The sequence below is a fragment of the Miscanthus floridulus genome, chromosome 15 (genome assembly GCF_019320115.1).
Source record: "Miscanthus floridulus cultivar M001 chromosome 15, ASM1932011v1, whole genome shotgun sequence".
NCBI classification, from domain to species: domain Eukaryota; kingdom Viridiplantae; phylum Streptophyta; class Magnoliopsida; order Poales; family Poaceae; genus Miscanthus; species Miscanthus floridulus.
In genome coordinates this window covers 46,274,648-46,346,736 of record NC_089594.1, presented here as the reverse complement: position 1 = coordinate 46,346,736, position 72,089 = coordinate 46,274,648, and the positions used below count along the sequence as shown (strand labels likewise).

Below are 72,089 nucleotides of genomic sequence, written 5' to 3'. Positions count from 1 at the left end.
GGACTATTACACCCCTACCGGAGTTGCGAGCGATAGATCAAATGTATATATAACAAATAGAAATTCCCTAGCTCATGCATTTGTTGATCTAATAAAAGCAGTCAGAATCAATAACCAGCAAAGAGTTATTGGCGACTGAGAACACTGCCAAAACTACATCTGCATGCCTTGATTCATAATTACTAACATAATGGAGTACAGCAACTTGAACTTGAACCAAATGGTAAGAATAATAATTTAAAGAATTAATTAAGCTGTCAGGTTGTACCAGGGATCCTTAGTTTTCTACTCTCTTGACCTTATAATATGATTTTGACAAGAGAAAACTAATCTAGAGTCCAATTGAAACGGCGGTGCCTGTACAAAATAAATGTGGCAAGTAAATTCAGGTGAAACAACCAATACAACGAGCAAGTTTGAGGCTGAAAACAATTCCCCCCCAAAATGGATGAACTCAAGAACCCAAAAATAGATCCTACAAACCGAATGCTAGGTGCCATCTGTTGCCTATATTTGCATCTGTTTCAGATAAAGTTACCTTCAGAAGATTTGGGGTGACGAGCTACGGAGGGACCCTGCCAGCGTGGGGCGCCCGGTGGGAGCGAGTAGGCGATGCAGAGGAAGGTGCTCGCAGGACCTTCGCCCAGCAGCCGGGCGGACGTTCGGGCATGGGCTATTGGCTAGCGGGGACGGGGGCGGGGGTGGCCGGTCGGGCAGCAGGGGCGGGCGGGCGGCGGATGGGCTCGGCCAAGGCAGCGGCGTGTGCAGTGGCGTGCAGAGGGGTGCGGCGTGGGAGCAGAGAGGCGGCGTGGGGAGGGGCGCAGCGGGTGCAGGGAGGTGCATGGATTCATTTTGGTATGCTTCCTGTGTGAAGTAGGGTTTACATCTCAGTTTTGGGCCAAAAATTTTCACGGAACCAGGCCAAAAACATCGTGCCAAAGGATACTTGTATTTAGCGACTGACAATCCGACTCGGTTAGTGGAAAATAGCGACCGATCATCCAACGCAAAAGCAAAATACTTATAGCAATGGACCATCCATTGAAGTATTCGATATTAGCGACTGGCGGTCCGAGGGAAACATTTAGCAACCGACCGTTCAACAGTAATTATTATCTTTAGCAACTGACGTCAGATGATGCTTAAGTGTTGTGGTGTAGTGATTTAGGATCTTTGTAATGTGCTTGAAACTTAGATAGAGGGGTGTAGTCTTGACTAGACTGATAGTTTTAATTCCGCATTTGTTTCGGTTAGCCGGCGCATTTAATTTTAGAAAGGATTGTTCACCCCTCTAGTCCGCCATCTCGGCCCTACACTCTTCACACTTGCTTTCAGTTATTTACTTTTCTGTTTGTATGTAATTTTAGAAGCAAACCAAAATTAAGGATGCTTCGCCAACTGCCAACTGCGATTGATATTTTCAAGGACACCCACTGCAGTAGCAAGTCAGGTTTTTATTAATGAGAACGTGAAGGATGCCATTGTGAGTTTCCTTCCCTATCTTCTTACTATGATGAACAACACAGCAGACATCATTGCATACATATGTTCTAGACACACAACTAGCATAAAAGGTTCCATTCCATATACATCATTTCATTTCTTCCACTAGGTTGCATTCTATATAGACATCATTACATATGTATTGTTCTGGACACATACATAACTAGTATAGGAATCTGAATTCTTTGTGTCATTGTTGCTAGGCTAAAATAGAGGCCTATGTTGCTCAACCAACAAAAGAAGGCAAAGATCCAAAGACTCCTATTCAAGTTATAGCTCATGTGCCCAAATCAACTTTTCTTCGCAATGTTGGCATGCAGTCCACAAAGATGAAGAGAAATGCCAAAGATGCTGCAATCAATGACCATGTACATGAGCTTGAGAGTGAATTGCAAGCTGAGAAGATGGGATTAGAAGGACTACGATCATAGGTGGCTGATCTGCAGAAGCAAGTAGAGAACCAAAAAGAGGTAGCAAGGAGGAATGAAGAAGAAACTAAGAAGCGGAAGCTGTATGGAAATGAAATCCAAGGCTTCCTTTGCTCGTTGTTTGGCAGCAAGTTTGCATCACCTGATGCTCAGCAGTAAGCTCTCATACTCAATTAGGCTCTAGTTGATATTTTGGTGACATCTATGTCTGCGAGGCTAAGGATGCTATTTTGGTGATACTAAACTTGTGGATGTTGTGTTGTTGCTGTTGTTGTGCTTGTGGCCGCTGTGCTGTTGTTGTACGTGCTGCTACTGCTGATGTGTTGCTGTTGCTCTGGATGTTGAAATTTGAGACTTAAGACTCTAGATGTGTATTGAATTGCTAGATGGATGTAATGATATTGCATTTTAAGACTTCCGGAATGTGCAATGCTTGTGATAATGCAACCATTCGTGGAGATGTTGATTAATTTGAATCGGATTTATTGTATGGGTTGTAAAAATAATATGGATGCAATTGTATGTTCTGAAATAATGTATATTGTATATGGGCTGAATTATGTGTGGCCTGAATTGCACGGGATGAAAAAATGTATGGGCTAAATTGCGTGGGCTGAAAAAATATGGGCTAAACTATGTGGGCTAAAAAAATGGGCTGAAATATGTGGGCTACAAAAAATATATGGGCTAAATTGTGCGGGCTAAAAAATTATATGGGCTGAATTGGTGTGGGCTGAAACGAGTATGGACTGCCATTATAAAAAAATATTGGAAAAAATGAAAATGAAATATTGCGTCAGCCAGCAATAGCCTAAAAAATATGTGTGGCCCATGAGCTACCTGGGCTTTAGCAGGCTAGATTTCATTTTGTGACGTTTTTCTTTTCTACCATGTGGTAAGGCCTTGGATTTTGTGACAACAAACCAATGTGATATACTTGGGACAGTAAATATACAAACGTCACATAATAAATTTGTGACAGTGGCTTTTGACGCTTGGATTTTTGTCAACTGATTGTGACAAATCTTAATTTGTTACTTAAATTTCATATATTATGACATAATAAAATGCCAAAAAGCCACACATTTCTTATAGTGGTTACAAGGGGTTGTCGTGTGCTTGCATGGTACTGATTGAGTGCTCCCTACCTCACCTTATATATTGTGAGGGGTAGGGTTACATCTATGATGATCGGTTTATAGATATGTTTCCTAGTCGGTTACATGGAAATAATAATAGAATAGCTATCGTATCTTGTAGCCTAGTTGGGCCAAACTCCTGATACCATTCCTTGATCACCAAGTCCAGTAGCGAACCCTATTTTGGGTGGGCCTCATCTTCGCCAGCCTAAGCCCATCCCGATGGTATTGGGTTGTTGACGGTAAAATATCACATTTTCATATACCCAAAATATTGTCAATAGGCTCGGAATAAAAGGAAGATAAGCATATCATGAGTATATTTTATCAAATAATAAAGTTCCACATGTATATGGAGTATTTTCTATAGGACATAGCAAAATGGAGAATAGAGTTATGGGCCCCTATGAGTCCAACTATCCCCTCAATCCTACCATGATCCAAGAAGCACACCGCCTAGCAATTTTAAACATTGGATCAACTTTGTGCTTCTCTGGATGGCTCAGGATGAAGTCATATGGATTGAAGGGCCCATAACTCTACAAACCAACATGAACAATGGCCCCACAAGGTGTAAACCCACTCAAGATAGCGCCAACAAGCACCCCACCAGAGGGGGTGGTCCTAGCTGTTAGTGGGGCGGCAGTCGACCCCCTTGTCGCCTAACGCACTGGTTTGCTCCACCGCCTTTGACCAGCTTCCTACAAAAAAGCACATTCATGGGAGATCTCTACCATTGATTTGAAATCAGTTTGATCATGTGGTTGAGGTGGAGAGCACATGGATCCATTGGTCCACCTCTAAATCACTATAAATAGAGGCTCACACCTCCCTCTCCATTCATGACTCAAAGCATCAAGTGAAGAGTAGAGAAGCTCAATTATATCATTAGTCTAGTAGAATAGTCTAGTGTGGGAGTTAGAGTGAGTAGTGATCTTTGCTCGGGTTTCTAGATCCAGTCTTTTGGAGAGTCTGGTATAGCTCTTGTACCTTTCCCTTTTCAGTAAGATTATACTTTATTTAATATATTATTCTTCTCTACTTTACTTTGTCTTTACTTTGTGCAACATTATTCTTATGATAGTGTTCTTGTGGTATATCTTAGTTGATATAGTTGTATGCTTGATAGATTGCTGATCTACAACCTAAACTTGTACATTGATCATCGCCTTTAATCGGGTGCTCTAATTGATCTATGTGTACACAACTAGAGTAGTGAGAGATATTGTAAACAAGGTGTTTATACTTGATCTTCCCTTTGGTTGATGATTGTCGCACGGATTGTTTGTGGTAGCTAGGTGGTGACAGTCCTATCTAGTCTTTGTATTTCACCACGTGTTGTTAGGCAAGTTATTAAAAAGTAAGGCACCCATAAATAGCTAGGAGGTTCGAGCAAGGGCTTTGTCCTCTTGCTGTGGTATCTTTCGTCTCGTGCACCCATTATGTGGACTCAATCTACTTGCTACATCTGTGTGATTAAGATTAAAGCAAAGAAGTAGAGTTAGATCATAGGAACCTTTACTCTCTCGTTGTCCTCTCACCTAGCCATACCTTACTAGTTATCCTTTGAGCTATCTCAATCTTTTTGTCTTGAGCTTGTTTCATCAACCCCTTCCTATCATTATTCGATTACCCCTGCTACACTATCTAACTAATTTATGTAACCCTAAGATCACTCATTTATTATCATTCCTAGCTATGGCTTTCTTTGTGGATTAAAATAAATAATGAAACCTTAGAATACTCCATGGTGAAGTGCTAAAACAGTATTCTGTGCGCTTGTAGAATTCTCTACATGAGTATAAGAAATACTAACAAGTATTTCTGGTGCCGTTGCTGTGGAAAGCATAAGCCTAGGAATTTTAATAAATTCAAATCTTAAGTTTGCCATCATGTTAGCTATCAATAGTTGTAGGGGCTTATCATGCCATTGTTTCTCTTTATTGTGAAGTAGGGCATCACATGAGAGGTTCAAATCACCAAGCAACTATGTTAAAAATCTTGTAAAACTTTTGAGGGTTGCTAGATGTTGTCTTATAACCCCTCAAAGGTTCCTCTTGGAAATTATGAGGACTTTCAAAACCACCTAAGGATGCTATGGCTCAAAAGATGATCTATGACTTTTGGCTCTATAGGCCACCAACATGGCTACGAGACCGAACACCAACTTTGGGGAAGCCCAATTTGAGCTCAAACCTATGCTAATCAATATGTTGCAACCTAATCCATTCTGGAAAGACACATGAGGATGTGAATGCACACCTGCAACACTTCATGGAGGTGTGTGGTACCTTCACCATCAAGGGAATCACACATCTGACACCATCCATCTTTGCTTCTTCCTATTCTCTTTGCTTGCGAGTGTGAAGCAATGGTTTTATGCCAACCGTGAAGCTGTCACCACCTGGGATACCTGCACCAATGACTTCCTCAAGTTCTTCCCGATGGGCAAAACCAATGTCCTTCATGGAAAGATTTCTTGCTTCCAACAATAAGCGAACAAGTCAATTCCTGAAGAATTGGAACGCCTCCAAGAGTATATCCAAGCGTGCCCTCATCATGGCATTGAAGAATGGTTCTTGATCCAAGGTTCGTACCATGGGCTCACCAACAATGCATGTAGTCACTATTGACATTTCTTAGCATCACTCTTTACTAAGTTGTTATCCCTAGCAATGATGCCAGAAATATATGGTTGGTAATTATTAAGAACACTTGTAAATTTATATATATATATATTAAGTATCTGTAAGCGCACAGATAATATACCATTGTAGCATTTCACCCGGGAGTATACCAGATAGCGTTACTTATATTTTATCCATAGGGAGGAGCGATGGGGTGGTAAGAGATATTGACAAATATGCATACTTATGACAAGATCATTAACTCTCATGCTATAGCAGGAGTAAGTCAAATGATAAATAAATGATAAGTGTAGGGCATTGATAGTATTCAGGGATAGAAATACATACTCATAAATGTAGTATGGCTAGGCAGGAGATTAGTTAAGAGCAAAAGATTCCTAAGTCATTCCTTATTTACTAAGTCTTTTGTACACCCAACTATATACACTCTCATCTATAGCATAACTAACTCTATATCTATGCATAAGGAACATTACTAAGGAAGATCAAGAACAAAGCTTGACTCCCTTCGCAACCGGGTTCTACTTGCTCTATAAACGGGGAGTGGACTACAAAGGACTCAATGGGGAGTGTCACATTTGTGATCTACCACATGATCCAGAGTGTAGAATGCATCCATAGGTAAACAATATTTAAGCACCATGCTTACATAATGTTGATCACTTAACTCACTCGAGTATTGAGCTAAGCGCTTTGCGAACATATGCATATATTCATAATCAATCATAACTATATCAAGCATATAACTAGAGTAAACTAGGAACATAATAAATAGCAACATAATATTGAAGTAGCACAAAGTTATAAATAAAGAGGGATACAATGGATATACCGGCCTCCAGACGGCAAATCCGAAATCCTGAGCAATAATCCAAACTCTACTTGAACCTTGCTAGCTAGCCTATAATAGAACTAGAAGAATTGGAGCTCTATTCTCTTCTCTCTAGAAACCCTAATTTCTAATCTACTCTTGACTTATGGCAATGCCTCAGGGAGGGGGCAGGGGCTGGTATATATAGGCCAGAGCATCAATTCTGAGCCCTAGAATCAAACCGACTTGAAACGGCGTAGATGCAATCTAGGAGGCGGTGGAGGAAACCGTCATCGAAGCGGAGGGTGCTAGGTGGGCCCCTAGGGGCCAGGCGGCCTATAGGTGGGGCCGGGTGGCCCCACATGTCATCCTCTACACGTTTGTTTCGGTGGCGTGGCTTCTGGTGTCCTCTAGAACCTTCTGGAGATGTTTTTGCTACGGATAAGCGTGATTTTATTTGACGTTTTGATCCTCCTTGATGGTTTTCTGGAAAAACCCTGCTGGAAACATAAATTCACCAAAACTCATGGAAATTGTCGGTTTAAACCCCTAAGTCTGTGTTGGTGATCATTTTCATGCATTATTTCAAGTTAGAATACATTCTGAAAATTTTCTAGACGAGTTCCAACATTAGGAGCTCGGTAAAACAGTCATATCTCAAGTTTCAGTTATCCAAAAGAGACATGCTGTACATGATTGGAAAGCTTAAGAAATTATCTACAACTTTTATTAAGAACCAATCCCCAGATTCTATCGTTAGGTTACTCAAAAATAGAACACAACATAAACTATTCCAGATTCCAGACTGCGCCGAAACTTCAAGTTAAAACTGTTATATCTCTCAAACGAGATCAGATATAGGGGTGATTCCAGAGGATTTGCGAAGATACTTAAGTCTAGTTGTTCTCATAAAAATTTCATAATTTTGGGTCAAGTAGATTTAGATTGGCATTGAGATAAGGGCAGACTGTTCCAAAAAACTGACCCGAGAGAACAAGATGTACCAAACCCAATTATTTATTTATTGACTCAAACTTTAATATTCTTAACTATGGAACTTGTGGACATGCCCACAAAGTTCCAGCACTCATTAAAAAAATTCAACTCACACATACACATAATAATAAATCAACTAGACACACCAAAGTTCACACCACACTATTCGACTCGACTTGACTCAACTTGACCCGTGCTACTAATGTCGTATTACATAGAAGGGACTCCAACACCTATGGGCGAAATTTATGGGGAAGCTCCTCGTACATCCTTGGTAGATTGAGGCACACCCTTTGCTCATCTATCACTTGTTCGGTGTCTCTTAAGAGTCGCCTCTTGTGCCTTCAGCTGATCTTCTAGCCGTCGATTCTTGTCTACTAATTCATAGGCATAGTTTACCATCACTTGAGTAATGGGATCCGTGCCTTCAGGGTCCATTATTGCCCATCCCAAGTCAGGGTGTTGGTGAGGGAGGAAACGATATTGATCTTCCTTCATGTCATCAAAGCGACGACCATGGAGACCCAAGTAAGCTATAGCGGCTGCATCTTCAATGCTATCTTCCATGGTGGCACAGTGAGCGTGATGCGCATAGTTCGAGTCCAGCTGATAAGCAGTCCTTTTGTTCAGTCCCTAATGGAGATGCACACCCTAGTCTTCTAAAAAGTATGCTCATTGCAGACGTACTCCACAGCTGCATCCCAATCAGCGTAGTAAGTCTGAAGAATCCCCATAAGTCGGTGGTGCGAGGCCAAGGATTCACACCCTGGCTTGTACTAGACCTTTGTAGTCCATCCTAGGGGAGGGATCAGCTCATCCTCTTGAACGGCGTCTTCCTCATCATCATCATCATCATCAGACAATAAGACGACCTCCACTTCTTCGGGTTCTTCTTCTTTAGGCTCTTCCTAGAATGGCTTAGGCATAGGTATAGGTGTTGGCGAATCAACTTCTTGTTCCTGGGGTTCCTCCTCCTCATGTGGCTCCATGGACAAAACACGAGGCAGGTAGTAGCCTCCGATGCTGATGCGAGTGGTCTTATTGGCATGAGGCATCTATAGAATTAGATTTAGTTAGATTAGAAGTAATACTTTTCATAACAGAGTCAGGCAAAAGGAGCATAAAACTTTAGCAAATAACAAGGGTGAGATAGGAAGCATGAAATGAGTGAAGCAAAAGAAACTAACACGACCATTGCTAACTAGGCTTACGTCCTACAGTCAACATGGCTCTGATACCAATCTATCACACCCGATTTTAAGGATAAAATAAGATGTAAAATCTTATGTGCGCCCAGAGATCAGTCACACACATAAGCCAACAAATTATGAATAGTATCATCACAAGTGTTTATTACATCACGAATAATAGAACATAGTCTTCACATATATGTAGTGGAAGTATAAAGTATAATCTCTCATGGACGCTCCATATCACAGGGACATCAACTGGTTGACCACAAGTCTTGTAATCCTCAAGAAAGTCATCATTACCATAGCCATCTGTTACCCATCTGAGATTTTTATCCAAATAATGAAAATAAATAAGAGTAAGTACGTGTCGTACTCAATAAGTGTAACATGGGGTTCATGAGGCTCAAAAAGCTTGACATAGGTTTGACAGCATTTAGCTTTTAGTTGTCATAATTTTAGCATAAGAGTAGCAACAAGTTGTTTTAGTCCCAAAGTAAAACACATAATCAATGTAGACATGAATAATGAATAGCATAAATGGATATTTCTTAGTGATCATCTATTCCATAAGGGTTCCAAGGCCACTCGTGACCATGAGCACGGCTGATATACCAGTTTTACACTCTATAGAGGTTGTATACTTTCACTGTGAGTCGTGATTTACCCTTTCACCTGATGTGGCCAACCTCTTGACCCACTACCAAGGAAGGTCAGCAGGGTTCACTATGAAGCCTTTCAAAGGTTCATCGAACAAGTTAGGGCCATTAGATTCACTCAGCAAATAGATGTAGAGCCCCCCTTCCCGATGGCACATTGACGCGCAGCCTATACTCATGGGGACAAAGGCCGCACTATACCTGATTCGTTAAGCCATTCTTACACCAATAAAGGTAACCACTACAAAGCAAGAAAAGGTCCTCATACTAAGCTAAAGCCAGAGCCATATAGCCCTCACAGCTGTACTGTAAGTCCTAAATGATCACTTACAGATAAGTCTTTAGGGATTTAGGGAGGGGAATCTTGAGCACCATAAAAATAGCCCAATGCTCTAGCCCCCTTGTTCCATGTTCCTAAAAAGCATCTTTTAATGTTTATTGCATATACCATTAGTCAAGTTACAAGATCATGGCTTTAGTTGAGCACTAGCATCATACTACCCAATGTAATAACCCGTAGGTGACAAGGTATAAGTTCAATTCTAGGGGATCCTTATCAAGGTGACACATGCAACATGAATTTCATGTATTAAAGTTGGTAGGAAACAAGGATAATCCCATGCTATACTTGCCATGAACAAAGTGCTCATGTTGTTCCTGCTCGTCAAAGTAATACTCTTGGTCACCTGCAAATTGCTCACTGTCTATACTCGATAATCACAACAACATACAAGCATCCAAAAGCAATCATGCATAACAAACAAAAGCTATATATTAGAACAGTACACCAATCAAGATGAAAAGTTTGTAAAACAAATCTACATCTCACTACGAACACACAGACGCGAAGATCACAAAAATCGGAGCTAAAACAAAGAAGTTATGATTTAAACAAGATTTCCTTTAGTAAAATAATATATTAAATCTAACATCATATTTTAAAAATTGAAAACATACTTAACAGTACTATGAACATGTAGATTATGGAATTATGAACCTAACGTAAGTTGAACGGATCAAATCGGAGTTAAAACAAATATTTTATGGGCTACAGAAGGTAGTGGCAGTTCTGTAAATAATGGAAACTTGATTTTTTGAATTAAAATAAATAAAACCTGATTCTTAAATCTGGTCGAGGACTATGGGCATTATTAAAAGAAAAGACAGGGGTCCTTTTGAAAGAAATCAAGGACGGCGGGTTGAGATCTAAATAGTTATAAGGGCCTTTTTGCAAATACTCTGGACGAACCGGTATCATCAAATGTAGGCCGTTGGATTAGACTTCGGCGGTCGGGATTGGTTCGGGATGGAAAAGTGACTAGCGGCGAGCTGGTCTATGGCAGTGCCATGGCTGGAGCAGGCGGCGCAGTTGGATCTAAGCCTACAGGCCACAAACTGACGAGCCGGAGACACCAAAGGATAGAGGAAAGCAAGTTGAACTCACCAAGGTAGCTAGCAACGGCGGTGGAGGCATGGAAGAAGCACGGCGCTTGGCTCGGTGGATGGTGATGGTGGCAGTGCTAGGGTTGGCATGATGTGGCACGATGCAAGCTCGAGGCAAAGCAGGCTTCAGCAATTTGAGGGGAGGCGGCACGGTGGGGAAGCTATTTAAGGCCAGTAGCATCGTGGGGCGCAAGGCAAGGAAGGGAAACGGCGTAGGCGTGGACTCATCGACTGATGGCAGTGTCCGATGCGGACAAGCTTGTGAGGTACATGATGACAAATGGGGCTGAGTTGTCAGAGATACAGGGCACGGGCCGGTTAGCCAGTGAGAGAGAGAGGGAGAAGAGGCGCGGCGCAATGCTGGGCCGACCAGCTAGGCCATGGGAGAGGGCAAAGGAAGGCGCAGGCCACGGGCGGAGCAAGCCTACGTGAGAGAGAGAGGCCGGGATGGGCCACCGGGAGTAGAAGTGGCCGAGTGGGCCAAATACAGGGAAGGGAAGAATAAAGCCCTTTTCTATTTTCTAAACTAATTTCCAAACAAATTTTGAATGCAAAATCAAATCAATTTGAAATCTGATTTCAAACCACTCAGTACAAAAATAATATGCAGCAACATGAATACATAGACATGTATGTGAACCTATATTTGATTTTAAATTTTAACAAAATTATTATTCCTCTAGATTTCAATGCTCACAAAATACATAATTAAATCTTTTTCTCCTATTTTAAAACCACGAAAATTTTAGGGTGTTACAATTCTACCCCACTTAAAATGAATCTCGTCCTTGAGATTCGGACGATGCTTACTCAAAAAGCTGCGGGTATATTTTCCTTAGATCCTCTTCTCTTTCCCAAGTAGTCCTCATCTTCTGTATACCGATTCCACTGAACCTTACACATCTGTTTACACAAAAATTTGAGAGAAGAACACGGGAACTCGAAGGCTTCCATGATTGTGTCAATCAAGGAATCGATTGCATGAAGACCGATATCAGCTGATTCAGATACGACACTAGAATCAGCTCTCTTTGAATGATGTTAGTAGATGACGATGATGAGCTACGGTTGGCATCGGGAAGCTACATATCGAACTATACAAAATGGGAAAGATTAGGGTCCAAGTTATCTTAAGTTAGGAATATTTTCTGATTGTAATGAGTCGTACTCGAATAGGATTTTTGCTTAGGCTCCGGGTATAAATATTGGACCCCAGCTATTATAAGGGACACACAATCAATAAAATATAAGTCATTTACTTTTTCAGCTCTGGCCAACCCTTAGGACTAGGAGTAGAGTAGATCTCGGCGAGTTCTTCAGCGAGCAGGGCTGCATCGGTTCGGCCGATCTCCGACTTGTCTATGAGTACCATCATAGCTTATACTTCTGTTTGTACGGCTAGTATCAATCTGGTCGACCTCCACTGTGACTCTAGAGTAAGCTAGTTATCGACTCTTGTCTAGTTCAAGTACGGCTGCATTGATTTGGTCAACCTCCACTACTCGAAATAGATTAAGGTCAAGTTATCGGCTCTATCAAAGGGTGGCGTCCTTTGGGTAGATTCATTAAGTTACCGATCTTGTTGATTTTTTTCATCAGTTATTAGTTTACAGCAACATCAATCTGCCCGGTCGAGATTGAATTAAATCGGCCTTATATCCTTTCAGTTCAGTCGTTCGCTTTACTACAACATGATGTTTCTTACTCTAAGCGACGGATTATGATTCATCGGTTGTTTTTACTTCGATCTTGATCATGCATAGTATGTGGTTAAGGCATGAATAATCTTGAAGAGGTTTGTTGGCTAGTTGAATCTGGTTCATAGTTCACCATTATGGCTGTAATGATCCGGTCGATCCCCACTGATGGCACTGTAGATTGGAGGATGCTAGTTAGTAGATTTGTTCCTAGTTAGGCGTGACCTTAGCTGTTTGCTATGCTTGCATCGGCTAAATCGCTGATCACCTATGCGTTAACGCCTACGGTGTGCGTCCATGATTCTATTAATCATGAATAGATCTTTATACTTTAAGGGTTTGATTCGTTGTCTTTTTCACGGCTGCATCGATCCGATCGATCCCCATAGTTAGATATAGTAGGTTGAGTCTAAGGAGTCCTATAGTTTTTGCATGTGAAATAGTCGATTGTTCATACGTTGTAGTCCTTTTCACCAGAATCAGTCTATTTTAGCCAATTCATCCGAGCCTTCACGTATAGCATGTCTTTTGGAAATTCTATCGAAGTATGGATGTTTTTTGTGGATTCTTCGGTTTTAGTTTGTTACTATCATCATAGCTGCCATTGATCTAGTCGAACCTCACTATTGGTGGTAACAGATTAGATTCAGAGCGTTTGTAGATCCGTTAATATGAGATAGTCAGTTCGTTCATGTACTATATCTTTTCCTGATTAGATTCATCGGCTCAATGCTTTACACTGGCAATATCTATCTAGCTGATGATCTTATTTACATCTACGAGTATTGTACCTGTCGATATGAAATTAATCGCTACCCACGAGCTTTACAATCTATAATAGCTAATTTCTGTGCAGGATCGGCTATTCAGTCGCTCTTCCCGTATGGCTGCTCCCGAAGTAGCACACTTGGAATTGTCTAGGCATAGACTGGCATGTTTCACCTTAAATTACTGATAAACTTTCTCTCCTTATCAATTGTAGGGTCAAATTGACTTCCACAGTCTTAGGAGGAGTACGTAGGATCGATCATCCCTATGTTGAAGCCATGCAGATCTCAAGCTCTATCGAGCAGACCCTTCTAGCTTGCTCGTGTGCCCGGCACTTTTTCATGCCGACACATATTCTGGCATGCCTGGTCGGACACCACAATCATCATGGCAGGCTTACAACAACAATGACATCCTTATGGTACCTTATGAAGGCCTACCTGATCAAGATAAATATGTCATCAGCAAAGCTATAGAAGAATTTCAGAATAAGTGTTTATTGTCCTACACCAAGACACATGACAATACAATTGTTTAGAAATATCCACTACCAAGAGTTCTGTTGCATGGGCAGACAGATGCAGATGAAGCTAAAGACAGATGTTTCTTTGTAGAAACTGTGAACAAATCTATTCATGGTACCATATTGAACCATAATGAAGTTTTCTTGAACACATTCCACAACACCATGAAAGAGGTGTTTTATTGGTTTCCAGTTGATCAGGCTAGGCCAGCTTATTACAACATTCCACATCCATTGATTTAGGCGACTAATCAAGCCGATACTAGCCATCAAGAAGCAGCACCAGCCAGTAATGATGATGTCCAGGTAGTTCAAAGTTCATCTGAGCAAGTTCAAGGTGCTACTATGAATCAAATATAGTATAATCTTGGATCAGTTAGTGCAGCATAGTGCAAAAGCCAGTGGGGCAAGGTCAGAACCAGATGATTAATTTTGGCACATCAAGCCACATACCGTCGTTAGCTCAAAAAATAGCACCATCAATTCAAAGGATCCGTAGAGATATAGATCCTAATGTCTATAACCAGAGACTTCAAGCAGCAAACTAGCAAAGGACCCAGCATATAGAGATTCCACAAGGATATCATTATGGCACATATTACAACACCCTTCACATGATTCCAAATTTAGGGTATCAAGGTACACAAGATTTCAATCCATAGATGGGTCAGCAGGTGCGGAGTAATCCTAATTCAAATACTGATGAGTTGTTGCTGAGAGTGACCGAGATGATGAAGAATCAGTTCGGTTTGAAGCTAAAAGGGTAGACCTTCTCATACAAACGCGCATATAAACAATGGTATGATTTGGTCGCTCTTCCTACAAATTACAGGCTCCTAGAGATTGCTAAGTTCACTAGCCAAGATAGCACAAGCACAATAGAACATGTCAGTCGGTATCTTACACAATTGGGCGAAGCATCCATTGAAGAGACCCATCGAGTTTGTTTCTTCTCCTTGTCACTGTCAGTTAATTCTATTGCCAATTGGACTGACCTAGAGAAGAAGTCTCATACATATATTTTTACACTGGGATAGGAGAAAAGAAGATTACCGATTTGACAACTATAAGGCAGAGAACTAATGAATCAGGCACTGATTTTCTTTAGAGGTTCTGAGAGACTAGAAATCTATGCTTCTCACTAAACTTGACTAATGATCAACTAGCTGCTTTGGCCATTCAAGGAATGTTGCCAACATGGAGAGAGAAGTTGTTGGGACAAGAGTTTGATAACTTAGGTCAATTGGCTCAACGAGTGGCAGCGCTCAATAGCTAATTCTAGAGTATGTGCAGAGATACCCGATTTCAGAAAAGTACCACAATGGTCAAAGCCTATAATCCATATTCAGTCGATGACAGCTATGAAGACGATGAAGAAGAAGAGGTTGCCGTAGCTGAATGGAATTGGGGTAAAAAGACAGTAATGGTGCTAAATCCTTGGGGAAGAGGAGTCGAAGAGAGCTATAACTTTGACGTCATGAAATCGGACAAGCTCTTCAATTTCTTGCTTGAGAAGAGGCAGATCAAGTTGCCCGATAATCATGTTATGTTGCCTCCTAACCAGTTGAAGAATAAGAAGTTCTATAATTTCATAATGTTACATCTCATTCTACTAATGAATGCAGAGTTTTCCTAGCAACATATATAGAGGGCTATACAGCAAGGAAGGCTCAAATTCGATACACCTCGGAAAATGAAAGTTGATGATAATCCTTTCCCAAGAGATCAGAACATGGTTGATGCTAGGCTACTCAAAGGAAAGACTAAGGTCCTAACATCAACTAGATCAAGAGAAACTAGAACAGTTGATCCCAAGATGCAAATATCAGCTGATGAATACCGAGAAATTAGAAGACGCCACGACAAGCAAAAGAGCCAATATGAGCAGGGAGAAACATCAAAAGATGGGGCCATAAAGTCGCGTGTTACATCTCAAATTTTGTTGGATAAAGGATTATCAGCATTGGTTAGAAGAGCAAGAATACCAGCATCAATAGGAAAAGGAGAGGTATGAAAGAAAATAAGCCAAATCATATTAGAATTGTCCTTTCTTCAGACATTGCTGGAACGAAGGTTTGAAATTGCCTACTAGAAATAACTATCCAGAGTGCAGCGAACAATATTGGGAGTTTAGGCAATCTCAAGCCAATAGCCGGTCTATCCATGCTTGAGATGAGTATCACCATGATAACATGGATTGACACTTAAAAAATAGAAGTGTTCATGATCGTCTTGAAAAGCGGGTTATTGATCAAAATTGGGCTGATTATGAAGAAAAAAGTGATGAGGAAGAATATGTTTGGCAGGAAGGCTAATGGTGTCCAGGAGGTCTTACAAGAAGCTAGAAAAGAAGAGTGCAATGCCTAAAGAATAAAGAACTAGAAAAGACTCAAGCATTTGGTAGACCTCAAGTGTGGCGTGCTAAGCAAGCAGCCGATAAAAGGCAACCATTGGCTAATATTCAAATGGCTTTTTTGTTGCCATCAGAGTTCAGAGCTCCAGCAGACCAAGAAGTTTACTTAGATTTTGATGAATCAGAGTATGAGGAGATAGTTGCCAAGTTGATAGTTATATAGTAGGCTATATTTGATAAACTAGTCAAGCATCGGCACTTAAACGCTTTATATGTAAAATGTTTTGTTGATGGGAAGCCGATGAACAAGATGTTGGTGGATGGAGATGCTTTTGTCAATCTTATGCCCTACACCACTTTTCATAAACTTGGCAAGGGACCAATAGATCTGATTGAGACCGACATGATACTTACAGACTTTAGGGGTAATGCGTCTAAGACCCGGGGGGCAATGAATGTCGAACTGACAATCGGGAGTAAGACTCTGCTCACCATGTTCTTTGTCATCGATGGAAAAGGGTCATACAGTTTACTCCTTGGTCGAGATTGGATTCATGCAACTATTGTGTGCCCTCAACCATGCATCAGTGTTTGATTCAATGGCATGGAGATGATGTAGAGCTAGTTCATGCTGATGAGTCCGTGAGTATCACAACAGCCGATCCAGTGTATTGGGAACTAGAAGAATTCGAGTGTTTTTCTAGCAAGCTGTGGGAAGGAGGCTTCATTAAGATCAGTAATGATGGACAACAACCGATCTAAGAAATTGGCTCTAAGACTTTGTTTTAATGAATAGTCATGGCTTCGCATCGACCGTTGGATTAATGAAAATAAGCATTGATCCTAGGCTTAGGCCGACGTATGTGAGCGCTAAGTCAAATCCTAAGTGCAAGTCAGAGTTGATAGATCTATTAAAGGAAGTTTTGTTTCACTTAATGAGATGCTTGGCCTAGATCGATCGATCGTTTAACCTTTGGTCTGAAAAGTTTTGGTGCAACCTATCAATAGCAATCGACGAAAAATATTCAAAGGGATATTATCCTAGCGTTTGATCAACACTTGATAGCCGATTCGTTTAGTCATCGGCTCTAATAGCCGGTACTGGAAAGGTATTGCCTTTAGTTCAAAACAAAACCGAAGATGTAAAAGCCGATACGATATGTATCGCCTATAGAGCAAAAGCAAAAACGAAGATAATTGTGACACATATAAGGGCATTGCATTGAAACACAGTCATGGAAAAGTAGAAGATTTCATTCATTAGTTTGCCCTAAATACAAACTAATCGAAGACCTTGTTCACCACATCCTGAGTAGATGTGATGTCCATAATGGCCTCCACCGTGACAATGAATTCTTCGATCAGATCTTCATGCTCCTCGGGGCCATTGCCCATTAGGAAGCCAGTCTCCATGGTGTGGAGCTCATACCTAGTCTGAACTTGCGCTGCGGCCAGCGCCACCGATGCGCCAGGACGAACGCCGTGGAGAGCGATCTCCTAGATGTGGGTCGAGATGTCATGGAGGCAGACATTGATGAGGGGGCCCGAGCATTGATGGCATCCGTGGCCATGTTCGCCGCTAGTTGGAGGGACTCCAACTACACTATCAAGGCTGGCTATCACAGAAATAGAAGAACTATCAAGATAAAGACTGTGGAAATCAGAATGGAGGCATTCCTAGAATTCATCTTACCCACCACCGTGGCATCAGACTCAGCCTGAATGGCACTGGTCTCCTCTTCAGTAGCATAAAGGGCAGCTTGGGAGACCCTGAGATGGATCTCAAGTTGGTCATTTTCCTGAGTTGCCTCGGAATAATGGTCTTGGGCCGCCCTCCACTCTCAGAGGAAACATTGGGCGACGGCGCCGTCATAGGAGTTGGAAGAATCCGACGACGAGGCCAGTGCAGACGATGCTGCATCAGAGGGCTCACCAACCCTAGGGAGAGGACGAAGACTATCATTCACAATGAACCTATAGATGAGTTAGAACAGTCCATCATCATACATAAGATGTCAATTTCACCTCATGTGTCGGAGGCACTGGTTCACTGGCATATTCTCCGCTAGAATCTCCTTCATCGCACGCTTGCCACGGTTGTCCTCGCTGGCCATGAAGTTTATTGGATCTATAAGAAGGGAGAAGGCCGCTATAGAGTTTTGCGAGGGCGGAGAGGTGCAAAGGAACAGGAGCGATTGCAAGTATAGATGTGTTCGAGGCCGGAGCCCTTGGCTGGTATTTGAAGCCACGGAGCGAAGAGGTGGATGCCTCGGGACGTGCAAAAGGCAACCGCAATCAATAGAAGGTGAAGCGCCCCCTCACTAATACCGAAGAGAATACGGCGCTTGGTGGCTAAGGATAGAAGATCAAGGGGTTCTCTTAATAAAGGCCATGTTTTCAGACTTAATTGGATCAAGGTTGGAAGTTTGGAATCGACTATTTTCAAATCGGCACTTTAGTCAAAAACAAGAAGTACAATTAGGCAATAGAAAGTATGGTTACCATTGATTCTACACAAGATATTTGATACATGAATTACAAGTCTAGAACATCCTGGATTGCTTTCAACACTTCTAGCCGGATGGCATCAACTTCTGTGATTTGTTGCTTATCTTCTTCGGTTGATCTAGGAATTTCTCAAGGCTACTTCGGATGGCTCTGCCTTCTCTGACTTTGGCTAGCAGTTCATGTTTTTTTGTTTAATGGCATCGGGTATTTGAGCCAGGGTGGACTTATGACGATCAATGGTAGCCTTCTTGTTTTCTAGCTCCTTCTCAAGTTCTGCACGCTTGACTTCTAGTTGAGAAAACTCTGGGTCGATCCTGAGGGAGGAGTTCTTCAAATGATCAATCAGCTGTGTCAGCTCTTTGGCCCCTTGCCTGTTGGAGTTCCCCTTGGCCAATAAAGTTTCACGGTCGGACAGATTCCTCTGAGCCATTTTCACCTTTAGGGCTTGATCTTCAAAAATAGATAAAGGTGACAAGATTCTAGAGAGAACCGGGGATGGATTACCCTTAATAGCCAAGAAGACTCTCTGCATTGAATCAGTGTCTTGGACCAAATCAGCTATATTCTTCTCAAACATTGGCAATATGTCTCTTAGCTGATTTCTAGTCTCTTCTGACAAAGCTTCCTTAGAGGAGGTGGTTGATGAGCTGATTTCATCTTCATCAAGATACTCCTCAAGATTGAAAGAGTAGCTTAGGGCTAGAAGATTGAGTGCCTGTGTATAAGAAAATCTTGGGTAGGAGGTTTCAATTAGTTTATAACAAAATGGATGTTGAAGAGGATATAGTACCTTTTTTGTAGTAGCCTCTATCTGAAGAGGAGGAATAGCTAATGATGCACCAGTAATATCTAGTTGAATTAGCTCTGTACTCTCAACATTGACATCTGCAAATATCAGAGAAAATTTTTAGTTCATGTTTGTTGCAGAGAAATAAATTGATCATGTGACTTTCCTACCATTAGTTGTGTGCTGGGTTGGGGAATCGACAGTTTGAATATCAGCGACAGCAGGATTATTTCTAATGAGGAGACTGTCAGATTCCTGCTCTTGCATCGGTGTTTCCTTAGGAAGTATCTGGCATGGTGAGAAGTCAGATGAAGAATAAAAGTTGAATAGAATCAAGAATTTTTTAGAAAACACTTCAGCAGCATCAAGGATAAGATAGAAGGACTCACATCTTCTGCCATTTTGGAAGCATCTGTTGTTTCAACCAAAATTGGCTTTTCTCGAGGATTGGCTAATGAAGGTTTAGTTGATGCCAAATCAAATGCTTGGGACAACAGCTCTGCACCTAGAACAGATTGGGATGCAATGGTTGATAACTGTGAAAAAGGGGATCAGAAGTTGAACATCAGTTTGAGAAAAATATGGATTGTTTACCTGAGCAGCTGTTGGTCTCGTTCTACAAAGTCTTTTCCCAGTAATGGCTTTCTGGGTCACCCCTTGGACTGCCTTACACTTTGAAGATTGATACATCACAATCATGGGGGCAGCATGGGTTTTCATCAATTTCTTCAAAGAAGGTGCGGTTGATCCTATTCTTGAAACTAGGCATGGTGGCTGATAATCTATAGGATGCCCTTTCCTATCCAAGCTTGGAGGATCGAATTTAGTGTCCTAAAAGGGTCGGTTAGAACAGTTGGAAAGGGAATTCATCAAGTAATGTCTCTAAAAAGGAAATGAAAGTTACCTCACTATCAGAAGTGAATTCACCGTCCAACGCTATGCACCAAGGGTTGACCAACCCATAGAAAAGATGGGAGTGCCATTCTTGCCACCAGGAGTCAAAGAAATTGGAAGAGAAGACAACTCTGATCCAGTCGTGCATGCAAAGGGAAGGAAGATCTAATCCCAATTGAAAGACTCTAGAGGCTTCCATCACCTCACTGATATCTTCTCTTGGCTTCAATGTGTTTTTGAAGAACAATTGAGGGGGAGTTGACCAAAACTAAACTGACAGGCTACGAAAGATGGATTGTAAAACTCATAAGTTGGAAGGTTACCTAGGAGAAAGGAGCCTATAGCTATTTTGCCACGACCATGACGAAATTGGGTCGAAAGAATGCAGGGTTTGATGAAGGAATTAAAGATTGCAGTCGTCGTCTCGTCCAAACAACATAATTCAAATTGAAATTTGAATGGAAAGATCAGCTCATTGTTCTCATCCTCATCGTATTGTAGCCAAGTTAGGATGTCTACATCAAACCCTCTATAAAACTTTTTGAACAGATGGCCAATATTGACATCAATTGTTATGGCCGATGCAGCCTCACCATAGCTCATGCACTGACGGGTTCTTCCTTCTTCGCCCCTATATTCCTCATCAAAGTTGGAGGAAGGAAAACTTAGGCTTCTGAGATCAGGCCATACAATCTTGTACATGTACAGGTTGAGCCACAGTTGTATCAACCACAAAGGGCCACTGATAGTGTGCACTGGTTTATTCTTTAGTAATTGGGCAGCTACCTAATACATCAGATGATAAGCAGCTCCTAGCAAATACTTTCCAAGAGGGATATCCTTGCCTATTGCTAGATGCTCTACCATGAGTTTACGATTGTATGTCGGACCACAAGATGACCCATAGAAGATGAACCTTTCTAACCACATGTTCAAAAAGGTCACGTATTCCTTTTCACTAATGGTTGATTCGTCTGCAATATGGTTTAGAATGTAACTTACCCATCCTATGTAGTCTGACATCTTGGCTAATTTCTTGGAACTAGCACTCAAGTACTCATAAGGCTACATTCATCTAGTAATTCTAAGGCCAGACAGCATGTAAACATCGGCTAGAGTGATGGTCATTGGACCATGACCAAAAACAAAGGCATTCAGGGCATTGGACCAGAAATAAGATGCCGAAATCAAGAGTGAATCATCCCTCTCCATTCCAGACAATGAGAGTGTCAAACATTGATTCAAATCATAAACCGCCCAATCTTCGGCCTTTTTCTTGGATACCCTACGAAACCAATCTCTCCATCCCTTAGCCATTTTAGGCCAGCTTTTGAAAGGGGTTTTGATATTCTAGGAGGATAAATCCACTATAGACAGTTTGAAGGGGATTTGATTGGTTTCTTAATGGATGAAATCAGATGGATCAGGGTCACCCATAGGCCCAAGAAAACAGACATTAGAAGCAACAAATGATGGAATCAACATTTCGTTCCTCATTTCCTAGAAATCGGATGAAATAAATTTAAGAAGAAAAGATGTGCAGGGTAGCGGCCGGTACTTGGAGAATGGAAACTTAGAAGCATATCTTAGGGACATGGTCGCTGGTCGCCATTGAAGCCAAAGTAGATTTGAGTCTAACGAAGATTGCTTGAATGATGGCTTGATAGAACAGAGGATTTGCTAGGGTTTGAGGCCTTAGCGATGACGGCATCAGATGTTAAGATTTGCTCGAGGAAGAAGGGAAAAGCAAACAGGCCAAGTGAGTTGGAAGAGATAATATTGGGATATTATATAAAACTTGGGCCGAGAAGTCAGGAGTCATGCGTATATCTCGAAATAGAACGGTTGCGGCGTGATAAATAGATAAATAGGAATTTTGGGATAAAATCACTTTTATCCCAAAATTTGGGGCATGTGTTTACACAAAAATTTAGGAGAAGAACACAGGAACTTGAAGGCTTCCAAGATTGTGTCAATCAAGGAATCAATTGCATGAAGATCGATATCAGCTGATTCACATGCGACACTGGAATTGACTCTCTTTGAATGATGTCAGCAGATGACGATGATGAGCTACGATTGGCATCGGGAAGCTACATATTGGACTCTACAAAAAGGGAAAGATTAGGGTCCAAGTTATCTTAAGTTAGGAATGTTTTCTGATTGTAATGAGTCATACTCGAGTAGGATTTATGCTTAGGCTCCGGGTATAAATATTGGACCACGGCTATTGTAAGGGACACACAATCAATCAAATACAAGTCATTTACTTTTTTGGCTCTAGCCAACCCTTAGGAGGAGGAGTAGAGTAGATCTTGGTGAGTTCTTCAGTGAGCAAGGCTACATCGGTCCGGCCGACCTCTGGCTTATCTGTGAGTACTGTCATGGCTTATACTTCTGTTCGTATGGCTGTATCAATCCGATCGACCTCCACTGTGACTCTAGTATAAGCTAGTTATCGACTTTTGTCTAGTTCAAGTATGGCTGCATCGATCCGGTGACCTTCACTACTCAAACTAGATTAAGGTCAAGTTATCAGCTCTATCTAAGGGTGGCGTCCTTCGGGTAGATTCATTAAGTTACCGATCTTGCTGATGTTTTTTCATCGTTATTAGTTTACAGCAACATCAATCCGCCTGGTTGAGATCGAATTAGATCGGCCTTATATCCTTTCAGTCCATCGTTCGCTTTACTACAACATGATGTTTCTAACTCTGAGTGACGGATTATGCTTCATCGGCTGTTTTTACTTTGATCTTGATTATGCATAGTATGCAGTTAAGACATGAATAATCTTGAAGAGGTTTGCTGGCTAGTTGAATCTGGTTCATAGTTCACCATTATGGCTGTAACAATCTGGTCGATCCCCACTGATGGCACTTTAGATTGGAGGATGCTAGTTAGTAGATTTGTTCCTAGTTAGGCATGACCTTAGTTGTTTGTTATGCTTGCATCGGCTAAATATCTGATCATCTATGTGTTAACGCCTATGGTGTGTGTCCATGATTCTGTTAATCAGTGAATAGATCTGTGTACTTTAAGGGTTTGACTTGTTGTCTTTTTCATGGCTACATCGATCTGATCGAACCCCACTGTTAGAGATAGTAGGTTGAGTCTAAGGAGTCCATAGGTTTGTTCATGTGAAATAGTCGATTGTTCACACATTGTAGTCCTTTTCACCTAATCAGTTATTTTAGCTGATTCATCCGAGCCTTCACGTATAGCATGTCTTTCGTAAAGCCTATCAAAGTATGGATGTTTGTTGTGGATTCTTTGGTTTTAGTTTGTTGCTATCATCATAGCTGCCATCGATCCGGTCGAACCTCACTATTGGTGGTAACAGATTAGATTTAGAGCGTTTGTAGATCCGTTCGTATCAGATAGTCGATTTGTTCATGTGCTATATCTTTTCTTGATTGGATTCATTGGCTCAATGCTTTACACTAGCAATATCTATCTAGCTGATGATCTTATTTACATCTACGACTAATGTACCTATCGATATGAAATTAAATGCTACCCACAAGCTTTACAGTCCGTAACAGCTGATTTCTGTGCGGATCGGCTATTTAGTCGCTCTTCCCGTATGGCTGCTCTTGAAGCGGCACACTTGGAACTATCTGGCCACAGACTGGCATGTTCCACCTTAAATTACTAATAAACTTTCTCTCCTTGTCAATTACAGGGTTAAATTGACTGGCACATCTCGGGAGGAGTACGTAGGATCGATCATCCCTATGTTGAAGTCGGGCAGATCTCCAGCTCCATCGAGCAGACCCTTTCGGCTTGCTCATGTGCCCGGCACTTTTTTGTGTCGACAACATCTTTATAACTCGGCTCCTTGTAACTCATTCCATTGTCTCCAAAATCCTTACCGAAAACTCCTCATAAGTGAGATCTTCCTTAACTGTAAGCTCTTCTAACGGTATCTGCTCCTTTGGTACATGCAAACACTTCTTTAACTAGGACACATGGAACACATCATGTACACCTGACAAACTCTCAGGCAATTCCAACTGATAAGCCACTTCACCACGTCTCTCTAAAATCTTGAAAGGCCCATTAAACGTTGGTGCTAACTTCCCTTTCATATTAAACCTTTTCACACTTCTCATAGGTGACACCTTCAAGTAAACATAGTCTCCTACTTTGAAAACCAATTCCCTTCTCCAAGTGTCAGCATAACTCTTCTACCAAGACTGAGCCACTCTCAAGTTATCTCTAATCATCCTTACTTGCTCTTCTGTGTCCCTTAAAACATCTGGTCCGAACACTTGAGTTTCTCTTGTTTGATTCCAAAACAACGGGGTTCTACACTTTCGTCCATATAAAGCTTCGAAAGGTGCCATATTGAGACTCTTCTGATAACTGTTGTTATACGAGAACTCTATATAAGGGAAACTCTTGTCCCAACTTGTACCATACTGCAATGCACAAGCTCTCAACATGTCCTCTAATATCTGATTAATCCTCTTAGTTTGTTCATCTATCTGAGGATGATATGTTGTACTAAAATTCAGCTTTGTTCCCAACAAACTACGTACTTGCTGCCAAAAATGAGATGTAAATTGAGTACCCCGATTAGACACAATTTTCTTGGGAACTCCGTGCAGACATACTATTCTTTCCATATATAATTGGGCTAACCTCGGTCCATTATAAGTAGTCTTGACTGGTATAAAGTGAGCAACTTTAGTTAATTGATCAACTATCACCCATATTGAATCATAACCTCTCTGAGTGTGTGGTAACCCAACAATAAAATCCATACCAACTTCCTCTCACTTCCACTCAGGTATCTTCATTGGTTGTAATAATCCTACAGGCCTTTGATGTTCAGCTTTTACTCTGACATGTATCACATAAAGCAACATATTCAGCGACATCTCTTTTCAGTCCATACCACCAATACTTCTCTTTTAGATCTAAGTACATCTTGGTACTCTCAGGATGAATTGAGTAAGCAGACTCATGTGCCTCACAAAGAATTGCATCTTGTATAGCCTTATTCTCCAACACACATAGCCTTTTTCCAAACCATAGAGTCCCATTATCATCCATATGGAATCCTGGTGCCTTACCAATCACTATGTTCTCTGCTATCTCTTTCAACTTTGCATCATGTAACTGACCCTTACGTATTTCTTGCTCCAATATAGGCTCTAACACCAACTCCACTACATTAGTGACAAAGCCCAAGTTCAGTTGCTCAAATTCAGCACACAACTCACTGGACATAGGTGCCACTTGCACCTCATTAGCATAACTCTTCCTGCTAAGAGCATCAACAACAACATTTGCTTTTCTAGGATGATAGTGTACCTCTAGATCATAATCTTTTATCAACTCTAACCATCGATGTTGTCTCATATTTAGATCTATCTGAGTGAAAATGTACTTCAAACTCTTATGATCAGTATAAATATCACTCTTATGTCCGATTAGATAGTGCCTCCATATCTTCAGAGCATGAACCACTACTGCTAACTCCAAATCATGAGTAGGATAGTTTAGCTCATGCTTTCTCAATAGTTGGGATGCATAAGTTACTACTCTGCCTTCTTGCATAAGAACAAATCCAAGACCTTGACGAGATACATCACAATAGATGGAAAAGCTCTTGTTCAAATCTGGCAAAACCAACACTGGGGTGGTAGTCAATCTTTTCTTCAATTCTTCAAAGTTAGCCTGGCACTTCTTAGGCCACACAAACTTAGCATTTTTCTCCAACAAACCTGTTATAGGCTTGGCAAGTTTAGAAAAATCTTCTATAAACCTTCTGTAATATCCAGCCAATCCCAAGAAACTTCGAATCTCTCCCACATCGGTTGGTGGTTTCCAATTCAATACATCTTTCATCTTGCTTGGATCTACTACTATTCCACCATTAGAGACAACATAACCTAGGAAAGAAACATCCTTCAACCAAAACTTACACTTGCTTCGCTTAGCATACAACTTGTGTTCTCTGAGCTTTTGCAATACCAACCTTAGATGTTCAGCGTGCTCTTCTTCCGTTTTGGAGAATACTAGTATATCATCGATAAATACCACCACAAACTTATCCAAAAACTCCATGAACACATTATTCATCAAATACATAAAGTAGGTGGTGCATTGGTCAAACCAAAGGACATAACGGTGTACTCATACAAACCATACCTCGTAGTAAAAGCTATCTTGGGTATGTTGTTGCATGAATCTTCAACTAATTATAACCAGAATGAAGATCAATCTTAGAAAAAACACAAGCACCTCTCAACTGATCAAACAAGTCATCAATTCTAGGTAGCGGGTACTTGTTCTTAATAGTAACCTCATTTAGTGACTAATAATCCACACACATTCTCTGGGTACCATCCTTCTTGTCAACAAATGTACCCGATGCTCCCCAAGGTGATGAATTAGGATGAATGAAACCTTTCTCCTGTAACTCCTTTATTTGTTTCTTAAGTTCCTCTAGTTTATTAACCCCCATTATGTATGGCCACTTAGCTATAGGTGCAGTTCTAGGTAATAATTCAATAATAAACTCAATGTCATGGTCAGGTGGCATACCTAGCAAGTCATCAGGAAACACATCCACTACTAGGTCCTCCTTGTTGATGCGATCATCAAGCTGGTTCACTGTGGTTGTCGGCTGCTTCTGCACTACAACATCAACACTGATTCTTTCCCCATTTGGTGTGGTCACAACAACTACCTTCTCCTTACACTAAATCACTGCTTGTTGTTGCATCATCCAATCCATACCCAGAATCACATCAATGTCAGATGTTCTCAACACAATGGGGCTCACTTTAAACTCTACCCCCCTTAAGGATAGACTAGTCGGAAGACAACGATAAGAAGCTTGCATACTACCTCCTAGTGATTTTACTAATATAGGATCTTTCATGGCACATAAGGGTATGCTATGCGTTCTAACAAATGCTTGTGATATGAATGAATGCAAAGCTCTAGAATCAAAAGGAACAGTAGCAGGAGTTGAGTTGACATCGAACGTATCAAGCATGACTTCTAGTTCCACAAGTGCCGTCTCTATAGACACATGATTCACCTTGCCTATGTTGGGCGCTGGCTTCTGGTAACTATTTTGCCACTGTGGGGTCTCCTAGTTTGGCTTCTCAGGATAATTATAAGATAGGTGACCCTCTTTACCATAGCGAAAAACACTTGTTGGGAGTGCTAGGGGCCCTAGTCTTCATGGGAGTGTTGTTAGGCACTCCCTATCGTGGTGTCTATTAGCCACTCTACTGCTAGGGACGTTGATTGCTATTCTACTGCTGGTATGGTGGATGTTGCTAGTTTAGGTTGTGCTGAGGGTACTGACCATGATTCCCCTGATTGGGTGGTCTCTGGTACCTCTACTGGAAGCCTTGTTGAGGGTTGGTGTGCAGATGACTATTGCTTCTAGAGGCCTGTCCCTGAAGCCTCCTCTTCTTGGCCTCCATCTCTTTGTGCTTATTGTCAATAACAATAGTGTGGTTCACCAACGTCTAGAAATTGGGGTATGTATTGGACATAAGCTGGAGTTGTAGACCATCATACAAACCCTTGAGGAAGCGGCGTTGCTTATCAGCATCATCAGCCACCTCATTTGGAGCATAAAGTGACAACTGAGCAAACTTGTCACGATACTCAGCTACGAACATAGATCCCTATTTCAGAGCCCTAAATTCCTCCTGCTTGAGCTCTACCAATCCTTTAGATATGTGATAGGATCTGAAATTCTCTCTGAACTTCTACCAGGTGATAGGAGAAGCATTAGCGGGATGTCCATACTCGAATGCCTCCCACCAGTCTTGGGCATCTCCCTAAAGTTGTCCTGACACATACAACACCTTCTACTTGTCATCGCACTGTGCTATGTTAAGTTGCTTTTCCACTGCACCAAGTCAATCATCAGCCTCTAATGGATTAGTGGCATGAGAAAACACTGGGGGATGGCCCTTCAAGAATTCACCACACTTGTCACGTAGTGCTCCACCAATCAGGTTGATTCTACACCAGAGCTTGCATAAGTTGTGTCTGCACTGCCAGAAGTTGCTCAATTGTCGGTGGCGGTGGTGGTGGTGGATGTGGGGGAACACCTCCACGATCTCGGCCTCTTCCTCTTCTAGACATCTGAAATCCAACACAATTATTCAAAATTTAGAGATTTCCAAGTTAGAATACATGCTGAAAAAAATTTGGACGAGTTCCAACATTAGCAGCTCGGTAAAACAGTCATATCTCGAGTTCCAATTATCCAAAAGAGACGTCCTATACATGGTTCGAAAGCTTGAGAAATTATCTACAACTTTTTATTCAGAACACATGCCCAGATTCTATCGTTAGGTTACTAAAAACAGAACACAACCAAAACTGTTCCAGATTCCACACTGTGCAGAAACTTCAACTTAAAACTGTTATATCTCTCAAACCAGATCAGATATAGGGGTGATTCTAGAGGCTTTGGAAAGATACTTAAGTCTAGTTGTTCCCACAAAAATTTCATAATTTTGGGTCAAGGAGATTTAGATTGGCATTGAGATAAGGGCAGACTGTTCCGAAAAAGAGATCTGAGAGAACAAGATGTATCATACCCAACTATTTATTTATTGACTCAAACTTTAATATTCTTAACTATGGAACTTGCGGATATGCCCACAAAGTTCTAGCACTCATTACAAAATTCCAACTCACACATACACATAATAATAAATCAACTAGGCACACCAAAGTTCACACCGCACTATTTGACTCAACTTGACCCATGTTACTAATGTCTTATTACATAGAAAGGACTCCAACACGTATGGGAGAAATTTGTGGGGAAGCTCCTCGTACATCCTTGGTAGATTGAGGCATACCCTTTGCTCATCTATCACTTGTCGGTATCTCTTAAGAGTCACCTCTTGTGCCCTCAACTGATCTTCCAGCCATCGATTCTTGTCTACTAATTCATAGGCATAGTTTATCATCAGTTGAATAGTGCGATTTGTGCCTTCAGGGTCCATTATTGCCCATCCCAAGTTAGGGTGTTGGCGAGGGAGGAAACGATATTGATCTTCCTTCATGTCATCAAAGCGACGGCCACGAAGACCCATGCAAGCTACAGCGACTGCATCTTCAATGCTATCTTCCATGGTGGCATAGTGAGCGTGATGCGCATAGTTCGAGTCCAGCTAATAAGTGTCCTTCTATTTGTCCCTAATGGAGATCCACACCCTAGTCTTCCAATAAGTGTCCTCCAGGGGGTGCGTATGCTCATTGCAGACATACTCCACAGCTACATCCCAATCAGCGTAGTAAGTCTGAAGAATCCCCATAAGTCGGTGGTGCGAGGTGGAGGACTCACACCACGGCTTGTACCAGACCTTCATAGTCCATCCCAGGGGAGGGCATCGGCTCATCCTCTTGAACGGCGTCTTCCTCCTCAACATCATCATCAGACAATAAGATGACCTCCACTTCTTCGGGTTCTTCTTATTCAGGCTCTTCCTAGAATGGCTCAGGCATAGGTACAGGTGTTGGCGAATCAACTTCTTATTCCTAGGGGATTCTCCTCCGCATGTGGCTCCATGGACTAAGCCATGAGGTGGATAGTAGCCTCTAGTGCTGATGCGAGTAGTCTTATTGGCACGAGGCATCTATAGAATTAGATTTAGTTAGATTAGAAGCAATAGTTTTCATAACAGAGTGAGGCAAAAGGAGCATAAAACTTTAGCAAATAACAAGAGTGAGATAGGAAGCATGAAATGAGTGAAGCCAAAGAAGCTAACACGACCATTGCTAACTAGGCATGTGTCCTATAGTCAACACGGCTCTGATACCAATCTATCACACCTGATTTTAAGGAAAAATAGGATGCAAAATCTTATGTCTACCCAGAGATCAGTCACACACATAAGTCAATAAATTATGAATAGTATCATCACAAGTATTTATTACATCACGAATAATAGAACATAGTCTTCACATATATATAGCGGAAGTATAAAGTATAATCTCTCGCGAATGCTCCATATCACAGGGACGTCAACTGGTTGACCACAAGTCTAGTAATCCTCAGGAAAGTCGTCATTACCATAGCCATATGTTACCCATCTAGGATTTTTATCCAAATAATGAAAATAAACAAGCGTAAGTACGTGTCGTACTCAACAAGTGTAACATGGGGTTCATGAGGCTCAAAAAGCTTGACATAGGTTTGACAACATTTAGCTTTTAGTTGTCACAATTTTAGTATAAGAGTAGCAATAAGTTGTTTTAGTCCCAAAGTAAAACACATGATCAATGTAAACATGAATAATGAATAGCATAAACGGATATTTCGTAGTGATCATCTATTCCATAAGGGTTCCAAGGCTGCTCATGACTATGAGCATGGCTGATATACCAGTTTTACACTCTGCAGAGGTTGTACACTTTCACTATGAGTCATGATTTACCCTTTCACCCGAGGCGGCCAACCTCTTGACCCACTACCAAGGAAGGTCGGCAAGGTTCACTATGAAGCCTTTTAATGGTTCGTCTAACAAGTTAGGGCCATTAGATTCACTTGGACAAACTAATGTAGAGGCCCCCTTCCCGATGGCACATTGACATGCAACCCATACTCATGGGGACAGAGGTCGCACTATACCCGATTCATCAAGCCATTCTTATGCCAATAAAGGTAACCACTAACAAGCTAGAAAAGGTCCTTCATACTAAGCTAATGTCAAAGCCATATAGCCCTCATAGTTGTACTATAAGTCTCGAATGATCACTTACAGATAAGTCCTTAGGGAGAGGAATCTAGAGCACCATAAAAATAGCCTAATGCTCTTGACCCCTTGTTTCATGTTGCTAAAAAGCATCTTTTAATGTTTATTGCATATACCATTAGTCAAGTTATAAGATCATGGCTTTAGTTGAGCACTAGCATCATACTACCCAATGCAATAACCCATAGCTGACAAGGTATAAGTTTAATTCTAGGGAATCCTTATCAAGGTGACACATGCAACATGAATTTAATGTATTAAAGTTGGTAGGAAACAAGGATAATCCCATGCTATACTTGCCTTGAACAAAGTGCTCCTGTTGTTCTTGCTCGTCAAAGTAATACTCTTGGTCACCCGCGAATTTGTAACACCCCGATGTTACGCAAGCATTTAGGCACTGCAAATCATGAACATAATACATCATCAAGCATCATAATCATACATGCATAATCATGTTAAATAATAACTGAAATAATGCTTTGAAACATATGAAACATGCTCGTGAAACATGTATGTTGCATTACTGTTTAAATGAACCTAGGTCGTGTTTGTGCTTGTAATAATGTTCAACATGATTGTTTGAGAGTACAAATGACTTAGAAATGTTTCACATGCATTTTGGAGCAAGGTTCGTATTCAAATTTTCCCAAATTTTGCTTTTAAAAATAATCTTCTAAAATAGGGTTTTTGATTTAAATTAACTTTAAATCTATAGTTCAAAATCTAATTGGATTTTGGCCTTACTCTTTTTGGCAAAGTTGTAGAGTACATTTTTCTCAGCAACTTTTATTTTGGGTCCAACTTTTGAAATTACTTTGAAAAGGTTTAAAAATTCATTTGAATGAATTTGGGGAACAAAATAAAAACGAAAATCACATTTTTCACCTTAATGGGCCGCGCCGTCGCTTCTCGGCCCATGGCCGAAGTTGGCCCGGCCTGCCTCCGCGCCCGTCCGTCCGCTCGCCCGCACCCGTGCTCCGACCGCGCTAGGGCACACAAGCCACTGTGGCGGCCATGCATCGGCGAGCTCGCCGCGTGGCACCAACGGCCTGCCCCGTCCCTACCGGCCGCGCTACCTTCAAGGCCCAACTAGCCGCACCCTGGCGCCGCACTCCAACCCTCCTGTCTTCCTTGCTGTCTCTCACGCGCCTTCAACGCAGCAACAGCCGTAGCCCGCATAGCTCCGCCGCGCTCCCTCGCCGGAGTTGGCTCGCTCGGCCACCCCTAGCTCGCCGTCGATCGCTCCATCTCGCACTGAGCACCGCCTCCACCTCACGCACCACGTGCTCGCCTCGGTAAGCCATGGGAAGCTCCCCTTCCTCGGGAATCCCTCGCTGGAGTGAGCTCCTCCTCGCCGGGGCTTGGCTCCGCGTGGACAGCCCCGCTCCGCTTCCTCTCCCTCCTCCCTTTCTCGTGCTTTAGGTCCGCCGTGACCTCGTCTTGCTCACGCGCGCCTCACCGGGCCTCGTCGTGGCCGAAGTCGGTGTACCGCCAATGAGCCACGCCATCGCACCGCCATGGCCGCCGATGAGCTCGATTTCGAGCTTCTCTGGCCCCGCCGCTTACACTGCCATGTCTGCCTTGGCACGGTGGTCACGATGGTGGTGACCTCATCGCCGGCAACCTCACCGACAGCGAGATCTCGCCGGTCAACCGCAAGCCCTGCTCGGGTTTGATTGACCGGTGGGGTCAATTGACCCACTGGGTCCCACCTGTTTGTCTCTCTGGAGTGGTTTTGGGTGTAGATCCGGGTGCATCTAGCCAATAGGGTCGGCTGGATTTTCGTTTTAAAAGAAAAAGATTTCTAGAAAATGCTTTTAAAGGCTTCAAAAATCCATAGTTTGCTCATTTTAGCTCCAAATCAAGTGAGACCAATTTTGTTGTGTTTCTTAGAAGTAGATCTACAATATAAAAATGTTGCATGTCAGTTTTGTGATACTTTTGTATAGGGTTTTATTTAATTCTTGTATTTGTTGTTTTCTGGGAAAATGCATAATAAATAGAATATACATCAGAAAAATATGATTCCAATTTGGTTGATCTATTCTTGAGATGTACTTTGTAGGAAAAATATATGTCATGCATGTTCTGTAGAGAAATATTGATGTGTAGTTCAAGTGCCTTTAATTGATGATTTTTGTTATTTTAATAAGAGAGCAAAAATTGTATAAAACATGTGTATGATAAGTTTTGTGCAGTGATTGTTTACTGTGTAGAACATAGGAAAAATATTAAATCTATTGTTTGATACTTTTCATAATACAAAGTATTTTCATGCTCATATTTATGCCATAGCTTGTCATTTTTGTGTAGGCTATTTTACTTATCCAAATGCCATGAAAATTTTATGGTAGTCTACTTAGAGTAGTACTATGCTACTATAATGTTCTTAGATTTTTATGAGCACCAGAAATATATGTTGCTGTTGTAGCCCTAGTTTAAAATGAAATAAAATAATCTTCTTTAATGCATGTTTAGTTAATGATGTTTGCTTTGGTGTATCTTTGAAGCATCTTAGCTTGCTGTGGTGACTTGGAGTGTTAGTACAGTGGTTGTAGTAGTAGTATAGTAGTACATGTTCTTGGATGATGTTGGCTACCTTGTAGAAGAGCTTTACTTCTACTATGTCCAATAAAGTTAAACATGTTCATCTACATTCCATGCATCATGATCATTACATGTCATCTCTTCTGATGCACCTATACATGAGCACTTATACATCTGCATCATACAGGATCACAGGAGGAGTTGCTAGTAGCAGTTCAGGAAGAGCAGACCGGGATAGATCCATAAGAAATCTAGGCACAGGAGGTGCTAGAGGAAGAGGAGCAAGGAGAGGACTTGCCCGAGTGCGTGGATCATCAACCTAGTTCGTTCGAACGAGGCAAGCCTCGGAGCATTCTAAGTCTCCTACTTTATAAAAGCAATTCTTTCTATATATGAGTTTATATATTGTTGCATTAAGTTGTAGGATTTGATTGAAACCGTTGATGCATTTATTACTATCCTTGCCTACCCTATTACCTTTTTACCCTGTTAGGTCAGGATCAAATAACTGCTTAGCCTTGCTTAGACCGATAGCGATCGGTGATTTCCGGTCACCTACATTTATAGGTGGTTACTGGAAGAATTCAGCTATGAAAAGAATGATATTCTGGAATTAACCATGTGTGATGGATAATTGGAGACCGAACGGAAAAGTTGGAGGCAACCAAACAGGGTTCTGGGGTGATGTTAGTCTTTCGTCTGTGTCGATTAAGGACAGATCGTTGCTCGTCCCTCTTGTCATGTTGAACGCATGCCTCACATTTAGCTGGCCAAATAAAGTACCTTTCGACCGCGAAGCTAGTGACACTATTTGAGCTAGGATAAACTCGGATTGGTAGACTAGTGCTGAAGGGGGTATGACAGGGACGCGAAGAGTGAGCCCAAGGTGCGTCCTGGCTATCGGGCGGTCCCTGGGTAGTGCGGTCCATGACTAGTTATCCCACGGCTACTTGGAAAGTGTCATTAGTGATCTGTAGCTCACTTGATCGGTGAGTGTGGTTTGTGTGAGGAATAAATCACCAGCTGGTTAGGAATCGATTTGAATCGCCATCGCTCCTGGATAGTGAGCACTTGACTCGAGCTACAGCATCGTAGTAATTATGATGGAACACTGATGGTTATCTGGATGGTATGGGATATGCTAAATCTAAGTTGGTAACTGGATGTTATTGGTTAATCAAGTGATTGCTATAGTATAGGTGCTTACCTAGATGGATAGATCATAATAAAGATAATGCAAAGTACTTAAAATGGTTTCTCCATGATAGCTTATGCTTTTCACAAATGAGTCAGCTAGTCCCACTACAGAAAGCCTTGCATAATCCTTGGCGTCGCTTTATTTTGGTTTAAGACAGGTAAGTTTAGCTGAGTACCTTCTCGTACTCAGGGCGTTGTTCTCATTGTTGTTGCAGATGGTCAAATGTACTACGGCTATTGCATTCACTGCCTGTACCCGGCGATGGGTGACAACTAGGACCAAGGGCAATGGTCACTCCGTACCTCTCATCTGATGCTTTTGTTGGAGATGACTACCTACTAGCACTGTATCTGAACCAAAAGTGTGTGTGTGGCTTTAAAACTAATTGCTTCCGCTATTTCAGTTTGAACTTGGTTTGTAATAACTTTATGTTCTAAACCCTGATGGATCCAACTGTCATTGCAAACTTTATGTAACATGTGACAGTAATTGCTAAACTCATACGATCTTGGTTTGTATGTCGATTGGTTTGAAATCCTTCGTGGTTTCACGGACTACCGGGTTATACGGGCTTAAGTTTGCTAAATTATCTGCTTCGGCAGAAGATTTCCTTACTTAATCTCGTATAATTGGTCGGTTCTGTTACAGAATTGCTCACTGTCTATACTCGATAATCACAGCAACATACAAGCATCTAGAAGCAATCATGCATAGCAAACAAAAGCTATAGATTAGAATAGTACACCAACCAAGATAAAAAGTTTGTAAAACGAATCTATGTCTCATTACGAACACACAGACGCGAAGATCACAAAAATCGGAGCTAAAACGAAGAAGTTATGATTTAAACAAGATTTCCTTTAGTAAAATAATAGGTTAAATCTAACCTCATATTTTCATAATTGAAAACATACTTAACAGTACTACGAACATATAGATTATGGAATTACGAACCTAACATAAGTTGAACGGATCAAATCAGAGTTAAAACGGAGATTTTATGGCCTACAGAAGGTAGTGGCAGTTCTATAAATAATGGAAACTTTATTTTTGAATTAAAATAAATAAAACCTGATTTTTAAATCTGTCGAGGACTGCGGGCATTATTAAAATAAAAGATAGGGGTCCTTTTGAAAGAAACCAGGGACGGCGGGTTGAGATCTAAATAGTTATAAGTCCCTTTTTGCAAATACTCCGGCCGAACTGGTGTCATCAAATTTAGGCCGTTGGATTAGACTTGGGCGGCTGGGATTGGTTCGGGATGGAAAAGTGACTGGCGGTGAGCTAGTCTGTGGCGACGCGATGGCCGGAGCGGGCGACGCAGTCAGATCTAAGCCTACGGGCCATGAACTCACGAGCCGGAGACACCAAAGGATAGAGGAAAGCAAGTTGAACTCACCAAGGTAGCTAGTGACGGCGGTGGAGGCATGGAAGAAGAACGGTGCTTGGCTCGGTGGATGGTGATGGCAGCGGCGCTAGGGTTGGCGTGACGCGGCATGATGCAAGCTCGAGGCGAAGCAGCTTAGGCAATTTGAGGGGAGGCGGCACGGTGGGGCTGCTATTTAAGGCTGGTAGCATCGTGGGGCGCAAGGCAAGGAAGGGAAACAGCGTGGCGTGGAATCACCGGCGCAGTGTCCGATGCGGACACGCTCATGAGGTAGGCAATGACAAATGGGGCCAGGTTGTCAGCGATACAGGGCGCGGGGCCGGTCAGCCAATGAGAGAGAGGGAGAAGAGGCGCGGCGCGATGCTGGGCCGACCAGCTAGGCCGTGGGAGAGGGGAAAGGAAGGCGTGGGTCGCGGGCGGAGCAGGCCTACGCGAGAGAGAGAGGCCGGGATGGGCCGCCGGGAGCAGAAGTGGCCAAGCGGGCCAAATACAGGGAAGGGAAGAATAAAGCCCTTTTCTATTTTCTAAACTAATTTCCAAATAAATTTGGAATGCAAAATCAAATCAATTTGAAATCTGATTTCAAACCACTCAATACAAATATAATATGCAGCAACATGAATGCATAAACATGTATGTGAACCTATATTTGATTTTAAATTTTAACAAAATTATTATTCCTCTAGATTTCAATGCTCACAAAATACATAATTAATTTTTTTCTCCTATTTTAAAACCATGAAAATTTTAGGGTGTTACAATAACTATCGTCAACCATCACCTTGATGTTGCCTCTGGGGGAGCATTATTCTCACTCAATATGAGGGAAGCAATGAAACTCACCGAAAAGATGGTTTCTAATCAAGGGTGGAACAATGAACGTCTCCAACCCAAGAAGCGAGGGATGCACACCATAAGCGAGGTGGACATGCCCTCCGCCAAAATGGACCGCTTGATGAAGAAAATTGAAGAAAGATCCAACTTCAAGAAGGACCATGAAACAATCCAACACTATGCTACTGCACAAGCCATTGAAACTGATCCTTGGTGCGGCACTTTGAGATTCTAAAACTTTTGTTTTTGTTGTTTTTCCATTAGAGGTCGTTTGAAAATTTTGAATTTCAACATAGGAGGACTTCAAATTGAATTTTGGGGCCATGGATTATTTTCCAATAAAAAGGTACTTAGCTACAATGCTTTAGACCTTTTTTAGATCTATAACTTTGGTTTTAGTCATTTTTCCATCTGAGATCATTTGAAACATTCAAAAAAATGAATTAAAAATCCAAAAAATTCAATCAAAATATGTGGGATTTAAATGACTTCAAATGAAAACGTTGTGAACTACAAAGTTGCAGATATCTTCGAGATATACAACTTTGATATAAAGTTTGTCTTTATTCAACTTTATTTGAAAAAGTTATAAATTTTACTATAGAACCACCTACCTCTAAAAATCTATTTATAGAAATGGCTCTAGATCCATCTGCCTCTAAACATAGGGGCATTTTTAGAGATGGTTATGAATCATATCCATCTCTAAAAATCGTTTCTAGAGGCGGGCTAGCTCGGAAACCAATTTGAAAGTCATATTTTGATAGAGCCGCCTCTGTTAAAGAATGTCTCCGTTGCCTAAAAATCATTTGTATAGCAGTGCTAAGAGGCACTGTATATATTGTCCACCACGTGATGGGAGCACACAAAGCTTTTGAGGTTTTCAACACTGAGTGTCCATCCAAATCGTTATGCCAACAGGTGTTTACCTAACCTGTCGCTCAAGAAATTTTCTTCACATGCCCAAAAGTCAGGTCGGTGAGTTCTTCGACCCTCAATATTGTTCAACTACGTCAGGGATTGCGTACTCATGTCGTCATTAACTATTTGTACCATCAGCATCAAGTCAGCAATGTTATATGTTCGTCATGGCTAAATCAATCCAGTCAGGTTTATTGTTTCCTTAGGGCTTGACCCTCAGCGACAATAGGATGAACGATTAGTTAATTCACAAAAAGGAAAACTTATACATGTTATCCATGATCCTATAAATCTATCCTCCCTAATATTATATTAAAGAGGAAAAAGTTTTTTCATCCTTCATATCGGACAGACTCAGTAATCTCTCTCGTGCATGTACAAGTTAAAGTAGTAGCGCGTGTCTACCAATAGTGCAGAGTCTGATAAAAAACAAATTGGAATACAAAGTATTTCCATGACTCTCCCGTACTCGTATGAATAAAGTGTTTGGACGTAGTGCGGAGTCTAATCCTAAAATAAATTGGAACACATAAACAACCAACTACTCCATAAAGAACGTAAGGATAGGTCTGAAACATGGCTAGAAATGCGGAAAGCAATCGATTGAATCCGATGTGAGTCAAGAGCGGGGTCTATTAGTGTGTTAGGTGGTATCAAAGGCATAGAAGGGTTTGAAAGTCATAACCCACAGCACTAACACGCATCCATTTTCTTGCTAGATGCTGACCATGATCATTAGTAAATCTTTAAGCCTCCCATACCTATACGAATTAGGGCGGCGCATGTCCAGACAAACTACAGAGTTCAATTCCCTTCCTAATTAAAATGCATGACGTGATCGCTAAATATCTAGGGTAACCTCGAAACAAGCCGAATGTTCTGTTACAACATACTGATATATTTGATAGTATGATATATTAAATAAAGTAATTAAACATACGATCAGATTAGGAATAGTTAAATATCAGATAGTTCTGAAATGGAGCCCACAACGTTCTACTGTGCTTTGTGCGACTATATGAAATATGGCCAGGCCCAGGCGAATAATAAGTAAATAAATAGGAGTTTAATCAAATGTGATTACTGAAACATACAGAGACTGTTCGTTTCGGCTGATTATTACTGCTGACTGATTTGGTGTAAAAGAAAAATATTATTATGTCTTATGATCCACGATCGTTTACGACCAAGCGAACAAACCGTCCATTTGTCCAAGAGCTTCTCACTCACTGACATAGCCATTTATTTATGCGCCAAACATAAACAATCATATCTATGCAAGTATGCAACTACCAGTAGCACAACATATATAACAGACAACAATGTTAAAATCCCACCGTATAGCACGCCAAGCTCCTGATTTTTTTCTGTTGACAAATCCATCTATCTCCGCACGCAATTGGTCAATTCAAACAATCACGGTTGGTTGTCGACGATGGTTAGCACATAGCACTGTGGTAGGTCTGCTGGAGGTGGCGGCACCGACGTTTCCGCCGTCGGCCCGTCCTGTACCTCAAACACCATCCCCAGCCCCAGATCAAGATGGGCTTCGAAGTGGCAGTGCATCAACCACATCCCTGCAAATAAAACAGTACAAAATTTGAGTCCTAATTACACTAACTCCAATAGATGCAAAACAATGACATCTGATATCATTTGAAAAAAAAAGAAAAAAAAAGCTGCGGTGGATATAACAGTATACGTGGGTAATTGGGTATATATATATATATATATATATATATATATATATATATATATATATATATATATATATATATATATATATATATAGAGAGAGAGAGAGAGAGAGAGAGAGAGAGAGAGAGAGAGAGAGAGAGAGAGAGAGAGAGAGAGAGAGAGAGAGAGAGAGAGAGAGACACACACCACACACACACACACACCCGCGCGCGCGGGTTGTTTGGCAGGAAGCGGATGACAGCCCATCCGCCCGTGGGGACAGCAACGGTGTTGCGCTCCTGCGGGTTGACGAGGTTGAACTGAGGCGTCGCCGTCGCCTCGTCGTAGTTACCGAAACCCTGCGCGAGCACGAAGAAGTTGAAGCCGTGGAGGTGCATGGGGTGGCTCTCCTTGGCGATCAGGCGCGTGTTCTGCAGCACCATCTCCACCGTCTCGCTGTACCTGAGAGTCTTCACCTTGGTCGACTTGGGCGTGTACTGCAGCGTGGCGGTGTAGTCGAAGACGACCGGCGGCAGGTCGGGGAAGTCGCGGGTGTAGACGCCCGCCGTCGCGTTGCTGTAGTGGGCCAGGAGCATGGAGACCGCGCCTGGGGCAGGCAGCACGAAGGAGTTGTTGTTCATGCTCGAGGAGAACACGGTGGTGCTCCGGTTGCACAGCAGCTGCCTCGGCTGGCAGTCGGAGACGCCGAGCCCCACGGTGACGAACATGCGGGTGTCCACCGACAGCGGCACCGTCGGCTTGCCCGGGAGCACCAGAGCAGTCAGGTTGGAGAGGAACCGGAAGGCTGTGGCCGGGTAGTTGTACTCCGGCCGCGACGGCAGCACGGGCGTCTCCTCGCCTTCAGAGCCGACGTACTCGACTATGGCAGTCGCGGTGGTCTCACTGAAAGGCGGCCCCTGTGGGATGGCGCTGTCATAGGGGCCGACGGCGGCGCCGGCGACCATGAGCGCGTCCACCGTCTGCCCGGGCGCGATCATCACCACGTCGGTCTCGTACGGCGTGGTGTAGGCCGCGTCCGCGCCCACCACGGTGAAGCTGTGGTTGGCCACCTTGAAGAAGAGCGGCGTGTTGAGCGCGGCGTTGATGATCCGGAGCAGGTACGTCTCGTTGCTCTGCACCTGGAACTTGTACGTCTCTGCACGTCCGTACGCATGCAAATTAGCGTCACCAAGCACGTTGATTTACTGAAGGAAAGAAAATATATGAGCTAGCTAGCTTGGTAGCCGTACGGTTCACGCTGGAGCAGTTGTACAAGTCTCCCGGCTTGCCGTTGATGGTGTAGGCGTCCGCGTTGCGTGCCGTGAACCCGGTGAGGAACGGCGTCTGCTCGAGGTCGTAGACGTTGTCTGTAACACATCAAAAAAAAAAAAAGAATAATCTAGAAAGGGCAAGGCCCAGCCAGCCCACCCCTCCCTTGGCCCAGGTCGCCCCCCAACCCTCACCTTCTCCTGCCCGTGAGGCTGGCCCCCAGCGCCGCCTCTCCTGCCTCCTCTCCCCAGCACGCTTTTTTTCCCTCTCCACAACACCTCTCACTCCATAGATCTCCTCCATCTCAGCGAGAATCAAGAAAAGAAGCAGAAGATGGATTGAGGAGGAAGAGAGGATCATGGAGATGTGCTAGATCGGTGTTCTCTCCAACTTCCCCTTGCGGATTTTCATGGAGAAATCTTGGGTAAGAGTGGAATCCATCTTTATACCCTGTAATTAGGTGTTTTTGAAGGTTCTGGGCGTGGAGGATTAAAGGACTAAGGGTTGGATTGGAGTTTAACTACGTTTTGGCTGCTGCTTCTTGGCAGATATAGCAGTTCACCTAGGTCATGAGTTTTGGATCTGTTAAGGACCAAATTGGTTTCTACAATATTTTAGAATGTTGTAGAGATTTTATTCAGCTTTCCAAATTGTATTTTATTGCAATTTTTGGTGGAGTATAACTCGAGGTATGGCCAGTTTATGTTGACTGTTCAAGTTTTCCTGGCAGATTTAGTGAGGCCTGTTCATTGGTGTTTTTCTTATGGTAAATGGTCGAATTAGATCTTCTAACTAAGGAGACATTTGTAGAGGGATAAAAGTTCTTTCAGCCTGCAAAAATTCATAATTTTTGGATGCATATTTTAGGAGATATATATTTTTATATGTTGATGCTCGAGCTGTTAGGCAGATGAGGAAGAGCTGTTTTGGATTACATTTTAGGCAACCTTAGAGGCCTCATAAAATTTTAGTTTTGCTACCAAAATTGTAGCATATTCTCTGTAGTTTGTAAATATCTATTTATTTGGCACCTAATCTGTTGTATAAAAATAAATATGAAAAAGAGAAGCACTACTGCTCTTCATCGAGGAGGACAAGAAGGAATATTGTTTGTCGGTTGACTTTGGTGTTGGGGATTTTGGACTTATAAATACTTTATGTTCTATATGTGAATGTCTTTTGGAGTGGTTATGCTAATATACAAGTGGTTTTAGCAGGTGTTGTTGCCGCAAGGCGTGTATGCCATGTCTACATGGTCGGTAAAGGCAAGTGAACGTAGCTGTTGCGTTGCTACAACTTTAACATGCTATTTTACTGCCTCCACTTATATAATGTAGCACACATACTTATATGTGATAATCGGAACAGTTAGACATGACTTTCATAATTAATGGAAGAGGGATGAATATGATATTGCTAACTAATGTAGCTATGTGGTCGGTATTTTCCTTTCTACTTTAACATGGATTCATAGATAAATAAAGTGTTCTATAGATGATGGTTTGAGATTATGCTTGAGGTTGATAGATTATTGCACATGTGGCATATGCTTGGTTACCTAACCTATGACATGTTCTTTTACTCTAATTGAGGTCCATAGAATCCTTAGTGGCATAATAACTAATGGGTTTGTTACAGAGGTATGTTAATCTTGGTGTATGAAAGCCTCTGTAGCATTTACGCTGCTTTATGACTCTTGGTTGCTATCATGTTTAAGTAAAAGGATGTTGGGTTTGTGAGTAATGATAGGATTAATCTTCTATAAGTCTTTGGGGTGTTGTGTTAAAACATAAGAACTGAATTTTGGGTGCCTCTTTATTTGTAAAAGGTCCGTTGTGATTTGATACACATGTGAGAGGTTTAGATTATTGAATTGGTGTCTTTCCTTATATCAAGATTTGTTAATGGTTGTATGCTACCCTAATTTATTAAAAGGAAGGAGGTCTATATATATCACGGTATTAATAATTAGCTTACTAATGGTTGGCATATATGAGGTTCTATCATTTCATCCTGGTTGATACTACTCAGGTTGAAGGAGCTCTATATGTATCTCTTTATATTGAATATCATGTCTTATTCTCTTATTCATCAGGAGGTATGTGGTATTTGGATCTTTTGGAGATGGTATTTACCTTGTGGCATTGCATCACATTGCATTGCATGGCATTTGGAGTTATGTCGCGAACCTATGGTTGCGACCGTACCGGTACAGCATCGTCATAACGATGTGGCTTCATACCTTGTTGGGTATGAAGGCAAGAGACATGGCATTTGTATTGCATATGCATTATGAATTTGGATTATGGTATATTGGCATTTGGAGTTATGTCACCGCTTGATAGCCGCGACCGTACCGGTACAGCATCGTCATAACGATGCAGCTTCATACCTTGTTGGGTATGAAGGCAGGTGTTCATATGCATGCATATGCATATAGCATCGTTTATTGGGCATAACGATGCAAGCTTCATACAAATGATGGGTATGAAGGCAGGAGTTCGTGTGCATTTATATGCATTTCTGTATGGTTTGAAGGTTGAATGTGATGAAGTATATTGTGATATACTATGAATAATTATGTCTTACATTGTACTATGGCTTATCGGACTTTGGATATACTACATGTGGTCTGTATGGATATTTAGATATTGGTTTGAATGAGTTGCATCGTAACTAATATGACAAGTGATCCTTCTTTCTAGTGAGTCGAGTTATGGTACGGCTAATGGGTTCGTGGAGATATTATATACAGTTTCTTCCTCACATTCGTAAGCACTTCAATTGCTTTAAATGCTATTTCATTTTGTTATGGGATATGATATACATTTATGCTATTTTATTTCCCCGGTTATGGTAACCTATGTATTATGGCTTTTGCGGGTGACTTTCTATTGTTCTATATGGGTCATACATTATTCATCAGGGGTGTGAACCTATATTTGATTTTAAATTTTAACAAAATTATTATTCCTCTAGATTTCAATGCTCACAAAATACATAATTAATTTTTTTCTCCTATTTTAAAACCATGAAAATTTTAGGGTGTTACAATAACTATCGTCAACCATCACCTTGATGTTGCCTCTGGGGGAGCATTATTCTCACTCAATATGAGGGAAGCAATGAAACTCACCGAAAAGATGGTTTCTAATCAAGGGTGGAACAACGAACGTCTCCAACCCAAGAAGCGAGGGATGCACACCATAAGCGAGGTGGACATGCCCTCCGCCAAAATGGACCGCTTGATGAAGAAAATTGAAGAAAGATCCAACTTCAAGAAGGACCATGAAACAATCCAACACTATGCTACTGCACAAGCCATTGAAACTGATCCTTGGTGCGGCACTTTGAGATTCTAAAACTTTTGTTTTTGTTGTTTTTCCATTATAGGTCGTTTGAAAATTTTGAATTTCAACATAGGAGGACTTCAAATTGAATTTTGGGGCCATGGATTATTTTCCAATAAAAAGGTACTTAGCTACAATGCTTTAGACCTTTTTTAATCTATAACTTTGGTTTTAGTCATTTTTCCATCTGAGATCATTTGAAACATTCAAAAAAATGAATTAAAAATCCAAAAAATTCAATCAAAATATGTGGGATTTAAATGACTTCAAATGAAAACGTTGTGAACTACAAAGTTGCAGATATCTTCGAGATATACAACTTTGATATAAAGTTTGTCTTTATTCAACTTTATTTGAAAAAATTATAAATTTTACTATAGAACCACCTACCTCTAAAAATCTATTTCTAGAAATGGCTCTAGATCCATCTGCCTCTAAACATAGGGGCATTTTTAGAGATGGTTATGAATCATATCCATCTCTAAAAATCGTTTCTAGAGGCGGGCTAGCTCGGAAACCAATTTGAAAGTCATATTTTGATAGAGCCGCCTCTATTAAAGAATGTCTCCGTTGCCTAAAAATCATTTGTATAGCAGTGCTAAGAGGCACTGTATATATTGTCCACCACGTGATGGGAGCACACAAAGCTTTTGAGGTTTTCAACACTGAGTGTCCATCCAAATCGTTATGCCAACAGGTGTTTACCTAACCTGTCGCTCAAGAAATTTTCTTCACATGCCCAAAAGTCAGGTCGGTGAGTTCTTCGACCCTCAATATTGTTCAACTACGTCAGGGATTGCGTACTCATGTCGTCATTAACTATTTGTACCATCAGCATCAAGTCAGCAATGTTATATGTTCGTCATGGCTAAATCAATCCAGTCAGGTTTATTGTTTCCTTAGGGCTTGACCCTCAGCGACAATAGGATGAACGATTAGTTAATTCACAAAAAGGAAAACTTATACATGTTATCCATGATCCTATAAATCTATCCTCCCTAATATTATATTAAAGAGGAAAAAGTTTTTTCATCCTTCATATCGGACAGACTCAGTAATCTCTCTCGTGCATGTACAAGTTAAAGTAGTAGCGCGTGTCTACCAATAGTGCAGAGTCTGATAAAAAACAAATTGGAATACAAAGTATTTCCATGACTCTCCCGTACTCGTATGAATAAAGTGTTTGGACGTAGTGCGGAGTCTAATCCTAAAATAAATTGGAACACATAAACAACCAACTACTCCATAAAGAACGTAAGGATAGGTCTGAAACATGGCTAGAAATGCGGAAAGCAATCGATTGAATCCGATGTGAGTCAAGAGCGGGGTCTATTAGTGTGTTAGGTGGTATCAAAGGCATAGAAGGGTTTGAAAGTCATAACCCACAGCACTAACACGCATCCATTTTCTTGCTAGATGCTGACCATGATCATTAGTAAATCTTTAAGCCTCCCATACCTATACGAATTAGGGCGGCGCATGTCCAGACAAACTACAGAGTTCAATTCCCTTCCTAATTAAAATGCATGACGTGATCGCTAAATATCTAGGGTAACCTCGAAACAAGCCGAATGTTCTGTTACAACATACTGATATATTTGATAGTATGATATATTAAATAAAGTAATTAAACATACGATCAGATTAGGAATAGTTATGAAATGGAGCCCACAACGCTCTACTGTGCTTTGTGCGACTATATGAAATATGGCCAGGCCCAGGCGAATAATAAGTAAATAAATAGGAGTTTAATCAAATGTGATTACTGAAACATACGGAGACTGTTCATTTCGGCTGATTATTACTGCTGACTGATTTGGTGTAAAAGAAAAATATTATTATGTCTTATGATCCACGATCGTTTACGACCAAGCGAACAAACCGTCCATTTGTCCAAGAGCTTCTCACTCACTGACATAGCCATTTATTTATGCGCCAAACATAAACAATCATATCTATGCAAGTATGCAACTACCAGTAGCACAACATATATAACAGACAACAATGTTAAAATCCCACCGTATAGCACGCCAAGCTCCTGATTTTTTTCTGTTGACAAATCCATCTATCTCCGCACGCAATTGGTCAATTCAAACAATCACGGTTGGTTGTCGACGATGGTTAGCACATAGCACTGTGGTAGGTCTGCTGGAGGTGGCGGCACCGACGTTTCCGCCGTCGGCCCGTCCTGTACCTCAAACACCATCCCCAGCCCCAGATCAAGATGGGCTTCGAAGTGGCAGTGCATCAACCACATCCCTGCAAATAAAACAGTACAAAATTTGAGTCCTAATTACACTAACTCCAATAGATGCAAAACAATGACATCTGATATCATTTGAAAAAAAAAGAAAAAAAAAAGCTGCGGTGGATATAACAGTATACGTGGGTAATTGGGTATATATATATATATATATATATATATATATATATATATATATATATATATATATATATATATATATATATATATATACACACACGGTAAGGCTATTCTACAGCTAGCCATAGAATAACTTATTCTATGACCACCTTAATTTACGATAATATTTATACCAATTTATGATAATGGCAATACACATTTACGATACATAGGTTACTATAATTCAAGATGATACTTACCAAAATGCTATAGTAAATCACTTATGAGGAAGTTATCATAATCTCGTAAATTAGTATAGTAATTATTATAACTCAAAGTAGCAGCAGAATAACTTATTCTACGGCAAGCTATAGAACAGTACGTGTGTATATATATATATATATATATATATATATATATATATATATATATATATATATATATATATATATATATATATATAGAGAGAGAGAGAGAGAGAGAGAGAGAGAGAGAGAGAGAGAGAGAGAGAGAGAGAGAGAGAGAGAGGACGACAGCCCATCCGCCCGTGGGGACAGCAACGGTGTTGCGCTCCTGCGGGTTGACGAGGTTGAACTGAGGCGTCGCCGTCGCCTCGTCGTAGTTGCCGAAACCCTGCGCGAGCACGAAGAAGTTGAAGCCGTGGAGGTGCATGGGGTGGCTCTCCTTGGCGATCAGGCGCGTGTTCTGCAGCACCATCTCCACCGTCTCGCTGTACCTGAGAGTCTTCACCTTGGTCGACTTGGGCGTGTACTGCAGCGTGGCGGTGTAGTCGAAGACGACCGGCGGCAGGTCGGGGAAGTCGCGGGTGTAGACGCCCGCCGTCGCGTTGCTGTAGTGGGCCAGGAGCATGGAGACCGCGCCTGGGGCAGGCAGCACGAAGGAGTTGTTGTTCATGCTCGAGGAGAACACGGTGGTGCTCCGGTTGCACAGCAGCTGCCTCGGCTGGCAGTCGGAGACGCCGAGCCCCACGGTGACGAACATGCGGGTGTCCACCGACAGCGGCACCGTCGGCTTGCCCGGGAGCACCAGAGCAGTCAGGTTGGAGAGGAACCGGAAGGCTGTGGCCGGGTAGTTGTACTCCGGCCGCGACGGCAGCACGGGCGTCTCCTCGCCTTCAGAGCCGACGTACTCGACTATGGCAGTCGCGGTGGTCTCACTGAAAGGCGGCCCCTGTGGGATGGCGCTGTCATAGGGGCCGACGGCGGCGCCGGCGACCATGAGCGCGTCCACCGTCTGCCCGGGCGCGATCATCACCACGTCGGTCTCGTACGGCGTGGTGTAGGCCGCGTCCGCGCCCACCACGGTGAAGCTGTGGTTGGCCACCTTGAAGAAGAGCGGCGTGTTGAGCGCGGCGTTGATGATCCGGAGCAGGTACGTCTCGTTGCTCTGCACCTGGAACTTGTACGTCTCTGCACGTCCGTACGCATGCAAATTAGCGTCACCAAGCACGTTGATTTACTGAAGGAAAGAAAATATATGAGCTAGCTAGCTTGGTAGCCGTACGGTTCACGCTGGAGCAGTTGTACAAGTCTCCCGGCTTGCCGTTGATGGTGTAGGCGTCCGCGTTGCGTGCCGTGAACCCGGTGAGGAACGCCGTCTGCTCGAGGTCGTAGACGTTGTCTGTAACACATCAAAAAAAAAAAAAGAATAATCTAGAAAGGGCAAGGCCCAGCCAGCCCACCCCTCCCTTGGCCCAGGTCGCCCCCCAACCCTCACCTTCTCCTGCCCGTGAGGCTGGCCCCCAGCGCCGCCTCTCCTGCCTCCTCTCCCCAGCACGCTTTTTTCCCTCTCCACAACACCTCTCCCTCCATAGATCTCCTCCATCTCAGCGAGAATCAAGAAAAGAAGCAGAAGATGGATTGAGGAGGAAGAGAGGATCATGGAGATGTGCTAGATCGGTGTTCTCTCCAACTTCCCCTTGCGGATTTTCATGGAGAAATCTTGGGTAAGAGTGGAATCCATCTTTATACCCTGTAATTAGGTGTTTTTGAAGGTTCTGGGCGTGGAGGATTAAAGGACTAAGGGTTGGATTGGAGTTTAACTACGTTTTGGCTGCTGCTTCTTGGCAGATATAGCAGTTCACCTAGGTCATGAGTTTTGGATCTGTTAAGGACCAAATTGGTTTCTACAATATTTTAGAATGTTGTAGAGATTTTATTCAGCTTTCCAAATTGTATTTTATTGCAATTTTTGGTGGAGTATAACTCGAGGTATGGCCAGTTTATGTTGACTGTTCAAGTTTTCCTGGCAGATTTAGTGAGGCCTGTTCATTGGTGTTTTTCTTATGGTAAATGGTCGAATTAGATCTTCTAACTAAGGAGACATTTGTAGAGGGATAAAAGTTCTTTCAGCCTGCAAAAATTCATAATTTTTGGATGCATATTTTAGGAGATATATATTTTTATATGTTGATGCTCGAGCTGTTAGGCAGATGAGGAAGAGCTGTTTTGGATTACATTTTAGGCAACCTTAGAGGCCTCATAAAATTTTAGTTTTGCTACCAAAATTGTAGCATATTCTCTGTAGTTTGTAAATATCTATTTATTTGGCACCTAATCTGTTGTATAAAAATAAATATGAAAAAGAGAAGCACTACTGCTCTTCATCGAGGAGGACAAGAAGGAATATTGTTTGTCGGTTGACTTTGGTGTTGGGGATTTTGGACTTATAAATACTTTATGTTCTATATGTGAATGTCTTTTGGAGTGGTTATGCTAATATACAAGTGGTTTTAGCAGGTGTTGTTGCCGCAAGGCGTGTATGCCATGTCTACATGGTCGGTAAAGGCAAGTGAACGTAGCTGTTGCGTTGCTACAACTTTAACATGCTATTTTACTGCCTCCACTTATATAATGTAGCACACATACTTATATGTGATAATCGGAACAGTTAGACATGACTTTCATAATTAATGGAAGAGGGATGAATATGATATTGCTAACTAATGTAGCTATGTGGTCGGTATTTTCCTTTCTACTTTAACATGGATTCATAGATAAATAAAGTGTTCTATAGATGATGGTTTGAGATTATGCTTGAGGTTGATAGATTATTGCACATGTGGCATATGCTTGGTTACCTAACCTATGACATGTTCTTTTACTCTAATTGAGGTCCATAGAATCCTTAGTGGCATAATAACTAATGGGTTTGTTACAGAGGTATGTTAATCTTGGTGTATGAAAGCCTCTGTAGCATTTACGCTGCTTTATGACTCTTGGTTGCTATCATGTTTAAGTAAAAGGATGTTGGGTTTGTGAGTAATGATAGGATTAATCTTCTATAAGTCTTTGGGGTGTTGTGTTAAAACATAAGAACTGAATTTTGGGTGCCTCTTTATTTGTAAAAGGTCCGTTGTGATTTGATACACATGTGAGAGGTTTAGATTATTGAATTGGTGTCTTTCCTTATATCAAGATTTGTTAATGGTTGTATGCTACCCTAATTTATTAAAAGGAAGGAGGTCTATATATATCACGGTATTAATAATTAGCTTACTAATGGTTGGCATATATGAGGTTCTATCATTTCATCCTGGTTGATACTACTCAGGTTGAAGGAGCTCTATATGTATCTCTTTATATTGAATATCATATCTTATTCTCTTATTCATCAGGAGGTATGTGGTATTTGGATCTTTTGGAGATGGTATTTACCTTGTGGCATTGCATCACATTGCATTGCATGGCATTTGGAGTTATGTCGCGAACCTATGGTTGCGACCGTACCGGTACAGCATCGTCATAACGATGTGGCTTCATACCTTGTTGGGTATGAAGGCAAGAGACATGGCATTTGTATTGCATATGCATTATGAATTTGGATTATGGTATATTGGCATTTGGAGTTATGTCGCCGCTTGATAGCCGCGACCGTACCGGTACAGCATCGGCATAACGATGCAGCTTCATACCTTGTTGGGTATGAAGGCAGGTGTTCATATGCATGCATATGCATATAGCATCGTTTATTGGGCATAACGATGCAAGCTTCATACAAATGATGGGTATGAAGGCAGGAGTTCGTGTGCATTTATATGCATTTCTGTATGGTTTGAAGGTTGAATGTGATGAAGTATATTGTGATATACTATGAATAATTATGTCTTACATTGTACTATGGCTTATCGGACTTTGGATATACTACATGTGGTCTGTATGGATATTTAGATATTGGTTTGAATGAGTTGCATCGTAACTAATATGACAAGTGATCCTTCTTTCTAGTGAGTCGAGTTATGGTACGGCTAATGGGTTCGTGGAGATATTATATACAGTTTCTTCCTCACATTCGTAAGCACTTCAATTGCTTTAAATGCTATTTCATTTTGTTATGGGATATAATATACATTTATGCTATTTTATTTCCCCGGTTATGGTAACCTATGTATTATGGCTTTTGCGGGTGACTTTCTATTGTTCTATATGGGTCATACATTATTCATCAGGGGTAACTCATTACAAACTAATGCTATGTTTCTTAGGCCATGATCACTTAATTCTTAGAGGTGGAAGTGGATATGCGGGGCTGTCCTTTAATACTTGTTGCAATACTAAATGATTAATTAATCTAATGTGGTTTAAATAGCTTGTTAAAGTAGTTCGCTTGCTGAGATTATTCAATTTCACCCTTGTTCCCCCCCCCCCCCCCCCCCCCCCCACAGGTTGTCCTTTGAAGATAGCATGGAGGGAAAAGGGTTAGTTGCACACCTTGCACCTTTACATGATCTCATAATGCTAAGATGTTTTCTCCTAAGTCTGAGAGATGGTAGAGTACTCTTGCTCATGTTTGATAAAGATAGAGTTGTTATGTGGAGTATCACGCTTTATTTATCTATCTATCTGTCGTTGCTTCCGCGTTGTGCTCGTTTCTTGGCTTATATTGTCGAATTTTTTTCTACTTCGACATTCTATGGTGTAGATGTGTGGCATCCCAGGGTTGCGTGGTACCTGGGGTGTTACATTGTTGTTCCACCACACGCCGAGGATGACGGTCTCCTCCCTGTCGGGATTGGTGGGGAACGGGTAGGCCTCGGCGCCGTCGCAGGGGCGGAGGACCAGGGCGCCGTACACGGTGGTGCGGAGGAAGGAGATGTGAGCGTGCCACCATAGCGTCCCCTCCTGCTCCGTCATGTTGAAGCGGTACGTGTAGTTGCCGCCCGGCTGGACGGGGCATTGTGTCACCATCGTCGGCCCGTCCGCCCACGGCCTGCCGCGCTGGAATATGCCGTGCCTGCAGCCACATGAGACACATTTAGTATTGCAGTGGTTTCCACGAATCTCTATCTTCCTATAAAGAGAAGTGGTGGTTTCTTCCTGGTATCATACTATTGCCGATAGTGAAAAAGTCGAAAGAGATGGTGGTGTTGATAGATGCGAGAAAAGTCGGTAGCCTAGCTTGACAGTGTACCTACCAATGAATGGTCATATTGTAGGGTGACTGGTTCACGAGGTGAACAACCAGTGTCTCCCTCGCGGGCATGGATGGCCAGGCCGGGGAGCTGCCCGTTCGCCGCTGTGATGATCCTTGGCGGCTGGCAAAGCTGGCTTATAGAAAGGTTTCCGACCTGACACAAGTCGTAGCACAACCAAAAAAAAAAAACAGAATTAGTTAGTGATTAATCATCCTAACCGGATTGGATTGGCGATGCTACATATATAATGACTATTTATTAGTGTATATAACCAAATCAAGAGAGAGGTTACTGTAAATAAAAAAAGTTTTTGTTCTGATTAGTATACTACACAGACTATACATGCATGAATGAACCTAACAAATAATGAAGTTCTTCCTAATCTCGTACAAGCATGGTATGTTATACTCGTCAATTACATTGAAGGTGTGCTCCACGATCGAAGCTTGAGCAACACAAGCAAACACCAAGGCGATGAGACCAAAAAGCAAAACTAGTGATGACCAAGGCCGAGCCATGCCCCTGAGCAATGACCAAAGACACGGAGAATATCTAACGACGATTGCAGAGATCTGATTGATCTCTCAGAAAAGTAACTCTTATATGTACTAGTGATTGGGTGAGAGGGTTCATGAACAAGAGGTTTTATATATATATATATATATATATATATATATATATATATATATATATATATATATATATATATAGGACGCCACCGGTTATTCAAACTCAAGATTTAAATTTTAAAATTCTCGAGTTACTATTCACAGCACTATTTAGATTTCACTATTTAAATTCGTGTTTACTATTAAATTCGGGATATGAACAGTGCCCGAGCACTCATCGGGAGTGGCTCAACCACTTCACTATTCCAGGCAAGCGTCACTTTCACGAGCAAATATTTTATGCACGCTGGATGAGCGAGTGCGCGATTAGTGAATATAAAAATTGATATGTCGCTTTCGCGATTAGCTAATCTGGTGCTTAGTGAATATGCTTATGCGGAATATTTCTAAGGATCTTCTGCAGGCTGGTGAGACCAAAAATTCAGTCGGTCGTGCGTACTATGCTTGTGACAGTCCTACTTGTTACTCACCGTATGCATCACTAATTTGCTTCAGAACTAGACTAACCCGGTCTACTCCCTTACTATCCCTAGCCATGAACACACAGGACTCAGGCTCTATCGTCTCTCCAGGTAGTTCCACCCAAGGGGAACACTTCTCTGCGCACACAGGGTTCTCTACAAACGTCGCTATCAGGGCTAACACAAGAACAACACACGCAGAGGTTTCTTCTCTAGGGTCCCTAGCATAGAGACGTCGCCCTATATGAACGAGCTTAAAAGAAGGCAGGGATTCAAACGGAAAAGCTTAATTCATTTCCACAGAGCAAGCTTACATACAGCTTTCCCTTTCGAGAAACCCCAAGCACTTAGCACAAACCTTAGGGATTACCTTACAAGCGCAGGATGATCACGGGGACCTCCTTTATTCTCTAATTTACAAAGGTGGAGTAATACAAAGGTAGTGGAGTATTACTATTCGGGTGGATGATTCTCAGAGAGCTTCTGAGATCATGTCTTCATGTGTATGTGTGTGGGTGGAGAGTTGGTGGAGTGGGTGGTGGATGAGAGTGTGTCTTCGGTGTCTGAGCTTTCTTCGAAGGTGGTCTGGTGTTTCGATGATGAATGAATGCGCCCGGCGTCCCACTTTATAGCATGGAGGGAGCGTCCTTCATGCTTATCGTCTGAATGAGCGAGCCTTATCATCTGAAGAAGCCTTCGAGGCGAAGTCATCGTCTGAGGCACCTTCGTGATTAAGGAAGCGATCGACGTCTTCAATTATCATCCTTTACTGTTGTCTGGACAGCTGGGCAGAGAATAATTGTCCTGGCTACAGTAGAGTGACTATATATTCCTTTTGCGCTGTCCTCCATCGCGCACAGATAGTACTTCTGGATATTCTTTGGTATGGTCTTCCACGCCCGAATGATTGATGTTGCAAACATCAAATCAAGGATAGGCATGCGGTATTAACTCCATGGCACGTATTATTATCTCTTCCCCGGACAAATTGTTGATAACACTTATCAACATAAGGAGTATATTTCTTGTATGAATATGTTGATATTGAACTGAGTCTATATTGACTCTTCGTTGTCCACTTCTTCAGGTTGCCATATTTCATATCAGGACAATAATTCACTATATTATTTTCATCATATTGAAATCTAATATTCTGGTCTTTGTCCATGACCACGGATATCCAACATCTCATCATCATTATCATCGTCATCAGATATCTGTATATTCATTTTTGAGTCATAGTCTTTCTTAATATTTTCTTCATAGTATTTCCTTATATTTTCAAAATTTTCATTTATTTCATGTCTTACTTCTTGTAAGACTTCTTTTATATCTTTCTTCAATAAAGAAATTCTTGCTTCAAGTCTTTCTTTTATTTTTTTCTCAAGAACTTCTTCATTCAATGATTCTGTGTCTCTTTTCACAACATCTTTATATGTGGATACCCTTGAAGATCCTTCTTCTCTTATATTAACACCTGGCAAATTTATCTTCACATCTTTTGCCCTTTTATATTTTTGAATATAATTTTTTGCTGCTGGTTCTATGAAATAATTTACTCCCAAAATGCTTCTTGCATATGAGAGAGCTTGATTAATATCTGAATATTTTTTCCATGATACACCTCCATCATTTCCTCTTTCTACCTGTTGAGCTATAATTGATTCGAATGTTACATATATTCCTGGTGTCTTTCCCCTATATATATAACATATATGGGTCTTTTCTCTATATTGACAGATGATTCTTTCGGTTGTATCTTTCCATTGATCATATGAAAATATTCAGCCAAACTATTTAATATTGCTAGCATATATCCTTTATCTTCTCTTTTATTATTATATTGGAACCAGAAATTGTCTAGAATGCATTCTTGTATATCATCTAGAACAATATGGTCTCTAGGTTTGAATTTATAAGTATTAGGCGGAAATATTCTTAACTTATTTTCAGTTCTGAAATTGAAACATTCACCCCCAATAGGGCTTGTTCCTTTCTTCATTCCTGCAAAATAGAAGATCGTGAAAATATATCAGGCAATGTATTATCTTTGCCTTTTATATGCTCAAATATTACTTTATATCCATTTCCAGTAATAATATCTTCAAATAGAACCCATCTCCTAGTTGAACTTTTCTTACTATTAACTTCATTGTAGTATCTGCATATAGCTTCACGTCCTAACTGTGAACTCTTTATAGGATTTTGAGAATACTAATAAATCATCAATATAAACCAATATGAATTCTTGATTTTCATTAAAAATATTTTGCATTTTTCTTTGAAATAAAGCAGGGGCATTTTTTAATCCTAAGGGCATTACTAGCCATTCAAAATGACCTTGGGGACAGGTGAAAGCAGTCCATTCTATTGATTCTTCTGCCATTCTTACTTGCCAAAACCCAGCTTTTAAATCAAATTTTGAAAAATATTTACTACCTTGTATTCTATTTATCCATTCTTGCTTATTTGGAACATTATAAGCATCATCTATGGTATTATCATTTAGTCTTTTATAATTTATAACCATTCTTGACTTTCCTCTGGCTATTTTAGCATGATTTCTAACTATAAATGAAGCTGATCTATGAGGACTTTGGCTATCTCTTATAGCTCCTAATTTTAGTAATTCTTCAATATGCATCTTAAATTCTTCTATATCTTTAGGTGTTGCTTCTATAGGACTTGTCTTAATCATATGGTCGGAATTTATTATGTTAATTTTAGATAATATACCATTCTTGTCCCAATGCTTCATTGGTATTTCTCCTATTATCTGAATATCTTCTAATCTTGTTACAATTTTATCTATATCCTTTTTAGATTTTATATCTCTATACCAATTTGGGACTAATGATTGAAGGTTGATGCATTCTATGCATGAATTTGCTATATGAAATTCCTCTATATTTTCACCTAGCTCTTCATCTATATAATTATCCATGACATTTTCATTGGATCCTTGGAGTTCTAAATTAGTCTTTCCTGAAGTAGAATTTATAGTCTTTCGCACTTCTGTTATATATGGAACATTGTCTTGGTAAGGAATAAAGGTTATTCCTTGCTCATGTATGATAGTTGTTTGTAAAGAGAACTGTAGAAATCTTAATCCTAATATCATATCATCATGTATCATAGATAGATCTCTTATTGTAATTTCATCCATTATATATTTTGTGTTATTTATTTGTACTTCAACATCATAAGCTAGTTGATTATGAACCTTTTTTATCCTAGACATATCAGTAGATATTTCTGCTTTATCTGGATCTAGTGTATGAACTATTTCTGGACACTTTACAAAATATTTGTCATGTATAATATTTTTTGTACAACCAGTGTCTACTAGCGCTAATATTTTATAAGAGATATTAGGCGTTAATTTTACTTTTACAGGTATTCTTATTCCTATAATTTCTTTAAATGGTAATTTAACTATGTATTTGCTACCAAAGTTTATTATAGCTTCTTTTAATTGTAACGCTTTATTATTATTTTTATTTACCATTGCTTGATCTTTTAACTCAGTAAGACCTTTATAATCATCTTCTATCTTATTAGCTTCGTTGAGTTCTATTTTACTCTTTAGCTCTTCTAATTCTGCTTCTAAGCTATTTATTCTATTCTCTAAATTTCTGACTCTATTTGTTAATAATTTATCATCTGATTCTAATTCTACTTCTTGTCTCCATTTTTGGTTATTGGTTCTTAGACATGAAGCACATGCTTGCTTTAAACATTTAATACATGTAAGTCTATTTTCTTGACTGGGGTAAAATATACAAAAAGTACATTTTATATTATAATCACCTCTTCCTTTTATCCAATCATGTTCACAGTCTTCTTGATTCATTAATTCTATTTTTGTTTTTTTTGGACTATTAATATCTTCAGATATTATATCTAACCCTTCCATAGCATTATCAAGATTGAGTAACTCTTCATCATCTAAAGAGTCTATAAAATCTTGGTAACTTTCTGCATTATTTTCTTCTTCTTCTTCATAACTTTCTAATAGAAACTTATTATTAATCTCCCATTGTTCTTCTTCACTAGTAATGTATTCAATATTATTTGTCTGCACAACTTCTTTAACTTCATGAGTCTCTTTGTCTTTAGTTTTTAACTCATCTTCCTGTTTCTTTATCACAACAGGTGTTGTAAAATATTTATTCTTTAGTTCTATATCTTTCTTGATATTATCAAGTCTACATATTTCTCGTCTAAAGAATAATTCTTTTTCTCTTATGGCAGACCATTTGCATATCATAGAGGTTTTATATTCATCATGAATCATGCTTAATTTTTTTTCATAATATTGAATCTGACTATCTAAATCTTCCATTATTAGTAAAGTATTTGACTAAGGTTGTACTGACAAACTTGACAATATAAGTAAATCCCTTTAATTCAAATTATAATAACCAGACTCTGATACCAATATAGGACGCTACTGGTTATTCAAACTCAAGATTCAAATTTTAAAATTCTCGAGTTACTATTTATAGCACTATTCAGATTTCACTATTCAAATTCGCGTTTACTATTTAAATTCGGGATATGAACAGTGCCCGAGCACTCACCGGGAGTGGCTCAACCACTTCACTATTCAAGGCAAGCGTCGCTTTCACGAGCAAATATTTTATGCACGCTGGATGAGCGAGCGCGTGATTAGTGAATATAAAAATTGATATGTCGCTTTCGCGATTAGCTAATCTGGTGCTTAGTGAATATGCTTATGCAGAATATTTCTAAGGATCTTCTGCAGGCTAGCGAGACCAAAAATTCAGCCGGTCGTGCGTACTATGCTTGTGACAGTCCTACTCGGTACTTACCGTATGCATCACTAACTTGCTTCAGAACTAGACTAACCCGGTCTACTCCCTTGCTATCCCTAGCCACGAACACACAGGACTCAGGCTCTATCGTCTCCTCAGGCAGTTCCACCCAAGGGGAACACTTCTCTGCGCACATAGGGTTCTCTACAAACGCCGCTATCTAGGCTAACACGAGAACAACACACGCAGAGGTTTCTCCTCTAGGGTCCCTAGCATAGAGACGTCGTCCCATATGAACGAGCTTGAAGGAAGGCAGGGATTCAAACAGGAAAGCTTAATTTATTTCCACAGAGCAAGCTTACATATGGCTTTCCCTTTCGGGAAACCCCAAGCACTTAGCACAAACCTTAGGGATTACCTTACAAGCACAGGATGATCACGAGGACCTCCTTTATTCTCTAATTTACAAAGGTGGAGTAATACAACGGTAGTGAAGTATTACTATTCGGGTGGATGATTCTCAGAGAGCTTCTGAGATCATGTCTTCATGTGTATGTGTGTGGGTGGAGAGTTGGTGGAGTGGGTGATGGATGAGAGTGTGTGTCTTCGGTGTCTGAGCTTTCTTCGATGGTGGTCTGGTGTTTCGATGATCCTTGAATGCGCCCGGCGTCCCGCTTTATAGCATGGAGGGAGCGTCCTTCATGCTTATCGTCTGAATGAGCGAGCCTTATCATCTGAAGAAGCCTTCGAGGCGAAGTCATCGTCTGAGGCACCTTCGTGATTAAGGAAGCGGCCGACGTCTTCAATTATCATCCTTTCCTGTTACCTGGACAGCTGGGCAGAGAATAATTGTCCTGGCTACAGTAGAGTGACTGTATATTCCTTTTGCGCTGTCCTCCATCGCGCACAGATAGTACTTCTGGATATTCATATATATATATATATATATGTGTGTGTGTGTGTGTGTGTGTGTGTGTGTGTGTGTGTGTGTGTGTGTGTGTGTGGAAGATGTTCAAGCTGCTTACTCTGCTGGTACATTAGTCAGTGGAATACGTAAGGTAGCCTACTAGCTAGCCTTTGAGTGTTCTAACATGTGCATCTTGTACTCAAAGGTAAGAATTCCCTAATGAGCTCTGACAGTATACATGTACCAACAGCCAAAAAGATGGTGACGCAACATAATGATAGATCTTTTATGCCCACTTACTTTGACAAATCTCATTGACTTTCTAAGGGTCTGATTGCTGGCTTGCATTAGCATACTTGTGCAATCACTACCGGAAACAGGATCTTTGCCGTGTGTCCAAGGCACACGGCGAAGCCCAAAAATCACTCGACAAAGGCTTTGTCGAGTGTTACACTCGTCAAACAGCTCACGGCGTACACAGTGACGGAAAAAGTTTATTTGCCGAGTATTTTTTGATCGGGTGCTGAGTGCTAAAACCAACGCTCGGCAAAAAAAAGTAACGTGACTGCGCGGAGACGGTCACAACGTGTTTGCCGAGTGTCTAGGCCCTAACACTCGGCAGATATTTTTGTGAAAATAAAAAAAACTCGGCCCGACGCGTCGCCCGATGTTGCCCCACGACACCCGGCCGCCCGTCGCCCACGTTGCCCCGCCAGCCACGGCCGCCGGAGTGCTGCGCCGCCTGCGCTGCTCCGCCCACCACGGCCGCTGGAGTGCCGCGTCGCCCGCGTGTCGTGCCACCCCGCTTGCCATGGCCGTCGGAGTGCCGCGCCGCCCACCGCCCGTCTCCCACGTGCCCCGGCCGCCCACGCCAAGGAGCCGGCCGCCCTCCTAAGTCCTGTCGCAGGTTGGAAGATGGTGGGAGGAATGGATAAGGAGAGAGAGAGGGGGAGAGGGAGGGGATAAGAGAGGAGGGATCCAAAGAGAGGAGTTTGGACCAATGGGAGAGCTCCATTTTGGAGACACGGATCGCTGACATGGCGAAACGTGGCGAAAAGCAAAATTGTGGAGGCGGGTTAGGGGTTTACCGAGTGTCCTAGGTCTGACACTCGTCAAACCGTAGATTTACCAAGTGCCAGATAAGGGGCACTCAGCAATTTTTTATTTTCATTCTTCTCCTTCTTTTTCATAACGTATTTTTTCTAGATTTGTTCAGATGTACTTTGAAAATACCTTGTCAAATTCACTCTACAATATATATTTAATTTTTCTAGGAATATTATTCCATTATTTTATGCAGTTACAGCTCAAATTCAATTTATATCAATTAAAATTCTATAATTGCACTTAATAAATTAAAATTATCAAATAGATCCAAAAAATTACCAAAATTACACATGAATCAATCTTTGTTCTATATTGCCTATACAAAAAGTTTTGAAGTCAAAACCCAACTCGACCGTCACTTTAACTCTAAATCTTACCGAATCTTTTTCAATGCTACGATTTTTCTTCTGAGATACTTCAATTTGTAAACATTGTATATGATAGATTATGTGAAACCTTCTCAATATTTTACCACAGCCTTCACTTATGATATCATGAGATCTTGACAAATCTCATAATTTTCAGACTTCGTTTGCTTTTTTTAGAATTTAAAAACCATTCGGCCACACGTTCGTGGTCTTGTTTCCTGAACAAGATGTTCGAAATTTCTTTTTATTTCCCAGGTAAGGCCTCACACTAGACTCAATAACATGAATATTATTTTTCTACTCATTTTATTCTATTATTTGAATCACTTGCACTTCAAATTTGACTTATACCAAAAAAATTTCTTGAAATGTAATAAATTAATTAAATATAGCAAACAGATCCAGAAATATATCAAATCTTAATATGGAGTATCACATGTTGTATGTAGAGAGTAAAAAAAGTTTTAAGGTCAGAAGAGAAAAAAACTTATTTATTTGTTGAGTGCCAAAAAAACACTCGGTAAACTTATTTCTTTGTCGAGTGCAAAAAAAAAACACTCGGCAAACTTATTTTTTTGCCGAGTACCACTAACGGACACTCGGCAAACTCCTAACGGCCGGCACACTAACTGACGGATGTCCATGTGGTGGTTTGTTGCTGAGTGTTTCTGTTTGCCGAGTGTTTTTTTTCAGCACTCGGCAAAGAGTTTGTTTGCTGAGTGCCATTATTTTGCCGAGTGTGTTTTTTGCAGCACTCGGCAAAGGGCTTGTTTGTCGAGTGCCCGATAGAATACACTCGGCAAATATTTTTGCACTCAGCAAATCTTCTGTTTCTGATAGTGAATGTAGTTTTGCCATGTTTCATGTTTGGTTGCCTGCATAGGCTTTTATGAAGATCGAACACCTCATTCCCATCAGATATAAAACCCTTCATGGTCGGACAACTAGGTTGCTGGTGGCATGTGAACAGTGTGATTAGTGTAACAACCCAAAAATCCACACACTAAAAATACTAACCACAAAATTTTTCTTAGAAACTCCCATGTGATGATGAGTGTCATGTATAGTAACCCAACCTAAGAGATGTATTAGGACTAACCCCCAACCCAAGTTAACACATAAGCATGGCATGTCATTAGTTAATTGTGTTCATATAAAATTCTAACAGATAAAGTGTTGCATACATTGATTATTCAAAATGTGATTTGGAATTTCCATTTGAGTTATGATATGCTTAACAACTCCAATAAATTAGGTGCACCAATTTGGAATTCAAATTCTAGAACCAAATTTGAATTCAAATCAAGGAAGAAGAAAAAGAAAATAGAAAAAGGAAATGAGTAAGAGGGCCTCTCAGCCGGCTCGGCTGCTCGGCTTCGTGGGCCAACCAGCCCAAGCAACCGACCGGCCCCAACTTGCGCGCGGCCCACGAACCGGCCCAGCGCGTCACCCACGCCCGCGCACCCGTCTGCTTCGCACGCAGCCACTGCTCGCTGGACCCCACATGTCAGCCACCCCCGTCTACAGTGTCGTCTTCCTCACCCACGCCTCAACCGCCTACGCGACCGACGCCCGACAGCAGTGGCAGGGGCGGGACAGGGGGTCACGCCTAGGGCATGACCCTGTCCCCTTGCGCCGCGCCCATGCAACCCTGCACCACCGTCTGATGTGATGCACACGCCTCCACTGCACGATGCCATCTGCGATGGGAGGCATGGCGCTCGGCTATAAAGCCAGCCCGCACGCCGCTCACGCCCGGCGCCTTAGCCTCTCCCTCAGCCTCCGCCGCCGCTTGGTGGCCCAGCAGCCGCACCACACTGAGAGTAGAGAGCCGAGAAGGAGATCATGAGAGGAGGATCAGAGCCCCGCGCACTGCCGAAGTCGCCGGAGCCGAGGGCGGCGCCGTCGTCGTCATCACGGTCGCGGGTCGACACTGCACGGCACTGCTTCCGGAGCTACACAGCCGCAACTCGACACTGCACCGCCATCCTCTCTTCCACAGCACCCACGGTGAGCCCCCGATTTTTCCCCTGCTCGCCGTCGGACCTTGCTACTCCGGCCATGGCGCTCCATACCGTGAGCGCGTAGGCCAAGACCATACCTATCCTCTAAGCACACCAGCACAGCACACTCACGTGGACCGTGACCACCCCCGAGCCCTTAGACGCTGTAGACCTCTCCAAGTTCCCCGGACGCCGTAGCCGAGCACGCATGCCACGCTCACGACGCCGCCGCCATGGCGCAGCCACCACCGGAGCACCAGACCACCTCCGAGCACCAGACCACCGTGCCGAGCACTAGACCACCGGTCCGAGCACCAGGCCACTAGTCCGAGCACCCGACCACCGGTCTGAGCACCCGACCTCCAATCAGAGCACCGACCACCGTGGGCAGTACTGCTGGGAGCGCCTGGCGCCTCCTTGACTCGCCCGTCCTGTTCGCTGAAGCCACGGGTAACTCACGCGCACACCATGACCACCCCACTGGAACCCCATAGTGACCCGCGTGCCTCGCCGTCGTCACTATGTCGCCATGGCCGCCGGGAAGCCCCTACCGGCCACATGAGAATCCGAGCCCCGCCTTTGAGCCTGAACGTCCTCGCCGTGGCCCCACGAACCCATAGAAACTTACACGCCCCCACCGCGACACTTCTCCGGGGTCGTAGCCGCCTCATCGACGCCGCCGTCGTGCTCGAGAAGCCACCGCCGTGGCCAAAGCCACCGGAGGCCCTAGAGGACCCCTCGACATGCCCAACATGCCCGTTGGAGCGTTGTGTCGCCCACGCGCACCACAGAATCAGCCTATGCCGCAGCACCGCGCCATTCCTGCACGCCGGTGGAGCTTGAGCCGCCGTTCGCCATGGCCAGCGCCTCGGTGAGCCCCGGCCGCCACCTAGACCCCACCGTCGCAGTCGCCGTAGCCTGGGGAAGCCTTTCCCCTTCCCAATTGGACACCAACACCGCCACGGAGGCTCACCAGCGAGCTCGCCACTGGCAGGAGCATCGCCGCGGGAGAAACAGGGGGGACACCCCCTCACGCTGGGCACCCGTGCATGAACCCGGTGCACGTGAACCACAGACAGAGAAGAGGGGTGGACGCGACTCACTGGAAGAAGACGCGGTCCACCATAGACCGGTGCATCTGTCCACCATGGACCGTGAGCTGTGGACCATGGCCTAGTGGAGGCCCATGGCCGTGACATGGCTGCGTCACAGCATGCCACGTGTCCGGCCCGGCCCAGCCCAGACCGGCCTAATCCGAGCCCACCAGAGCCCGTTTGAGACCTAGTTCATGTTGACCTGGCCCCACATGTCAGTGGCACAGCCACTCTAGACCCACCTGTCAGTGACCCGAAAGCCCTGGTCCCACCTGCCGGACTGATGACGTCATGCTGACGTCATGAGGATGGCAGCTGGACCCCACCTGTCAGCTCGGAACCGAGACGATGACATCATGATGACGTCATGCTGACGTCATCATGCCATGTGGACCAGTCACACCGTGACACGTGTCAGCCCAAGATTAATTCAGCCTTTATCCAATTTCAGAAATGATTTAAACTTCGGAAATTCATAACTAATTCATACGACCTCGGAAAAATACGAGACCAGGACCAAAATTCATCTAAAATCAAGCTCTATGCAATGAACCCATGTTTGAGTGCATTTGGCTCTTTTGAATTTCCATTGCTTCTTTGTGCTACTCTATAGACGTCGCTAACGTGACTATAATACGAACGTTGCAGACTCGGAGGAGAACCTGACGGATGAGGACCGTGAGTACCGTGAGGAGAATGGAGACGACTACATTGAAGGTGCCACATCCCACCTAATCTCGTAGCACCTATTACGCATGGCTAACATAGAACTGCTATTGCTTTACTTTACTGCTACAGTCATATTATGATAGGACTTGCATGGTTGAATGCTTACTTGATAGCCTTTACCTTGACACAACCTTACCCCTACATACCCCTCTATTAGGCTAGACACACGCTTGCTGCTATATTTCATTACTTATACTTCTACTATACTTATACTACTTTAATGCGTGGTGGAAACTGGTGTTATCTGGACTATGGGGAGAGTGCTGCGTGTGTGACTTGGGTGTGTGGAGGGTGAGGGTTGTGTTGACCAAGTTGGGGTATACGACGAGCCCGGGGCAAGTCTTGCTATGGGATGCTACCTGGGCACCCCTGGAATGGATACCTGTGGTGGGTAAATGGTATATGAGGTGGACCTAGGTGTGAACCTGTGATGGGAGGAGCCCGGGATGGAGGTGCTGTGGTGGCACGATAAATGGAAACCCTGATGAAGACATTCTAGCTTGGTCATCCCTAAGGACTTACTAGTACTCAGATTCACCGGGAAGCCTTACGTACCACTCGCCCTATATGGTGCGGGACGGCTGGACTACTTGGTAGGATATTGCCACTACTGCTAGGTTGATAGCGGATAGTGTAAGGAGGTATGGGGCGTGGAGGATTTCCCCCCACACCCTTCCAAGACTTCATGGAGACCTTGTGGACCTGGCTCATGACTCACAGTTTCAGCCACCCTAGACTTGACTTGGGGTGAACCAGGGCTGAATGGTAGAGTGGCATTATCCTAGGCTAGCAAGTGGTCGGAATTAGCCTAGTTGATGACGGTCAGCAAGGAAAGCGGATCTTGTGGTTATGTAAAACCTCTACAGAGTGTATGGTTGATCGATCGATACATGTGTCGACTTGTCGGCTATGGACCTTTCCTGGGTTTCACTTAAACTAGATAGTGAGATGAGTCCTTCTCTTCTTCCCCCGTGAGAGAGAGTCGGTCGTAGCCAGGGCTACGGGCCTTGAGACAGTGCTGAGAGGGAGTTGGCCTGTCGACTAAGCGATGGTATGGTTATAGTGATGGTGTGGACATGGTGGTATATCGGTCCCAGGATTGAAACCTGGCTCAGAAAAGGGAATGGAGTGGAATGTGTGTGGGAATGGTGTTAAAACTTGACAAACTATTATTATTTACTTGATATGCTAAATGCATAGGAAACCCCAGCTTTATAGGTTCCCTTGGTTATATCCAACTTACATCCAATTTCCATAAAGCAATGCTTATAGGGTTGGGAGTGGCCAGTACAAATCATACTGATAAATTTTGGCACACAGATTCTGCTGAGGAGTATAGCTCCGAGGAGTTTGACGGATGAGGGATTCATGCCTATGCTCGAGTTGGCGATCTTATCTTCAAGCTGTTCTAAATGAATGCTACTTTTGATTCCGTCAATGCGGCGATGTAATAAATTATGTAATTCTGCACTATTTGTACTCTGATATTATCGTTGTATGGATGTGATATTCGACTGGAAATTGGGTAATATGATCTTCAACGGTCTTATTACACTTCGACGCTGTGGATTTCCCTTCGTGGAAATCGGGGTCATTTCAGTTGGTATCAGAGCCATACTTGACCTTAGGACGAAACCCTCAGAAATGGACGATAGAATAGGATGTGAACAACCCTTCTTTCGGTTATATACCGACCCTACATTTACTTTTATGCAAGGCTTATCTATTATTGACCTGCTAACACCTGTTCCTTAAAACATGCAGATGGCAATGAACGTCGACTGGCCGCCTCTAGGACCGCTACCTCTGGACCACGCTAAGCTTACCTTTGATCTACGTGAGCTCAGGGGTTTTGCACAGACCCTCTGCCAAGTTCTCGTCACGTTAGGTGTCCCTGACAAGCTTGTCAAGGTCACCTGCACCGGGAAGCCAGCTCAGGAAGGAGGAATCGAAGGACCGATTGTCACCTCAGTCAAGTTCCCAGCTAGCACTACCTTACCTTCTGTCCTAGCTTCCACCAAGTTGACTATAGAGGACACAGTCGAGGAGGGACTACGAGCTATCTCACACAAGGCACTTCGCAGAGTGATGAGGGACCACTACGAGCACCTGAAGATGACAGAGTTCCGTCTACTTCTCTAGGCCCTCGACCTCAGCCTTACCCCTAGTGAGCAGAGTTTTGTAGCCGATAGAGTTATCCTTGCTGAGGAGGATAGATGCCTTCGTGTCTCAGCTATCCACCTACTGGAGCAGGATAGGTACATGACCCAGTTGGAGCAGAGGAGACGTCAGGACTAGGCCCTTCAGTGGGAGTACCAGGAGCGAGACTCGCAGAGAGCACAGGAGCGAGCTAGTCTACTTGAGATAGTTGCCAAGCTGTAGGACGAGCTCAACCGCCGTGAAGAAATCCATAGAACCGAGGTCGACGACTTATAGGACAAAGTTGCCGACCTAGGCAACAGGAACTGCTACCTCGATAGTAAGGTCTTGGAGTTGTAGAGAGAGTTGGACAACAAGAAGGCCGAGTTCAACTGTAGAGGAGGCAGAGAAAGATCCAAGGGGATTGACATGCTGAGGATCCAGTCTCGAAACAAGACCATGACTCAAGATCTAGAAGGGTTCAGAAAGAAGGCCATTCACAACCAGGGGCACCTGATCGAGGCACTCAAGCAGAACGAGTACCTACAGGACAAGTGTGAGAGGACTCGACAGGCCTGGCAGAAGTTTGATAGGAAGCGCCTCAGGGAGATGAAGGGTATGTGGGATCAGCTGCCTAAGGAGATTCACAGCAAGACGAAGCCTAAGATAGAGGAGTTTGAGTTAGCCCCGACTCACCTCAACCTAGACGCCTGCCCTACCTTACCTAGAGCCAAGCCTACTGAGGAGCTCGCCGAGGCCTTGAAGTACGTGTCCCGACTTCACAAGTCTGATGAGGAGATCGAGATCGAGAACAGTCATATCCTAGCTGCGGTATATGAGTTAGAGTAGAATGACCCTGCGTGGTCATGAGTTATGTCAGTAGCTTCTGTAAGTTGTACCCTATGATGTACCCCTTATGAGATGTATCATGAGACATTATGCGTAGTACGATTCTCGCACGTCTTCTAGTGTAGCTATGGGAGATGATGCTATGTAATAAAACCCATGTAATGAGTGTTTTGGATCTTATTGGATCTTATGAATCTTATTGCTTCTTTGTAATGAGTGTTGGATAGTACTAATGATTTTTTTTTAAAAATCATCAAAATCACGTAACCATATTGAATTATAAGCACTTACGGCACAAGCACTAAATTCTCTATGATCCGTGTTGTAGATGCTGAACCGCCGATCCAATCGCCTGATGAACTGTGGACGTGCGCCCACCCCTGAACCAGTTGAACCAAATGGGGGACATGGTGGCAACAACCATGGTCGTGGCCGTGGCCGTGGACGTGGAGGGATACCCTTCCACCTGGAGAATACTCCGCCGCCTGAGGAGAACATTCCACCACCACCGCCACCGAACCTGGCAGAAGTGATGGTACAACAGACCTAGCTTCTTGTAGCTCTTGTTGAAGGAGCAAACCGTCACCAGGGAGGTCAGCAATATGACTTCTAAAGGAAGTTAGAAGGATTCCTGAAGCTAAGGCCACCTACCTATAATGGCACCGACCCTGACCCGCTGGTAGCCGATGACTGGCTCAAGGAGATGGAGAAGAAGCTTGACCTCACTACCTTTACCGACGGTGAGTGTGTTGGAGCAGCCGCACACCAGCTCACAGGTGTAGCACGCGCCTGGTGGGACAGCTTCAGTGATTCCCATGAGGACCCTACCAACATCTCATGGGATGAGTTCGCCGAAGCCTTCACTGAGTATCACATTCCCAAGGGTATCATGGAGGCCAAAGCTGAGGAGTTCCACAACATCAAGATGGGAAAGGATAGGGTGACTGAGTACACTACTCGTTTCACCAACCTTCTGAGATATGCACCTTCCTATGTTGTGAACTCTGAGAAGGAGAAGCTGTACTATTATCGCAAGGGACTTAACCCGCACATCAAGCTAAAGTTTGGTGGTATTGAGAGTAACACGTTGCGTGCTCTAGTGGATCGCTGCATCCAGATTGAGAAGGACCAGTGCTGAAGCTAGAGAAGAGTATAGGGAGAGGAAGCATAAGCCTGAGGAGTCTCTCCGCGGTCGTGATCGCAAGAGGTTCCGCAGAGATGCACCATCCAGGGAACGCTCTCGCCACAATAGGGATGACACCCCTAGATCGAGTAGGGGAAGTGGAGGCTACACCACCAAATACTCCTGCCCTGCTCAGGATCATTACACCCGGGACCGTTATGCTTAGGATCGCAACACTCAGGACCGTTTCAACTGTCCCCGCTCAGCGAATGAACGCCCAGCATAGAACCACTCCGCACCAGGCACTGGAAACTGGAAGGCACCCGCGCCAACCCCTACAGGTGGTACGCCTTTCACCTATTTTGCTTGTGGCCAACCAGGTCACAAGGCCGCTGAGTGCCCACAGAACTTAGCTACTCAGAAGTCTTAGTTCAAGGGATCTGCTATCCGTGGTCGTCTCAACCATCTGGACGCCGAGGAAGCACAAGCTGCCCCTAACGTGGTGTACGGTATGTTTTTAGTTAATGGCAACACTATATCAGTTCTATTCGACTCTGGAGCAACTTGTTCATACATATCATCTAAGTTTACACGAGAGCATGACCTGCCTGTAACCCCACGTGAAAAGCCTATCATCACCAGTTCACCGTTAGGAGACCTAAAATGCACCCACATCTGTAAGGGAGTGAGTCTTACCATTGAGGGTCTTACCTTTAAAGCTGGCCTAACCTTGTTACCTTCCACTAACCTAGATGTCATCTTAGGCATGGATTGGTTAACCATTCACCGAGGTATCATATCATGTTCACCTAGATATGTCCAAGTGACCCACCCATCAGGCCAAGTCATTAGATGTGAACCCCAGTCTGGAAAGTCCACCTCTATCTTGTGTGCCCTTAAAGTGAGTTTAGAATCACAGAAAGAGGAGAAGACAATTCATGATGTGCCTATGGTCAGAGACTATCCTGATGTATTCCCTGAAGAATTATCGAGTATGCCACCAGATCGTGATGTAGAGTTCATCATTGATCTTTTGCCGGGAACAGGACCGATTGCCAAGAGACCCTATCGCATGTCAGTTGATGAACTGGCTGAGCTCAAGAAACAGCTTGATGAGCTCATCTCGAAGGGATATATCAGACCCAGTGCTTCACCTTGGGGATCCCCTGTTCTGTTTCTTAAGAAGAAGGATGGCTCAATGAGAATGTGCATTGATTACCGGAACTTGAATGCAGTCACCATCAAGAACAAGTACCCCCTGCCAAGAATTGATGATCTGCTTGATCAGCTTCAAGGTGCCAAGTATTTCTCCAAGATTGATCTCAGATCTGGCTATCATCAGATGAAGATTCGAGAGTGACATCCCGAAGACAGCTTTCGTGACTAGGTATGGGCAGTTTGAGTTCACCGTGGTGTCCTTTGGACTCACGAATGCTCCCGCATACTTCATGAACATGATGAATAAGGTTTTCATGGATGAACTGGATAAGTTCATGGTGGTATTCATTGATGACATCCTTGTCTATTCACCCACCACTGAAGAACATGAACATCATATGAGAACTATGCTCGAGAAATTAGCCCAACATCAGCTCTACGCAAAGTTCAGCAAATGTGAGTTTTGGCTACAGGAAGTTGCCTTCCTAGGCCATGTACTATCAGCTGAAGGTGTCGCAGTTGACCCAGCCAAGATTGAAGCTGTGAAAGAGTGGGATCAACCCCGTAATGTGACAGAAGTCAGAAGTTTCTTGGGATTGGCTGGATATTATCGCCGATTCATTGAGAATTTCTCCAAGATAGCCCATCCAATGACCAACCTTCTGAAGAAGACCAAGGAGTTTGAATGGATGCCTGAGTGTGAACAAAGCTTCTAGGAATTGAAACAGAAGCTTACCACAACTCCTGTGCTAGCATTGCCTGATATCGGCAAAGGTTTCGTGGTCTATTGTGATGCATCCCGTCAAGGACTTGGGTGTGTACTGATGTAAGATGGAAAAGTAATAGCATATGCATCCCGACAGTTGAAAGAACATGAGAACCGTTATCCTACTCATGATCTTGAGTTAGCAGCAATTGTGCATGCCTTGAAGATCTGGAGGCACTACTTGATAGGCAACAAGTGTGATATCTACATGGATCACAAGAGCTTGAAGTACTTTTTCACTTAAGAAGATTTGAATATGAGGCAACGCCGTTGGCTAGAGTTGATCAAGGACTATGACCTGGAAATTCACTATCATCTAGGAAAAGCTAATGTAGTCACAGATGCTCTCAGTCGCAAGAGCTACTGTCACACTCTGATCACTGAATCCATACCACCTAAGCTCAAAGAAGAGATTGATGATTTCCAACTTGAGATACTACCGCACGGCTTGTTGAATGAGCTCTGCATATAGTATGATCTCACAGAACACATCCGTCAAGCTTAGAAAGATTGTGAAGAAATTGAATATCTCCGAGGTCTGATGAAACTAGGCTATAAGACCAACCACCATGAAGATGAACAAGGAACCATCTGGTTCAAGAACATAATCTGTGTTCCATTTGACCCAGTGCTATGAGAGGAAATTCTATCAGAAGCTCATGACTCTAAGTACTGTATCCACCCTGGAGGTTCAAAAATGTATCAAGACTTGAAGAAACACTTTTGGTGGAAAGGCATGAAGACAGACATTGCAGGACATGTGGCACATTGTGACACCTGCAATAGAGTCAAGGCTGAACATCAAAGGCCTGTAGGATTGCTAAAGCCTCTTGACGTTCCTGAGTGGAAATGGGAGAACATATCTATGGATTTCATAGTTGGATTGCCCCGCTCACAGAAAGGCAATGATTCCATCTGGGTGATTATTGATCGTTTGACCAAGATTGCTCACTTTGTACTAGTTAAGACCAAGACCAATGCCGAAAAATTAGCGGATCTATATGTTGAGCATATTCTCAGACTGCATGGAGCTCCCTCTAGCATTGTATCTGATCGTGGTCCTCAGTTTGTGTCCTGATTCTGGGAAGGTTTGCATAAATCCATTGGAACCAAACTTGATTTCAGTACCGCTTATCACCCACAGACAGATGGACAGACATAACGAGTAAATCAGATCTTAGAAGACATGCTTCGCGCTAGTGTACTGAATTATGGCTCTGATTGGGAGAAATGCCTACCTTATGCAGAGTTCTCTTACAACAACAGCTACCAAGCTAGTATCAAGATGTCGCCCTTTGAAGCTCTATATGGCAGACCTTGCAAGACACCTTTGATGTGGTCCCAACCAGGAGAAAGAACGGTCTTTGACTCCACTAAGATTCAAGATGCAGAAGGAGTTGCGCAAGTGAAGGAGAATTTGAGAATTGCTCAAAGTCGATACAAGAGCTATGCTGACAAAAGGAGAAGAGAACTCGAGTTCAATGTGGGAGACTTCGTCTATCTCAAAGTATCCCCGCTATGTGGAACTGTCAGATTCCATGTGAAAGGAAAGCTTGCCCCTAGATTTGTTGGCCCATACAAGATTTGCAAAAGGATTGGAAAGCTCGCCTACAAACTTAAGCTACCCGAGGAATTGATGGGTGTACATTCTGTATTCCATGTCTCACAGCTACGCAAGTGTTTGAGGGTGCCTGATGAAGCAATTCCAACTAATACACTTGACATTCAAGATACACTTGAGTATAAAGAACATCCTATCAGAATTCTGGGCAGAGATACCAAAGAGACCCGAAGCAAAACTATTCCTATGTGTAAGATCCAATGGAGTAATCACACAGAGAGAGAAGCAACATGGGAGAAAGAGTCTGACCTCCGGCTACGATATCCTTACCTCTTCG

General features: G+C 42.5%; 1 protein-coding gene, 1 non-coding gene and 1 pseudogene across 2 annotated transcripts; all 3 read right to left on the bottom strand.

Annotated features, from left to right (window-relative positions):
• Positions 1–5,529: 5,529 nt before the first annotated feature.
• Positions 5,530–5,636, bottom strand: LOC136509716 (small nucleolar RNA R71). The gene has a single exon (XR_010772463.1). It is a non-coding gene; the product is annotated as a small nucleolar RNA R71 (small nucleolar RNA).
• Positions 5,637–39,399: 33,763 nt separating this feature from the next.
• Positions 39,400–41,042, bottom strand: LOC136507458 (laccase-25-like; the record flags this gene model as incomplete). The annotated part of the gene is made up of 3 exons (XM_066502174.1): positions 39,400–39,565; positions 39,898–40,821; positions 40,916–41,042. Coding segments are annotated over 3 exons (1,212 nt in total), but the record flags the coding sequence as incomplete, so codon positions are not given.
• A 5,335-nt stretch (positions 41,043–46,377) lies between these two features.
• Positions 46,378–52,742, bottom strand: LOC136507929 (laccase-25-like; annotated as a pseudogene).
• Positions 52,743–72,089: the final 19,347 nt, after the last annotated feature.